Source organism: Aplidium turbinatum, chromosome 9 (genome assembly GCF_918807975.1).
Source record: "Aplidium turbinatum chromosome 9, kaAplTurb1.1, whole genome shotgun sequence".
NCBI classification, from domain to species: Eukaryota; Metazoa; Chordata; class Ascidiacea; order Aplousobranchia; family Polyclinidae; genus Aplidium; species Aplidium turbinatum.
In genome coordinates, this window is record NC_137480.1 from 22,826,759 (window position 1) to 22,898,847 (window position 72,089).

The following is a 72,089-nucleotide window of genomic DNA, read 5'->3' on the forward strand; positions in this document are numbered from 1 at the left end:
TGACTTTTCAAACGCACGTCGTTGGTCTTCTCAAATGGCGAAGAATTATCAAGATAAACTGATTAAGCCTGACGATCGACGCTAAAACTCGTGTGTCCGCCGTGAGACTTAATTTGTCCGTCGAGATAGCTGCTCAGACCGGACACGTTTGTCCGCCGTCAACAAAAACGAATTTCGAGGCCTGTAATATCAAGAGTAGTAGAGCGGTGTCTCGCACCTCATCTCCACACGCGCATTGACAAAACAACATATTTTTCTGTTCAATATAACATTTTGTGTGAAAAGCAATGCCGGTTTAAGCAGCTTCACTCACGGAAGCGATGACATATTTTTCTGTTCAATACAAAATTTTGTGTGAAAAGCATTGCCCTACCTGCCAAGCTGATACAATCTGCAGACTTTACTAGGAATAGTACCTAAATGAACGGGCGCCTCAGTGCTCCGCACCTAAATATCCAGACGCCACAGTGTGCGCGCCTGTTTGACCGGCGCCTAACTGTCTGCGCCTAAAAGGCTTGCTCCCTGTATCTCTATAGGTAATATGCTTGTAGTTGATTTTGATTTTATTTATTGTAAACATAAAAACCTCAAACCATTTAATTTTGTTCCAAATCTAAATAGAATAGAATATATAAAATATAATACATTTACTAGTCTCTAAAACCCCTACAACGTGTTTCACCCTTGAGGTCATCATAGAAGGTTTTTATTTAAATGAAGCGGTGTATATACTGTATTTGCAATTGTGTGGTAACTAGCATAGGAGTTTTGAATTTTGTATCTTCTTGGTATGTTTTTGTTTGATTGCTATATTTCTTTGGTTTGCTTTTTATTCTAATCAAGTGGATACTTTAATTTTGTTCCTGAAGTCCTTTTGTTATCTTATTTCTTAATAACATCAGCAATGCTAAAATTAACTAGAATTCAAGCTTCGTGTTATTTTTGTAATGAAAGTTGCTGTCAGCTGCTTTGTCAAGTGTGGAGAGACTAGGCTATATTTTGAATTGACCCTTTTGTTTGTATGTTGTTTTATGCGATTTATCACTGTATGAAGGTGGCTGTCTTTGTTATTTGTAAGTAAACTTTGCCAATGGTCAAAATTTAAGTTTCTTCACAGGAAATTCGTGTCAACTGGGCAACTAGGCCATCAGCTAAACGAGACACCAGCAGTAAGTTGTCTTTATTTTTAGCAATTAAGCTAAACTTTTGTATGGAATTATCACCACCTTGGCTTGACATTTTAATTGATAGCCTAATTAATTTTAGAGTTCAGTTCACTTCAAGTTTAGTGGTTAAGTTTCAAAACTTGAAGTTATTTGTTTTTAACAAACTGATTATGAATAGATCATCATCACATTTTTGTTGGTGACTTGGCGCCAGAAACAACATCAGATGACTTGAAGAATTATTTTAGTAAAGTTGGACTTGTCTCGTAAGTTGTATTTATCATATTATACATGTTGTATCGTATATAGACTCTGCTTCATACCAGTTTCACTGATCCAGGCATTGATAAAATCTAACGTATTTCGTTTTAATACTCACTCTCTATTTTGTAAAAATGTTTTAATGTGAAATGAAAGGAAATATTCCGGAAGTCATACACAGTGGATACGGCAATCCTAAATTAACAAGATCTAACTATATTGTAAAATTACGGAATGGCCCGTTTCGGTGAGTCCGATCCCTTAACGGGGATTTTTTTTTTTTAATTTTTTTTTTTTTAATTATCGGGTACCGTAGCCTAATTATCATTGCCGTTTTAGGATTACGGGTTAGGATTAGGGGTTAGAGGTTAGGAACTCACCAAATCGGACTCACCGAATAGTAGCAGACCCGTAAAATTAATACATGAGGTAAAAATCTTTGTACAATCTTTCATTAACTTTGAGCTTGTTACCACTGTAACACACAGACACTTGTTTCAGTGATGCAAGGGTGATGCGTGACCTCCAGACAAACAAGTCAAAGGGATATGGATTTGTGTCATTCATCAATAAAAAGGTACAATGATGCAAGATCACGTGATGCTGCTTGTGTGCACAAGTTCTGTGTCAAGTCAGTAATCTTTTTGTGTTATGTTGGTTGAAGATTAAGAAATGTTACAAATGTTGTGTTGTGTAGGATGCACAAGACATTGTTGAGAAAAAAACAATCATACCAGAAGCTCTCCATGGTAGACAAGTCAGATGTAACTGGGCCGCCAGAAAGGGAGGACAATCAGGTAATAATTATATGTAGCATAGAATAGAATACATTAATTTCACATGTATAGATACAAACTGCCTGTTTTAGCCTGATGCTGCGGGTTCGCTATGGTGGTAGCAGTTTTTCACGAGTTTTCGGAACACGGGTCTGCTACTATTCGGAGAGTCCGATTCGGTGAGAGCCCTATTCGGTGATTTTTTTGAAAATTATCGGGTACCGTAGGCAGCCTAATTATCATTGCCGCGTTTACATCGTTTTAACGTCGCTAAACGTTGAAATAAGACCGTAACCGCTACCCTAACCCTATAACGGCAATAATAATTAGGCTACGGTACCCAATAATTTAAAAAAAAATCACCGAATAGGGCTCTCACCGAAAAAGGCTCTCACCGAATGGGGAACTCACCGAAACGGCCATTCCGTCGGAACACGGTTCTTCGTCACGTACAATAACGAGTGGCTAGAATAGGTCCTTTGTATCTACACTTGTAAAATGAACAACAATCATGCTGCTAATAACGAAACTCAATCCAGAATAACTTTATTTACACACTTTGTTGCGATGCTTGCACATTCCATCAAAGGCCCTTTTTTAATCCATGCTTTTTATAGTTCAAAAGCTTGACTACAACACGGTAGTAAACCAGTCTAGCACGACGAATTGCACTGTCTACCTCGGTGGTTGCATGAGCGGATTGACTGAGCAACTGATGAGAGAATCTTTCATGGGCTATGGCAACATTGTGGAGATTCGAGTCTTCCCTGACAAAGGTTATTCGTTTATCAGGTTAGCGGAAATTGTTTTTCTTTCTCGAAGAAACAGACTATAGTTTTAAACTGTATAATTTTGTTATTTGCTGGGTTAGCAGTTTGTGCTGTCAATGAGTAGGCCTACAAGGTTTTTAAGTAAATTTTGGTGATCAACCATATTATGTATTCACACGAAACTTCAATGATGAGACTTGTAAATAAGTATGTAGTACTAACACTAATTAATATATTGTCACTGCTGCTTTCACTGAATAACTACTTATTTAAATGCATTTGTATGCATACATGCAATGTGTTAAATGTCTTCCAATTATTGTACAGGTTTGATAATCACACAGATGCCGCCCAAGCCATCACAGCCAAGCATGGGTCCACTCTGGCAGGCTACACTGTCAAGTGCTCATGGGGAAAGGAAGGGGCAAACATGTCAGGATCTACTATGGGAACTGGCTTTTCTAATGGCTCCAGCCAGGTTTGTCTTTTTTCAAATTACTTTGTTTGAGTGAAGACTTAGTACTTTGGAAAAGTAGTAGTAGTCGTCCAGTTTTAATCCGGTGACGTCCCTTTACCGAGGGTGGCCAGATTCACCTACAAGTGCCGCAATCGCCTCCACGAAGATGTTAATAATTACTGGCGAACAACTCAATTCAAAACTATGATAGTCAACTTTGCTGTTGACAAAACAACCATCTATTACGTTTTGGTTGTAATTGCTGATCTTTTGTGCATTTAGCAGCAGCTGGCGCAGCCGTCTATGGACAGCATGCCAATGACCCAGTGGTCTCCAGCTGATATGTGGGGACAGAACCAGCAGTACGACCAGTGGAATGCCTGGAGGTGAGGTTACTCTAAAATAAACTACCCAGACGACGAGGCTTTTAAGTTGTGAAAGTATTGTCTTTTGATCACTTACAGTAAATGAAGAATATTTGACGGACTACCTGTCTCCAGCGCCTGTACAATGTGTTGCATTGTTGATGCTCTGCCTGGTTTTGTTTAAATTGTGACGCACGAGCTAATTAGTGTTGCCATTCTTTAACGCAGAATGAACAAATGACCCTTGTGCTAAATGTCATCCACTTTAAGATCCCGATGACAAAACCCAACTGTATCTGACGCGTTAAACTTGAAGAATAATTATTACAAAACTGTGTTCTCCATCTTGGTGATGTGTTGAATTTGAACATTCTTCCGCTTTATTTATTACTTGATGTTGTTGTTGGCAGGAATCCTAACCAATCTCAACAGCAACCCGATCAACAACAGCAGCAGCAGCAACAACAACCACAGCAGCAGCAGCAACAGCAGAATTCGTGGAACACCTGGGCTCCTTCGAACCAACAAAACAACACTTGGGCACCAAACAACATGAACTCAACTAATACCTGGGCTCCCAATAACTCCAACCCACAGATGCAACAGAACTCCTGGGGTTGGCCCAGTATGGGGAATGCCCAACAACAATCGGGCCGCAACGTTTGGGCCTCAAGCAACACGATGCAACAACAACAACAACAAGCTAACGGCGATGGCATGTGGAATTCCTGGTGAGTGTACCTGCACCCAAATAGCAAATCAGTCATTTTTACATTGATTTAACGTCTGCACACGTTGACACAATGTAAAAACGACTGATTTGCGGTCTGGGTATGTGACCATTTTCTGCATGTAAATACAGCATGTCGGATTATGTTATAATAATGGTACATGGTTTATTTATTGTCGCTCCACAGCGGCTGAGGTCTTTTAACGACAGTTATCTTCAATTTTGTATGGTAATTACGATGTCATTAGATTATAACTCAACTTATTCTCACTGAGTTATGCAAGAAAGAACACAATCGGTACCGTTTTTAATTTTTGATTGATTGATTGATTTTATTTCGTTGTAGGTAAATATAGTACAATAAATACAGCAATAAAAAAGGAATTTCCAGCAACGGGAATCTGCGAAGAGACCATGGGTCTTCGATTCAAGCAGATACCCCAGATTCTAATAGAAGTTCTAAAATTGCGATAACAGTTAGTTACGAAATTTAAAAGATCACTACGAATAATAATCGACATAGGATAGAGAACACAATGAATAATTCAATAACGAAAATTGAGACAAGGTGTTAGATGATGGTCACAGAGAAATATATTTAGTAGCCTATCGGTGGCATGAAGGTAGTACAAAATTAGTCGTGCTAATATTTGGCGATGAGTGAATATTTGTATTGCTTTTTAAAAGAATAAAATGACAATTTACGCAAGCTCGTTGGTAAGGAGTTCCAGACTTTTACTCCGGCATATTGCTGCGCTGGAGTCGGGATGAGGCGTAACGTGGGACAAAATAACAATCATTGGAAGAGTGTCTAGTAAGACGTGCATTATACATGAGTTTGGTTTTTTCAAAGTAGTGTGCGAAAGGCAGAGGCAATGCATCCGTATCAAATTTAAACATGAACTTAGCAATTTCGTGTTCGTACAAATCTTTAAGCTTGAGTATGTTAAGTTTCTTATAGAAAGGTGTGACATGATCAGACCACCTGTTAATGTCTTTGGTATGAACCACCTTTTAATGTTTTTGGTATGAACCGACCTGGAATCGAACTCAGACTGCAGCCGAATGTGGCAGCCACTCGGCTACTGATCTGATCGTATGTCAGCGTAAACGACCTATTTAATTTTCTTCAGGAATACTTCGGGTCTGAGGAACCTTTCGCAGCAGAATGAGATGTCGAATTCCGCTGAGGGCGCTGCTGGTTCAGGAGACCAATCCAACCACGTCAATCAGCAACTTAACGGGTTTTCAATGTAAATTTGTCTATTTGTGCAGTCGTATTGATATAGCTACAGTATAGAGAAAACAGTACTTTTTTGTAATTTTCTTGTTTCAAAATTTGTTACTCAACATATACCAATGGATTGAACTTGATCGTGCTTTATTGCAAAGACATAAAATCCTTGTTTCGTAGTTTTGCTTCGACAGCTTTTATAATTATAAAGTGATTTCAATGCTAATTTCTTTGATTTTCTGGACAACGTCCGTTGTTGTGCATTTACTTTATCTTCTGCACCTGTTTTGGACTTTAAAGCTGCTATGCCGAGTGCTGACCTTTTTGTCTTAGCACCATTACAGACAACAAACCCGTCGTTTTTTACATTGTCGAGTCTGTAGATGTTTACGATTCATCAATGTAAAAAACGACTGATTTATTGTCTGGGCAGTTGAATGCTTGTTCACTTTTGCTATTTTAGATTTTTTTAAAATGTCTTCGCCAGTCAATTGGTTTAGGTTAGACGACTTTTCTACAAACACACGGGGTCGCAGAACACTTATGTTGCACCACTAGCGAGTTTTAAATCAATGTAGAAAGTTTTCACGCATTCAATGTCGATCAGCCAGTGGTGTCCGATCTAATATAATTAAGAAGGCGAAACTTGAAAACCTTTACTCTCTGATGAAGAATCTATTTTGCAAATTTGGCTGATGTATTTGATGTGTTTTAGCCACGACACTTACATCTTGTACATACTGCACAAGTGCACATTTGCGTGTGCTTTTGTGTATATTATACATTAGTGTTTGGACAGTTTCTGCACCGACTACAATAAAGTGTGATTTAACGTAACACCTGCCATACAACACAATACCATAACTGAATCAACTTCGCACAGAAGATCAGCGTGATAACATTCTTGTAATAGAAACCGCCACAGCGTGGCATTGCCATCTTGTAAAAGGTGGCGATAGGATTTGCAATTACCCGAGTAAAAATTGTGATACACCGTTTATGAAGTAACTGTAATGTAGTTGTTTGTCTGACAGTTAAAAACCCCAGACCTGAACGTCACGAAAACATATTGGAGTCCACTGGCTGCGACAATGACATGTTACCACACCAAGAGCCTTGAACATTATGGCTGACTATCAAAATCGAGTGGAAGGAAATTATTTTTAATAACAATTTGTCTTCATAGTATTTTCGTAACACAAGTTTTTTTTTCCTTGTTTCACACTTTCACTAGTAACAGGCTTTATCAGAAAGAAAAAAATACACGTACAGTTTAATTGTTGATTCTCTTCAATGATTGGACAGCTCTCCTAAAACATTATATTCATATGGATTTTGTTACTCAAAACTCAATTAAAAAATGAAAAAAATATTTTATATTTGAAGACTTTGTTTTGAGAACTGCTAAAGTCAGAATTTTGAGTCGTAGTTAAAATCATAATAGTTAATGCATCTTTTCGTGCTTACCAGACTCTTCCCTTGCTTACCAGATTCTTTCCTTTCTAACATATTTTGTTTTATGACTTAAGTAGTTGTCAAAGGGATGAAAACATTCAAGTACGGAGGAAAATATTACGTTGTCGCTTTCTTTTTTCAATCTGTTTGCCGTAACGTTTTCTTTATAAGAAAAACAATTTTAATTCAATATTTTCCTCTTTACCTCTAGTTGTACCGTTTAAAACTGCTTCTAATTCAATTTAGAACCTTTTCAAGTTGGTTGTTATTTTTGATCTGTTAATGATGTTGTTATCCACGCTTAAAGGTGCTGCTTCTATTGAGAGCATTTCTAATTCGCTTCCGTTTGAAATAGTGCACAATCATGCGATCCGGTTGTTTTGTATTTGCCATATCTGCTTCGCTTATCGTCTTCATAGCTTTTCAAATTCAAGTAGCAAAACATGATGTAGATTTTCTGTAATATTGTCACATTTAAAATCCAATGCCAAATTCAATGACGTATCCAAAATGAGCATGTAGCCTTCTGGGCCGTGTTTGCTATTCCAGAACATAAAAACAACTTATGATTTAACGTCGCCAGACGTTAAAACGGTGTAAATGAGGGTATGTTTGATGGCCGACCGATATGGCTGGTTGCATGGTGTCCACCAGAGCGATTATTAGCAACCAGAGACTTTCTTCCCATTGTATTAAATTGTACTTTTCTGCTTTGAGAAGATCCATACTCCCATCTGAATAACTCTGGAAAGAATTCTAGTTGTGTCCCAGGCAGCAAATCGGTCGCTTTTATATTGATTCAACTTCTGCAGACGTTGAATCGATGTAAAAAATGACTGATGTGTTGCATGGGGTTTTGTCGTAATTAAGCAATGAAGTGATGTTTATTGAGTGTATAAGGAGTTGTGTTTTTGCATTAGTTATTTTGTTAATTTTTATCAACTGCCAACATTTGGATTTCTGACGCTAGCTACGGGTTGTTATCTCACAAACCGACATTTTGATGCACTGTAATTTTAAGCGTATGCCGCTACTTCAATTCTTTGGTTTGGAATTCTCTATCAGCTCATTTCGTGAAAATGTGTTGTGTTGAAGATGTGGATTTTCAAAATGGTCTACATCGCTTAGTCATATTCATGAAACGAAATGTTTGGGCTATTTTCACAAAAAAGCCGTTTTTTTCTATTTATTTTTACTTCAAATGGCCAAGTTTTAAATTTTTTCATAATTGTTTGTTCGTTTTAAATATTTTCACACTGTACGTGCAAACATGGCTTTACTTTTTGTCAGGTTTTCCATGCAATATTTTTTCTTTCTTTCTAAATTTTTTTTTCACAATTTTTATTTCTGGTATTTAAACATTTTGATTTTATTCTCATGCCATGCGAAGTCTGTAACTTCGCGGTGTACAAGCCACAGGCTGAGGAAATTGTTGCGCGGTTGAAGAGTTAATAAATCATACTTTATTCTTATTCTTATTCTTTCACCTTGCACAAGGCATTGATAGTGGTCGCCTGCATTACGGTTACTTTAATGTTGCATTATTTTTTGTCTTGAGTTTTCCATTATTATATCATCCCATAGCGAAGGATTCTTTAAAACTTTTGCATTGATTTTGGACCCAGCGAAAGCACCAAACTGTGTGATTTGTAGTCGAACAAAGCGATGTGCGTATGTGCCTTTCTAGACAACGCGATGCTCATGGAAATGCCGACTTCAAGCTTAGTTTGTCCCGTCACAATGTTCAACTTAAACCCAGTTGAGAGTGGTGTGTTCAATAAGTTTGGCTAAATACTACTTGCTCAACAAACCATCTGTAAAATGAATTCAGTACTGTGTGTGAAATGTAATTTGTCCCTTAGAATTGTACAGGTTTTATGTATACCCTAAGATAGAGTGATGTACATATGCTTCAACTCAGTCCGGCTAATCTATAAGTTATAATAGTTTTTCGTTTTGATCAAGGTCATTTTTTTTTCTTTTAGTACTTCGTTTGTTACTTTTTTTAAATTTTTCATTGTTTGCGTTTGTGTGGTAGTTTTTGGGAGTCAAATTGCTTAATGAATTATGTTTCAACTTTCTTATTGTTTACTTAAATAAAACAACAATTGGTGAACTGTACGCAAAGCAGTGTTGAAGAAACGAATAATGGGAAGCTAACAGATTTATTGTAGCACACGCACTGGAGTTGAGGTCAGACCTTTTATTACTTTACAGTATCATAGTTTTTCCTACATTTTCTTTGATTAAAGTGAGTATCTAACCAAAGAAAAGCGAAATGCGCAATTTTGGAATCACGATGTGAAAAAATGAAGTGTTTTTGTTAAACAGATTTGTTACTACCATCCTATGTTTTTTGCTACGGGTATAAGTTTCCCAAACGTTGCTGATATTCAGCACAATGCATTGGAGAGGTTACATTTCCCTATTTTGTTAGTTTTCGTTTCTAGCACAAGTTGATTTATTACTTCACTGACGTTTTGCCCACCATCACAATGCTCATCCTCAGAGCGAATTACATACAACATAAAATTTACAAAGTTATTTACTGTAGTGTAGGTTGAAGGCAAGAGAAAAAAATGAAACGCACATATTAAAGTGTGACTACTTTTTTCACGTTTGATAACGTAAAAACTTAAAGCATTAAACATAAAGTCGAAGCAGCTGAGATCAACAGAAATTCGGGTAGCCACTTGAACATGACTATTCCCTGCAACACTCGATGACAGTGACAACCGTTCAATTGTGACCTTTCTAGCATTCAGCCAGAGAGTTGTTTCTCACTTTGAACTTTGTGGTAGGCACTTTAACATAGGACAGTTTTCCGTGCGAACCCGCACTGGTTAAGAAAGGTAGAACAATTTTCCTTATAAACTCAATTGATTACAGTCATGAAGGTCCTTCTTGCACTCAGTTCAGTTGCAGAAGAAAGAAGAACATTAGCAGAGGGTGGGAATCGAACGCACGCAATCGAAGTTACTATTCCCTTGCCCTAACATTAGGCCACGCTGCTTGCAACATACATTCACTTAATTTTCTTTGTATCAAAAATCTTTCTACTAGATTATCACGTAATTATCAGAATATCACGTGCTGATTCGCATGACTGAAATCAGCTGATTCGCAAGGAAAACTGTCCTATGTCAAAGTTCCTACCAAACTTTGTTTGGTAATTACAGAAGAAAAAACAGAGTTATAGTTTAGGTGGAAATCGAACACATGTCATCGACATGGCTACCACTGCGTTAACTTTCTACGCCAAGCTGTGGACAACGAAATGCTGACTAATTTACTTTAAATCAAAAATGTCGCTTCTAAGTTTGGTGGCTGTGCAATTTTAAGATAGTGGTAACACTGTTTTATCGATGTATATTTTAAACTTTTGGGTTTTGCCATCTTTCCCTTTTGTTGGTGTCAAATTCGTATGTTTACTTTACCGTTCTGTAGCTTACATGTTTGCGCCAGCAGCAAAAAATAAAATTGAATTGAACTGTTTTCTCTGTTTTTCTTGCAACTTCTGATTGGTTGAAACGCTATTCCTGTAACTTTTGATTGGTCCAATGATTCGTTTATCTTACAAAAGTTTTTTATGTTTTAAGTGTCTACCAGAAATTCAAGACGAAATTGAAAGAGAACTTTTCCAGCTGTGTTCAGATTGGCATGAAGGCTGCGTGTCAAGACAATAAAGATTTATGAGCTTTCGGCTTGTTCCGGTCGAGCATTAAGTGTTTATTGTTTCAGTTGCATGGTTTTGACCAGTGGCGGATTCAGAACGTAATTTGTTGGTGGGCCTAGGAAATATCTTGGTGGGCCTTTGAAGTGATATCATGCTGTGAACTAGTGATCCCACAGACAATTCAGTGCCACAGTGTTAAACAATCTGATTTTGGGTGGGCCCACTGTCAATCTGAGTGGGCCTGTACCAATCAAGCCCACCCGGTAGATCCGCCTCTGGTTTTGACGTAAGCTAATTTTGATGAAGTAATATTTAGTATTTCCACACATATCAGGAACATTGTGTCTTGTTCAATCCTTCTCCCGCCCTGCATCTTTTAAGGAAATCTATCTCTGGAGCATTTTGTGATTTCTCCTACCAATTGCTGTGGTAGGGCGACAGAGCTTGACTGCCGAATATAGCCCACTATGGCTACTTGCAATTTTTAGAGTTTTCTGTGGACATTGGACAACCTATATAGTTATATCGGTGGTGCTGTATCACGAATACAAAACTATGCAATGCAACACCATCAGATATATCGTTTATTGCTTATTTCAATCTGGTGGTCCATCCAGCTATGTGATACAACAAAAAAACACCAATGCGATTCAGCATATTGATGATGATGGCGTATGAGCGATCTTTCCAGGCTAGATTGGAGGTCAGGAAATTTTCAGCCACTTAGCAGTCTCGTCGTCCAGGACCCTCAGACCATGCGCACCGTGTGGAGGCCGGTGGGTTAGGCAGTGGTGGATGACATGGTCTGCGGTCTGTTCCGTGGCACCACACTCGCATTCTGATGGAGGAGCCAGTCCGCACTTGTGCATGTCCAAACGAAAGCAGCCGACGCCAGTTCGCAGGCGGTTAAGCCTGACCCACGCAAGCCTTGCGAGGGACATCCCTGGTGGACGGGGATCGGCGTCGGGTATGAAGTCAAGGAGCGTGGAGGTGTGATTTTGCCACTCCACGTTGCACATGAGGGTTCGTCCAATCTGCAATGTGCCGAACTTAAACCAAGTTCTTCTGCGTTCTTAAGTAGGCCTAGTTGTTGTGCGACGGGCACAAAGGGGCGTCTTGATTTCAGCCGCTGCTTTATAGGTGGTGGTCGCTTGAATGTTGCATGGAGGCAGTGACGATCGGTGAGGGAAAGCAAGGAAAGCAGTGCTTACCTGAGCGAAAACTATGCAAAATATAATGACTGAATTCTAGGTTTAACTTCTTATTATTTTTATCACGTCTATTTTAACTAAAAAATTACTGTATTTGTGACTAGAATTACTCGTAACGCTTGTGAGTAGTCTAAGTCTTCACCAAACCGCATGTCTTGCCTATAAATGCCAATTAACGCAAACGCTCCTGTCAGAAACAACCCCTGAGGCTCCAGGGAAGCAACTTTCACAGTTGTAACTTTCACAGTAGCAACTTTCACAAATTCCACAACTTTCACAGTTGCTTTCCCCACGTTCAAAAACGTCAAAAAGCACCTTCGTTTTATCCAATCCTCACTCGTTTTGCAAAACGTCACCAGCTGCTTAGCCAATCAGATGTGTTATGGTTAGAGTTGCTTTCCCAGTGACGTCAATGCGTACAATAGCTAGACTATCTCGTCATACGCACAGAATGATCTCTCGTCACGGTACACAGCACAGCATCATAATGCCAATAAGCTTGTTGCTGTTTTTTGATGTCTCCTCGCCATGTACTTTAGCCTACTAGCTTTCATAGTCATGCCTTTGCCTTTTTTACAGCGTTGATATAACGTTACTTCGCCAATGAACGTTCAGGTGCGGATGCAATATTTAATTCGTTAAGCTTCTATACGCAGGAGGCAAACTTATCCAGCTTTTTGTACAAATTGCTTGCGGTTGTAATGTTTAGGCCTAAGTGTTAGTTTTTGTAGTGTAGCCTAGGCCTAACTGAATATCTGAGAATGAACATTCATGACGAATAAATATTTAGACAACTATTATTCCATGTCTAACACTGGATTTTGGTCCTGCAACGTTAAAATGAAGATTGTTCATGACTTCTAAACATTAAATGGATGTATGATCACGACATAGGCGAAGCACAATTTGACAGATTTTTATTTTTGATTTGTTTTGGAAATGCTCTCAGAGCGCACCAAACTGGAAGTGTTTTTCAAAAATTTCTGGGGGAGGCCCCCCAGACCCTCCCGCTGGAAGTGTTGCACGCCTTCGGGCTTCGCCCGACGGTTACGCCCTTCGTGCCTACTACCTTGCTGCAGCATATTTCCAAGTTGCTTTCCCAACGGTTTAAGCCACCGAACGTCACTGCGTGGAGGAGATGGTCGGGTCCAGAGCGCGGCGAGCGAGAGAAATCGTGGCTTCTTTACGGCGTAGCTCAGCGGGTTGGATGCCTGCTAGGATGGGTAGGCAGTCCGTCGGAGTGGGACGCAGGCATCCAGTCACAGTAGGCTACGCAGTGCGTCGTTGATGGCGGTATCAATCTAATTATATATTAATTAACCACTACAAAACAAATATAAGCATTCAGAATAATATTATAGCCAGTGATGTACGCGCATACAAAAAATATTGACGCCGTCAGCGCAAACGCAAACGTTCGAAAAACTATACGCCGCATGCGTCAACGCAACTTGTAAAAAAAGTTGGCGGCGTCAGCGTTAGCGCATACTCTAGCGCATACTCATTTTGTTTGCTAGGTGCCAAACATTCACACGGTATAAACCACTCGAAACAACACACTTTTCAAGCCACTTCGCGATTTCTCGTTACAAGAAATTATCTTTTTGGCCGGAAGGCACATCTGGCATTGAAAATATAAGTTTTTGCCTTTCGAAGAAGAGCTTAAAATACTTTTCCATGTAGGGCCATGGATTTGTATTATCATGCTCCATTTCACTTGGAGATTAGTATTACCGTAAGTTATTCCCTGAATACAATAGTGTAGTGTAAGAAACTGTAGCATATGCCTATCAAGAAAATTCTAGTATTATAGCCTACTAACTGTCGCTCCTAGTAATATACTAACTGTCGCTCCCTAAAAATCCATTATAAAAAACACTCTTTTTAAAATAATTCCGTTTGAATAAGACTAATATTGCTTTTAATGCCATAATTCTCTCAGTAAGCTCTATGCTTTTTTCTGATAAGATTTTTAAAAAGTGGGTTAATGGAAGACAAAACTGCCAGACACAAGCAAGTTTAGATTCTGAACTGCACAACTCTTTGTTATTAGCATTCAGGGATAGTTAGCATTACTAGTGTTATTAGCAGTAGGCTACTCAAAAGCCTCTCACAGTTGGCCCCTGGATGCATGTTTTTCTAAACTGCTCATCAAGTTACAAAACATATATAATTACATACTTACGCAACAGAATGTATAAATTGTCAAGTAAAAATTACCTTAGCTTGATAGCCTACTGTATGTAGGCCTACACATTACTACGCAGTCTACGCTACATAGCCTAGCCTACAACAAGAATAATCGGCAAAGTAATGTACTACATATAACATACAGAGTACAACATCATGCAAGCAATCACGGTCGGAGACCAAATATTTGAGTTTGTTTAGATACATAGACTGCACTGCTCATTGCCTGAGAAGTTTCTGATTTTCCCCAAAATGCAAGACTTAACTAATATAAATTAAAGTGCTCACAATTGCTTACAAACGCCTTCAACACTGCTTGCCTAAAAAAACTTCACACTACGAAGCCAAGTCATTGTTTACATTTTACATGGAGCGGCATTACCAACCTACCTACTTGCTTGCTTACATTACATTCCTGTTTTGACCCGTAATTTCTCAGTAGGCCTAAGTTGTTTTAACTAATTCTTTCTTTTTTTCTGCAAGACTTCAGTCTCCACGTGGGACTCTAGCGTCAAAGGCAGTAGTGCGATATACAAACAAACTCCAGCTGACTGAACAATAGATGACACTGTGACACAACACTAGAACAATGGGCAATTGCAAGACGTTAACATTTTGCAGTTTGACAAAAAAAATTGCAAACAACAACTAAGACATTAAAAAGTATGCGTTGACGCTATGCGCTAAAAAACCGCGAAAACTTTACGGCGCATCCTCAAGCGCAAACTATCCAAAAAAATGTGGCCGCAAGCGTTAGCGCAAACAAAAAGTCTACGCCGCATGTATGCGGCGTAGAATTTGCGGCGCATACGTACATCTCTGATTATAGCCAATATCCTATGTTTATTAATCATAAAATGATGACAATCACAAACAATCCAATTTCAAGATTAAAAAAATTACCTACTAAAGTTCTGAATGGATGCAAAGAAACTTTTCGTATCAAAGTTGTCATGCAACACAAATTTGAAGCTCGCACAAGCACTTTGCAACAAATACTGTACAAAGAAGTGAATGACAATTTTTTTTCCATGGTAGCCTACATTGCGAACAGGGATATCTAGAACAACTATCTGTTCTATCTGTTCTATATATGTTTTAGATATCCCTGATTGCGAAGTCGAAAACTTTCGAATCATTTTCTGTATTTTTAGCATTTTATGTTTTAAATAACTCATGAATCATGATATCTATGAACTATGATCTACTTCAAATATAATTGAAAGAGTTCATTCTTTGTATGTAATTGTTACGTAAATCTAGATTCAAGTAGGCGAAAATATTTCACTGATATTTTATTTGTAACTTTTAAATTCTGTGCGTAATGCTCTAAAATTCAGAAAATGCGTTTCTGATTTATCAGATATCAGAATGTTGGGTTTGCCTGAACCGATGTGCATCAAAAACCGTTGACAACCGTGTTTATGAAGCAGCTGAAAATCAGCTTCCAGTAACCAAGCATTAGCTTACTGAGTTAGAAACTAGTTTTACAGTTGAGTTGTTACAACTTTTACTTGGTGTTCTCAGTTTGATATCTTATAAGCTTGAAAACAACTTTTAGCATGTAATGTGTTGTTCTAAGGAGTGTTGTTGTTACCCTGTAGCCTAGCAGATCTAGAAAAAATTGCAGGCATTGAAGTTGTAGGCTGCAGTATCAAACCAAAAAATTGTAAGAGAGAGTACACTAAATAATATGTTAGGTTTAAGGCAGCAAAGCTTCAGATGGGGCCTGAAATGATTGATAAGTTTTATGTCTTGCACACAGACTTGCTTACCGTACATTAGTTGATACAGGAAAGCAATCAAGTTTTATAAATTTTATGTCCCACACGCAGACTTTGCAAACACGCAGACGTTACTAAAGGCAAATTTTTGTCATTATTGAAAAGTTGGCGAAGGAAAAAAATGAACTTCATGCTTGATCGACTAGTGGATCATAGCCTCACAGTGGTACCCCCAAATACCCATTTTCACGGTTGCCAGTTGCAATCAGACTAGTTTTGTGAATTATGGTTTAGGCTACCATGAAAAGGAAAAGATTATAGTGCAGCAACCTTTGAAAATGTATCCTGGAAATGCGGACACTGTCCTATATAATAATGTTTAAGGTTGCCCAGCTTGGCGGTTTTTGTTGCTTGGTTAGCTTTGCTTCTGTTGCGTAAAAAACTTAGCAGTTATGAATTCTAGTAGGCCATCATTGATTTCTTTAGTTTTTTTTTATATCAAACCCACTTTAATAAAATAAATAAAATTTTTACTTGAAAACATTCTGCAACACCGACAAAGGTATTTAGAAGTACCTACTACCGTACTTACAGAGGCTATGGGGTTATCCTATATGATTAGAATAGCTTCTGCAATTCAATAAACAATTGTTGATACAATCAGTCAGCCTTTAAGCACCCAAATTCATGTTACCGTACTGTAATTGCCAATAACTTGCTATGGTTTGGGAATTATTGAGAAATGCGTTTATCTTTATGTAGCATCAGCACTAGAATGCCAAGAAAAATAGGATATTCTGTTGTTGGGGTTACTGGCGAAGCTGAAGGATACAGTGCAAAGAATTTGGAACATCAAAACCCCACTGTACCTGGATGGCAAACACCCAGGTATAGAAAGTAAACGCATTGTTAATCAAGTATCAGTGTTCTGTTTGTCGGTAGGCTACCACACTGTCTTATTTTTCACTTTTGACAGACTTTCAAATGTTTTTACTGTGCTTTTACGGTTCTAGTTTGAAATGCTATTGATGTTCAAGTCATGTTTACCATGTCTCAGATCCCTTCTTAGCAATGATACTTTCATTTTATAACTTTCTCTAATCTGATACAACAAAAGAATAAAGATAACACTTTTCAGGATATCGTTGAAGTACCATTAGATTGGATACACCTCTTAACGTACTAATACTTAGGCTATAGTTTATTTTATTTTTTAAATGATTTGAAAAAAGTTTTTATTTTATGCATGGCATGTTTTTCAATATCACTGAATAAAATCCATACAGTAATTTTTTGTTTCAATAGAAAAAGTGTATATATAATATGAAGTTTCTTTAATTTTGTTTAAAGTTATTTAGTTTCTACAGAGACATTGTGTCATGCTTACTGCATATATATATGATACTGTGATCTTTTTTGGAAGAGCAGGACCGGTCTTTATAATTATATATCTTTTTTATCTTCTTAGGTTTTGTGTATATCCACAAGAGTTGATCATCCATTTAAATGAACCATGTCATGTTAAAAAGTTACAAATTCTTTCCCATCAGTATATGATTGGTTCCAAAATTGAATTTTTTATTGGTACAAGCGGGTCTCCAGACAACTTTAAGCGACTTGGGTAAGTGCATTAAAGATCTCCTTGCTTCGTATATGTATATAATACATACATTTGGTGTAAAAGAAGTTTTTTTTTTAACAACAATTATGTGTAATAGAAAATGGAACAAATAGATATGCTTTATTGAAGTGCTTTTCAATTACCTTGTTTCAAATAGATACATATACCTATCAAACAATGAGAAGACTGGTTTCAAATCACGGGAATTGAAGTCTGTTCACATTGATGCCGAAGGAGAATACATCAGACTAGTAATCCATAAAAACCACCTCAATAAATTCAATCTTTATAATCAGGTATTTGTGATTATGTAAACATTACAACAAAGTTAGCATGCTGCCTAAACAAACAGTTTTTGATTGCCTCATTTTAAGTTGTGCAGGCCTGTGATGATAAGCATTGGATCTCTTAACTATGATACTGCGTTTGATCAATAGACGTATAACTGCAGTTTTGATAACTAAAAACCTTCATTTTTTATAATGTAGATATTTATAAATGTTTATTTAGCTGCTACTATTGATTGAAGATCAATTGCCGCCAATTTGCTATTAACATTATTTTTTTTATTTTTCTCTTGTATGATGTGTTTCTACTAGGTTGGGCTAATGGCTTTTAATACCATTGGAGATCCCTTGAACAACCTACGACGACCTTCCAAACTTCAGGATCAAGTTTCTCAAAATTCTGCTTTTTACCTCAATGACAGTATGAGCAAACCTGATTTTATTTCGCCAATGGATGATCTTGCATTTGACATGTACCAGGTATTTTAAGCTTATGTTGCATATCAGAAAAGAATCTCTTACTGCCTACCACCATCAGGCCGAGAAAGTTTACCTACTGGCATTTAATTGCACAACAAGAATGTATATATGTTGGTTGTTGGTGTAACTATTTTACTGGCCATAAAGCTTCCCATTAAACCCAATAAAACTGTATCCCGTTATCACCAGTTTAAAGGAATTGCTGTGACTTTGATGATATTGATAATTGGGGATGTGTCGTATCCAGGCTTACACCTGGCAGTTGAAGATTTAAATTGTGGACGGGAAGGCAAGGAAGCCAATTCGTGTCAACTTTCAGGCATTTAAGTGTCTTGCCAAATACACAGCCACATGCTCTTGAGCAGTGTCGAATTGGCACTCTTTTGAATGTTGAACTAAGACTTCACCAGTCATCTGACATCGTGCAGATGCACGTTTATATGTAATCATTGCCAAAAAGGTCATTTATGAAGTGTTATATTTGTGTCACTGCATACTGATAATTGTTGAACTTGACAGTGTAACAGGTGAATGTCTGAACTTATTTATACAGGATCCAGAAGTCGCTGGGATAATAAGACGATTGGATGTGAAAAAGAAACAGGCAGTCAACGGTAATTGGCCAGTGGTAGTTAACACTGTCATGTGTATGTTTTATTGTTTGTGTAGGCATAGGCTAATTAGTACTTATAGCAGCTACAGCATGTATACTTTTGGACATTCCACCATACTAAGACCATCAAAGGAGAACATATTTTATTGCACAGTCTGCTTTCTTGTGGCATTTTCATTGCCATACGACGTGGTTGTTTATTTTATATTGTTGTGAGTCAAATCTTGGACGCATTAATCGTGATTGCTTCGCTTGATATTTGTGAGAGGTTTAGAGTTCGCTTGCTATGTATGGCACTCAATTGAAGGTCAATGTTAAGCGTGCCTTAAACACATTCATGTGTTTGCATTAAATGTTTCAGAAGAAAATTTTGACGTGGCCAAAAGAATGAAACAAGCAATAGCTGATCTTCAAAAAGTTGGAGAAAAATTAGCCAGGTTTGTTTTACATTGCATCTCATTTCTAACGAGGAGTGTTGAGTTATTTTGAAAAAACAAGTGACAGTGAACTTGACAGTGTAACGTTTAAGTGAATGTCTGAACTTACTTCTACTATTGTCCGCCCGTTAGCTCAGTGGTTACGCGCCCGGTTCAAGATCACGCGACGCTGGTTCGGGATGTGCGCTTGAGCAACGCATTTCAGGACTGCTCTCCATTCTGCGGCACCTAGTGAATGGAGTAATTCCTCGGCAACAACAGTTCAACAATCGGAAAACTTCAATGTATCAATCTCGATAACCGGCCCTGCGTCAAGAGCCTCTACAAGTGTGCGAAACTACCTTGAATAACCTGTCAAGGCTTTGTCAGTCCGAGGATAGAGATCCACAACCAACCAACCAGTGAACTTGTCGCAACTGGTAACACTCATATGAAAAGTACAAATTTATTAGTGATTTGTTATGTAATTCGGCTCTCTTCACTCGAAGAATTGTAATTTTATCCATGCTTGTGAGATTGTACCACTTTTAATTGTCGGTCGTAGTTATGTATCATGGGCTACATCTGATACTTCGATTTTGCCATACCAAGGAACACGACAATAACTTAAATAAATAAAATGTTTGTCAAACAGTACTAACCTATCTTTTCCGCTTTTAGATATGAGCTCGACAAAAGGCGAGCAATTGAGCACGAAGACTATGATTTGGCTAAGAGCAAGAAAACACAGATGGATGAGTATAGACTGAAAGTCTATCAGCAACTGCAGAGGCACAACCTCCTGGAAGATGCTGGGATCTCACCTTACCTGCCAGAAAAAGATGGCGTATCCCCTCTCCGAAAAGTAGAAAGTAATGACATTAGTTTGTATAGCATTGACTAGAAGTTCAGTTTATGAGTAGCCGAAAGTAGTTGTTGTCATTATGTTGGTGGCTATTTGTTGGTTCAATATTAATAAAACAGTGACATCTTCTTACTTGTACTAGAGCTAAATCATCCTATGCTGTAGTAAAGAATATTATATATATGTTGACTCTAGTAAATCTGTCTTTGAAAATACCTTGTCTTTTGTATGTCGATTTTAAATCCAAATTTGTTAAAAAAGTTGGAAGTCACCATCTCAATGTTTTGGCTGCAGATGGTCAAGAAAGTCCCCGCAAAGTTCCGAGCGATCACCTCTCCCCCGAACCCCGGCGGTCACCCACCCCTGTAGTTGAAGCTTACGTCGACCACGAAAGCGCAGTGTCATCACACAGTGTCATTGAACAGGTGGGTGGGTATGTTACGTTTAGTATCAGATTGGAGAAGGGCTTAAGAAAGGCAAGAAATATACATCATACGATATCCGAACAGCCTCTTTCTTGGTAGTAACTTAGGTTGATTTATTGTCAAACATAGCTTTCTGTAAAATCTTTGTTGATATTTGTTTATTTTATTGAAATTTTATGATGGGTGTTACTGCACAAGTCAAGACAAAAATGCAAACAAAGTTACTTGGAGACCCTTTCAAACGATTGGCTCTGTCTGTAGTGAAAGATCATCAGCCATTATGTGTGTGGAGCAAGTAATTTTTATGTGTTCTTGCCCACAGCATGATTCCCCATCTTACCACTCTGATCACCATCAACACCATGAAGAAATGGAGGAGAGCTTCGTGGCGTATGATGATAAAGTGATCCCTGCTCTCAGCAAGCACAAAGACCCTGATCCATTTCTGGAGGAGGTAGGTGGTAGCCATGGTTGCTCAATATGTGTTCTAGGCCAGCAAGAAAAATCAGTTTTTTACGTTGAATCGATACAAAAGTATGGATTGTGTGAGCTAGTTGTGTCTTGATTTCCACGTGTTTCACACCCCTGATCATTTTGCGTTTGTTTTCTTATACAGTGATAATTTATTTAATTGATGTTTAATAAGTAGCAGATAAGAAGAGCCGTTCAATTTGAATAGCCTAGTGTAATTTAAAGCCTATTTTTATCAACTTTTTGTTTTAAACTTTACTTATGTTACGTTGATGTATGCAAGCACACTTGTACAAGCGTGGATGAAGAGGTAGTATCGTTATTGTTGTTTTGTTACTGATATAGCAATATCATTGTCAATGTAAAAAGTATAACTTCTGCCATTCCAGATTACTATTGGCGGGTTAAGATAATTATCTTTTTACATTATTTTATCATTGCCATGCGTCGTTTGCTGGCATTATTATTGTTGCACCTTGAAAAAAAAATAGCATGAAGCTTCATGTCTATGGTTGCATTGAAGCAACGGGTAATTACGTGTATCCAATATAGAATGAGTTGTTGTAGTGAGCTTTTAGTGTGTTTACTTTCAAAGCAGCCTTTTGTGTGTGCCATGGTCCGCACTAACCTTGTTGCCTTGCTTTCAATTGTTTACTTTTGAACTTTTGTTATTTTTTCCCTGTACCCGCCCGATACATGCATTCACAGAATAGTCATTTAACTTTCTTCACAATCTGACAGCGACGCCAGACGTTAAAACAACGTACAACACGTGACGCTGCTATATCAAATTTAAATTTGTTCGTGTTGTATTGAATTACAAACAGCTGTACATTTAGCTAGCGTTTTCTTTGAACATTGATAAAGCATTACATATTTTAATATAAGTGTTTTGTGTTGGCGTCTGCAGATATTAAGCGCAATCTCTTGGGGCTCTGTGAGTTTTCAAAGCTCCATGCTGTCGCGATTATCATTAGCTTAATTATTATTCACCACTTTGGTACCATGTGAAAAGACTTTAATATTGTACCGGTATTGTGTTGATAAGAGGAAACTAGGTTTTCCTCGAACAGGTTATTTGTCTACCTGGATGCTGACCTGAAAAACGTCTTCCTATTTAACTTGGACCAAGCTGAACTTGGTCGAATTGATAGTAGGTTTGTACTTGAAAATGTCTGCTCAAAAACTAACATTTGGAGCGTTTCAAGTACAAAATGCTGAAAAAAATGTTCCTTTACTCACTGGCTTCCCTGGGTTGTGATATGCCTATTTTTGTCATGTTTTGCGGGCCAGTAAGCCCTGTGTTCTGTGCTTTGCTATCAATTTGAAAACTTATTAGATTTTTGACAAATTTCCAAACTACTTCAGATATCTTCGCCCCCTCCTGTGGCCTCCCCCGAGCAACCACAAGGGGCGGTGGGGGAGCCTGAGCCCATGTCGGAGAAGAGCATCAGAGAAGCCCGGTCTGCTATTGATGTCTTTGACGTGCCTCTGGTGAGTTCCTAGGTACAGCAAGTCAAACGTTTTTTTAAATGTTATAGTGTTGAATAAATGTGTGAAGTGTTTAATGTAAAAACAACGGCAATGGTGACGTTTTACTTGTGAACAATGTTATTGTGTCGGCCAGTAAAGTCAATAGTCACTTGTAATAGTCACACGATTGTAGAAATAGGAACAGATATTAAATAAATAGTGCAGCACATTGTAATATAGTTACAGCCTCAGTGGCATGCCACAACATGTCTCATTGCCTCGAATATCGGAATAAATTTATAGCTCATTTTCAACCTCGTCACGTTTAATGAGTTTTCCTATTTACAGTCGCACTGACATGTCGCGGAACAGATAAGATTTCTACCAGAGTGTTAGTTACTTAAATCCTTAAACATTGCTTCGCTTCCAGGTATCTGGCGCGTATTCGAAGATGTGGTCGTTCCGTGAAGATGCTCTGCTTGCCGTGTACAAACTATTGTCTAATGTTCCTCCTAACACTCCAAAGGAGGAGCTGAAGAGCCACGTGAGAGCGGCTGTCTTCCTGGTGAAGAGAGCCATAAAAGGTGAGACGGTAGGATGCTTGCTCTGCGTCTGTTCATTTTTGAGTAGAGCTATATTGTACTCTCTCCATTTTGTTTCAAAGAAGCTTGGTCTTCATCCCGAAACATCAGGGTCGACCAGTTGTCTGCAGCCACTCCTCCATCTCTCTACTTATAGTACAACTACATTATGCATATATTACACAACTTATAGCCTATTGTACAAAGTAAACAAGCGATCAAATATTTAATAGTGAGATTATTCATTCACAGATCACCTAGTGGCCTTATGTGGTTATTGCATAGGAAAAGTTATCTGCTTCATCCTTGCACGTAGCTGATGCCATTGAGTAACTAGGACTTAGGTGATTCACATTACCAGCATTCACGATATACCACACGACACGCGTGTAGATATTGCACATTCCACATCACTTAAACGGTTCACAGACTCCGAACAGATCCTCTAGCTTTCAGCGGACTTAAATCCTCCACTTTTGGGAGACTGCGATGGGTAGGGCTGCAAGCATAGACATCAACCTCAGCCTGTTTCCAGTAGATGGAGAATCAAAACCGATGTTGATTTATCTTCACTAAGAGCACCATGCGATCGTGGTGCCCTTGTGCTGGATTGTAACAGGCACAACTCCATCACTCCTTCTTTCCAGATAAAGTCCACGCTGTCTATCAAGCTGCTTTGAGGCTGCTAGAGCTGCTACTTGTTGACTTCATTCCGCATCACAAGCTCGGCAAGGCAGAGACCACACACGCTGTATCCCACACCCTGCCCGGGTTGATTCAGAAGACTGGTGAAACTGTGAGTGCACTTCAACTACTTAAGCTAGTGGTGAACGAAAGCCTTTGTACGACGGTCGGAAGGACGTAGGTTCGACACCACTCGCGAGCACACGGTTGTGTTTTTATCAAAACATGTAATGACATGCTTGGAGATGGACACGAAGATTGGCTGTACTGTCCGCTTAACCTTCATCATCAATCACCGAAACGGGCTAAAAACAGAAAATTTCCTAATTAGTAAAAATGCTGAGACATGCAAAAGCATCAATTTGTCATGATGTGAAGCGCCGTGTTTTTTTTGTTTTGTGTCAGGTCCCAAACAGCAAATCAGTTGTGTTTTACATCTTCAGATGTTGAATCAATGTAATAAAACGACTAATTTGCTGTCTGGGGTTACGTTTGGTGTCTTTTAGATTAAGCATACCAGAGAAGGCACGGAAGCCAATATGTATCCGTGCCCAGCTTTAAAGCATGTCGTTAAGTGTTTTGCTAAGGCACAGCAGGTGCTCTGGATAAGTGTCGAACTCGCGTCCTTTCGAACAGGGGCTCCGGTTGTGCACAAAGCAGTACTGAAGAGATGTTACTTTATCGCGTTTGTAAACCCATCTTTGTCGGCATGGGTATGAGGTGATATGGTATAACATGATAAATATGTCAGGATAAATTATAGTTATTGCAAACAAAGTGCTTAATGCAGCAAGCAGAGCTGAGCTTCTGTTGTAATCAAGTGTTGCGCCTGATGATGTAACGTGATGATGATGAAATCTTTGGGTAGCACATAACTCATCCCTGTTAATTTTTCTGTAATATGATAGAATGTTTATTATTATTATTATACATCTACTGTATGATAAGATAGAGTATGCGCTTCTTTGTCATTCTTTAAAATGTCATCAATTTTTCTAGGCTGCCCGTTCTAGAACGAGCGCCCTTGATTACATCGTTCGAATGAGCGAGTTTGCCTCTGTCCACCAGCTTCATCTTGTGCCCCAGCATGCCGTCCCACCCTTCAAGCGGGACACTGCCAACAGACTGGCATTGAGCCGCGTCGAATTGCTGAAGCGTCTCCTCGATAAATATGGTTCGTTCATGTGCTAGCTTTTAACGTAGTCTGCATTTTATTATGAGACTTCTTTAAATAAACTTGTCTGTTATGATAACTGTGGCTTTTTATTATGTTGGAATATTAATACTTTATATGTTATATTTTAACTATCAAATATTATATTATATAATCAATGAATCATATAACTTACTATATTATTATATATTATCGGATAATTATATTTACAATTTTCTAATATTGCGTTTTATTAACTGAAACACTGTAGCATGCACCATGTCTTCTGATCAACATTTTACGATCGCCGGTAGACTACCACGGTTAGGACCATCAAGTAACGTAGAAAATGTCTTGTACTTTGACAAACGGTAATTTTGTGGTTTCTCGAAGGTCTGGAAGCTCCCGCGTTGACCGTGGATTCGGTGATGAAGTTCTGTGTGGCTGCTCTGGAGCATGCTGCTGGATCTGTCCGAGAGGAGACTACCAAGGTCATCTTCCAGATCTACAGGATGGCTGGGACTCCTGTCAAAGCTTATCTTCCCAGTGACGATCATATGACAAGGAAGAATCCACTTTACAGGTGAGGGTTGCGGAATGGTGGGTGGCACCACCTGATACTGAATGGAGGATATGGAGATGAAGGCTTGTCTAAGCTAAGACATCATATTCGTTGTTGGCAGTTTGGCTTCGAAAAGACGTTGCCTTGTAATGTAAAGATTGTCACAGCGATATAAAGAAATATTTAGTTTTACATTGGTTTTTTCAATTGACTTCAACAGATTTTTGCAACAAGAATTTTGCTGTTTTCAGGAATCTTTTTGACGGATTCGACAAAATTGACGGCAAACCTACTCAAGCGGAACAAAAGCGGCAAGCAGAAGCCGAGGAAAGGCGGAAGAAGCAAGAGGTGATTCCCCTTAACGCAGCTGTCTTCACACAAACTATTATGCGACGTGTTCACTAATTAATGAGTTGCTACCTTTGTTTCAATGCCGCAAAGTAACTAGGCTACTTGGTTGATAAAAGCATTCGATGGTGGAAATATATAAAATGAAGACAATACTGATGGAATTACCGCAAATAAACTCAGTTTTTGTCATCTCCAGTAAAATTTGAATCAATCTGAAATGACAATTTGTAAACTGCGTCACTCGTGCATATCCCTAGCTGTCTTATGATTCTCTGTGGGATGCTTGATATTTTATTCATGTTTCTTTGAAATTGCACTGAGAACACTTTTGCTTTCAGATCCAGGAACTGCAGGCACAGGTCGACCACCTTCGCTCAATCAACAGCAAGAATGATGTAAGTTCTTGGATGGCTCGTTTATTTTACAATTTTTATAGTTCTTCGTCTTACCCTATTTGTTGAAGGTATATCCTACCATAGATTAATAGCAGGAAGGCAAGGAAGCCATTCTGTGAGCCCAACTTCAAGCATATCATAAAGCGCTCTGTTAGAAACTCGGCTGGTTGCTCTTGAGGGGTGTCGAACCGACGCCCTTCCGAACGTCATGCAGGACCTCTCACCACTTGGCCACGCAGCCGACTCAGCAGCTGTGACGAATCATCATCTTGACGTCATACACATGACGTCGTCATTATCACTTGTTGTTTGCATCTGACGCAGGTACCCCAGCAAGATAATAAACATACAAAGAAAGTGAAGAAGCCGGCAAGTAAAAGTCAAGTTCTTTCTGAAGGTGAGCGACCTGAGTGGTACTACGCGCTATGGAACCAAGGCTGTGGAGTCGGAAGAAAAATATACGACTCCGACTCCTCGCTTTATAACTGGCCCACTCCGGCTTCAGTGCTGCCAAGTTTTTTAGGGTTGTCAGATGTTTTTTGATTTTTGTTCTTTTTCATTTTTTTCACTTTGTGATCGAAATTGAAACGGCGACTTCCATAAAACTGACAAGAACAAACACTCCCATTTTCTAGCATAGTTTTAGAGCGCAATACTGAGAACAAGAATCAATATTTTGACAAAAGATTGTACACTGAAAATTTATGATTCGTCGTTTTGTATCAAGATGTCTCTCTACATCCCTTTTCATGTGCATGGAGATAGCATTAGTTTAAAATTTATTCGGTCAAGCTTTGTATACGAAATATACTAAACTTCCAATTCATCGCAGCATATCCCGTTCAGGTGTAACTGAAGCTATCTTCCCAATCACCTCACGACATCTTTCAATTCACTAATTCTCAATCAAGTGTCTTTTTCAATTCATCTAGCCATCTAAGATTTGCTCATTTTCAACTTACTTTGGCTAAATAATAGTAATAAACTATGTACAGATGAACCCACTCCAAACAAATCGGCTAACCCCGCAGCTGACCAAGACGACAGCTTTCTCGACAAGTGAGTGTGTTTGTTGTTGTTAATCAGCTGTCTTTTTATTGGTCGTATCCAGGCTTAAGCCCGCCAGTTAAAGATTTAGATTAAGTGGACGGGAAGGCAAGGAAGCCAATCTTCCTGACCACCTTCAGGCATGCCTTTAAGTGTCCTGCCAAAGACACAGCCGCATGCTCTTGAGCGGTGTCGAACCGGTGCCCTTTCGATTGCTGTTCCAGGGCTCTCACCACTCGGCTATGCAGCCGTTCTGTCCTGCTATGGGATCCGTCAATACCACCTTTTTATACAAAAAGCACTTTGATTAGAAAACCGCAAGGTTCGTTAGTGCTTCCTGTCTATATGTTTTCTCATTATGAATTTGACTTGTGGTATTGAAAGTCAAATAAACAATCACTCTGAGGGTTCGTTGAGATTACTTAAAGCCCACTGCATCGCCGATGCATTATAACATTGCCATCCGACGAGTTCAGAAAGATATCTATCAGCTGTAAGTTGATTTAAAGAACCACTGATGTAACAGGATGTGCATTTTTTGCGGGGAGCGTGATGACGCGTTCACCGAGGAAGGATTGGATATGCATTACTGGAAGCACTGTCCGATGCTGAAACGATGCGAAAATTGTAAACAGGTATTTGACGACATGTGCCGCCCCAGACGGCAAAATTTGTGATTTTTACATTGATTCAATGTCTGCAACCGTTCAATCAATGTATAATGACGGATTTGCTGTCTGTGACTCACGTAATCAATTCTACGTCATCAACTACGCAATACTGACGTGTCATTCACTAGTTGGTTGTTAAGTAGAAAGTTAGTTCAATAGAAACTTGACAGACATGAAATTGTTAATAGAATAGTCAGTAACATAAAGGTATGTACCATGAGGCCAACATATTTTAAATGGCGTTCTTTACTTCACTTTATTTGTCATGCGAAATCTAAGCACTGGCATGACGCAGTAGTGTTAGAATTCATTAAGTATCCTTATATACTGGTTGCTACATTGCGTGATAGATATGAAAGATACTGCCTTGCTACATTAATTTATAAACTAAGTTTTGAGGTGTTTTAAAACTCAGTTTCGTTTACTTCAAAGTGTAATTTTGTGCGTGGTTCAAATAAAGATTGCATCGTTTATGTTTTGTACTTTTCGTGAACAGAATCTTTAATATCCAATCAGGTTGTTGAAATATCTGGCTTCAGCGAGCACTTACTTGCCGAGTGTGACAGCAAGGACAATTACGGAAAGTGTCCAAGATGTACCGAAGCTATTCCGAAAGCCGACTTACAGAAACACATCGCCGATAAGAGATGCACAGGTACTTTACATTTATAGATCTGTTTGTCGTATGAAGGCTTACGTCTAGTAGTTGAAGATTTAGATCAATTGGACTGGAAGGCAAGGAAGCCAATCTTCGTGCCCACCTTCAGGCATACGTTTAAGTGTCTTGCCAAAGACACAGTCGCATGCTCGGGAGCAGTTTCGAACTGGCGCACTTTAGAGTGCCGTCCAGTGCTCTATTAAACGTTTTTACAGAGTTGAAAAAGCTTATTCAAACATACACAACAGTCATTGAACGATAGTTTAAAATCTATCGTGCTTGTACCATCCTTAAAACCAGGGTAAGAAGAGCCGGGTGGCTTTCTCAGACAGTAAAGTGATAGTTAGAGAGTCACAACGTTTTGAAAGTATTTTTCCGATTTTCTATGGTTACTATCAACAGCATACATCTAACACCTTGATAAAAATCTTGATTTCTTCATAAATTTGTCTAAGTTCCTTCCACCATAACTCAATGGATACTAACTCCAAGACTTCATCAACTGTAACTCTTCTTCATCTGCAGTGTTGAAGGCGAGCACCCAGGATCACTGTCCTCTGTGTCATCGCAGCATCTCCCAAGGTGAAGAGTCCTGGAAGAACCACCTCATGGGAGGGAAGAGGGATGCTTGTCAGGATAACCCACGGAGATTACCATCCATCAACAGATGTGAGAATATCTTTTCAGTTTAGCATTCGCGATAGTTAGCGCTGTCGCAAAAAAAACCCAAGAATCAACGCCATGATTTTTACATATTTTCGTAGGATCTTTAGATGGGGGTTGCAGTGCACTACTATGAGAGACCATCCGCCACTCCAGAAGGGTCATCTTTTACTTGCCGTATAAAGTTGCACTTTTTATAGATTATTATGTAGCTTTTTATGTTTATCAACTACTGTACCGAGGTAATCTTCTGCCAAGAAATCATTAAAACAAATTATTTTTTTATTTCCTTGCGCAGTACGAGCCAAAGCTGGACAACAGAAGCACCCTTCAGGCCCCGGGAAAGGGAAAAAACCCCAGCTCATTAAGTCGCCGAGGAAGTGATCAAGCATCGACTGTGGGGTTTTCATGTCGTTTCATCGTATTTGTTGCTAGGCAACCACTCATTTGGAAATACTTACCTCGATTAGAACATAACATCAACGTCTTGTAACGCAAACTTAACATCGTTTTCGTGCTGTGACGTTATACTTCATGCCTGACATATGACAACTGATCCAGCAAACATTGCTGGACTCTTCACACTTTTTATGATGTTATTTTATCATAGAGCGCAGGTTTTAATATAAAAGCACATACCTTCCACACTCGGATACTGTACATTGTACAAGCTTGGTGTGATTTATGGAATCGTCTGCATTATCCATTACACTTATATCTTGAAATGTGTAGGTTAGAAGTTTTTGCAAAACTCAAGGAATGCAGTAACGTTTCCCTGTGTGTCTGGTGATCTATCCTTTCCGCAAACTAGACAAAATCCATGTGGATTACATGCTTCGTTTAACTTCATCGGGATGGTTTATAACTTTATAACAGTGGTTTTTATCTAGATTTCATGGATCCCTTTGGGTTATTGGATGTATTAACTTAGGTAAAAAGTAATTTATGAACATATTTAAAAGCAGTTTTGGAAATAAATACTCAGAGTTACTCTTGAAGCCAAGAAAAGACTGAGAACCACTATACCAACTATTATTTTGGCAGTGAAAGGTGGACTTCGTTTGCACACCACATTGGAAGTAATTATTACATCAAAGCTGAAACAATGAGTTCTATCTGCACCTACGTTGCACTGTACCACGGCTCATTATTTTGTAAGTGGGGGACGTGTGTAGCCTATCGTGTAATTTATTGGCCTAAACAAAATATTTTCTAGAAATCGTTCCAAATGTTCACTTCGCAATTGGCCAAATTTCAATTAAGTTGTAATTCCTCGCTACACCCCAAGTGGATGGCGCGTTTCTGCTGCTTTGTGACAGTGACATTTAGCCAAACCAGCATCCAGACGCCAAAGCTCTAAGATCAAAGACCCTCGTTATTTTTTGTTCAAACTGGCCTTTTCATTTGATGCTCTGTTTTATTGTCACAACTATTGAGAGATGCGACCTGATCGCTCATATTTTGTCGTCTTTTCCTGTCTACCCAACGAGTTGTAATATCTCTAGGAAACGAAAGATGGGAAAATAATCAGACTGATATGTTTAAATCTCCATTTTACATTTCTCTTCTCTCCACAGGCAAGACAAGAAAACGTTGTAATATATTCGTCAGACTGTTAGCGGCAAGTTGGGAAAAATCAAGACACATCTCCGAATAGTCATGACCTAGTGTAGATTAGACCGTTTATTTTTTGTACCGTAGCCGTGTGCTTTTTTTTAAACATATCGCTATCGCTGTTGTTTTTCCGTATTTAATTGTTACTGCAACGTTTACAATCCCGATTGTTAGCAACAAAACAAGTTGAAATGACGTGTGTTTTTTTTTTGTTCGGAACTGTCCAATCAGCGCATGGCAAGGTTAGAGGATCAGAACAGTTCCTTTAATAAACAGCTGTCTTGCAATCCTGAAAGGCGAAGAATATGTTCGTGTTGGCACTCTCGGTTATTTTTGAGGACGTGGCTATATCTACGGCACGGGTGGTGCATGATAAAGAATTCTGCCCTAATTTGAGAAAATTTAAAATAGTTGACAAAAATTTATTATTTGGAGGATTTTAACGTTTTGGGTAGACAGTTGCAACCCTACCAGGAAACAATGCTTTCTCATGGCAACCAGTGCCGTAAATATAGCCACTTCGTATTTTTTAATCAGCGGTTCTCAACCGGAAGTACGTGAAAGTTTCCGAATTTCCAGCATGATTGATAAATTACATTAAAAAAATAGTTTTGCTTTATTTTGTATAATACAGTGTTCTGTAAGCTGTGCGTCGCCACGCCTTGTTGCGGCATTTGAATTTTCAAAGAACGTCGCACAAAGGTTCAGTTTCCTAATTAAAAAAATTCATACATAGCCCAAAAGTTCATTCTCTTTGCAAGGCTGTGCCTGTGTTCAAGTTTGAGAGAGCAAATTGTTGATCAATGCTTAATTTCGAAATGCAAGGAAGCCTATTAGCACTCATAGTTTTGCCATGACTGTGACGAGGAGAAGGCGAGGTGAGTTGATACACCCCCCTTCCAGGGAAAAATAAAACTTTTCGGAAAGACTATTGCCAGCTGCTAGCGATTAATTCAGGTTAAAAGTCACAGTGAAAACGTAATTAAATGAATTTACCCGAAAGACTATGGCGTAATTTGAAAAAACAAAATATTTACTTTGTGAGTATATTTTTTATTGTCGTCTTGCAAAATCCAGAAAACTTTTCAGATAAAATGGGATACCGGTAGTGCTTTAACTCAATTAGAAAAGAGGTTTTAAGGTAAGATATTGTTTATTTGCTTAGAACTGATTCGCTGCGTGCCTCATGCAGTCAAGTACACAATAGTATTTTTCTTGTGTAAATTTTTTCTGTTTGGATGTAGGCTACTGCTATTTCAATAATATTTGTCTACACTTGGTTTGATCACCCTGTAGATTACTGATTTTTGATCCTGTGTGCCAACATATAGCTTATAATGTAACTTCGTCAAAGTCATAAGTAGAGGAGATGTGGGACCTGTGGACCACCGGGACCTTTGGACCATGACACTTTTCTCAAATACCAAAGGGGGCTAAAAATTAAAACTTACCTTAAAATGTTTACCTTTTTGATTGGAAACCCTTTACTTGTCCAGATCAGGTTTACCTGCAGTGCTTAAAGTTTTAAGGCAGAAAAATTGTTTTGACAGGGTAAAAGTAAATATTTCGGATTTATTTCAAACTTAACTAGTTCAAAAACGTAACAAGTATTTTACATATTTCTGTTTTCTACTATTAGCTGATAGAATTTGCGTTACGAGTTAGACGGAAAGTTGAATTAAAGAGCAAGTTCTTCTGATTTTTTTTTTAGTTTTGTAAAAAAATGGCGGATAAGGGGACCGTTGGACCATTTAATCAGGCTGCCTTTGGACTATGGTGATTGACAGTGCCAAAGCAGAAGATATTGCCAGTGCCAAGGCAGAAGACTTGTTGGTCTTATCACAACCAACATCATTGTCCACAAAGCGTTTGGCGTGATTTTTCAAGTTCGACATAGACTTGGAAGAGTATGGATTGTGAAAAGTGACTATATATTAGGCAGGATTTTTTGTTATTTCCCAATTTGTAGTTTTTGTTTCAATAAAGTTGTGTTTCGTTTTTGTTCACAGTTATAGCATTGATTGAGCTTGTTCAGTGGAATGTAGGTGTAGTGGTCCAAAGGCCCCACTAGGACGGTCTAAAGGTCCCTACCCCTGGGGACCTTTGGACCAAAATACTGCAACATTTTAAGCAAAAAAAATTACCGAATAACATCTTTTATCAAATTAATTTTAATTCCAACATTAACAATAAAGCTTTAATTTCATTTGAAACCTAATTTCATTCCGTGTTGAAGCGAAATAAACTCGTCAGACAAAAAAGATCAAATTTTGGCCCAATGGTCCCACATCTCCCCTACGTCTCGACTTGAGCAAATTCTTCCACAGCAGCCTAAGTGTATCGTGTCCCGTTCATTAACGTGCTGGTAGGTCTATATCGACTTTTGTAGTTAGTACCTTTTTCGTCCCGGACGCGTCAATAACGAAAAATAAAATGATTGATGATGATTCGAAGCTTTTGAAACATTTGTTTCCGTTGGGGGATGCGATATGCTAAAATTTCAGATTAGCTTTTTGTTAGAAGTCCACGACCACTTCGAGGGTACCAAAAGGGGTGGTTCGTCAAGACAAAAACGTTGAGATGTACCGTTTAAAAACTTTAAATGATGCAAGAATTTCTGATCCCAACCGAAGCCAAGCTTTCAACTTTTCCCAAGTCTTCAGAACAAGAAAGCATTTGACACCATTGACCATAAAATATTGCTAGCTAAATTATATCATTTCGGAATAAGAGGCGTGGCCTATGATTGGTTCATGAGTTACCTGAGTAATAGAAAACAAAGAGTTGTTTTCAATGGCACACTATCTTCTAATGTTAACAACATATCTTTGGGTGTCCCACAAGGGTCTATCTTAGGCCCTCTTTTATTTCTGATTTATGTAAATGACTTTCGTAAATGCCTTCAACACGGAACTGCAATTATGTTTGCAGATGACACCACCATTATATTTAAAAATAAAACCATTTCTACTGTATATGATCTGGCAAACCAAGAGCTTGTATGCATAGATCAATGGCTATCAACAAATCGATTGTCTCTAAATGTCACCAAAACCAAACATATATTATTTTCAAGTCAAGGTAGCAAGCCACTATCATGCAACCCACCCTTGAATATTCGAAAAAACTACATAGAACAAGTTGCCTCAATAAAGTTTCTGGGAATAATTGTAAACGAGCATTTGTCATGGAAATCTCATATGGAAGTCTTGCTTCAAAAAATAAGATCAACACTCTGCGTGACAAAAAAAATTAAACTTTTCCTAAACAAACAAGCACTTCTCTCCATTTACCATTCTCTAGTTGAAAGTCAGATATTATATTGTATCTCAACATGGTGTCATGGAAACAAAACTACATTGCAAAAGCTGCAACGTACATGCAATAACTTTTTTCGTACTGTATTTGACATTGACCGCAGAGAAAGCATAAAAGGTATAATGGAACTCAATAATTTAAAATCAATTTACCACATGAAAAATAGAGAGATTGCAACTTTCATGTTTAAATATTCAAAAAAGCTACTTCCCACAACATTCAATGATATAATTATGTGTAAACAATCAAGTAGCCTAACAACAAGAAGTAACTCTCCATATATTCCTATATTGCAGAATTGACACCTGCAAACAATCAATACTGTACATGGGGCCAACAGTTTGGAACAAGCTTCCAACTACCATAAGAAATGAATGTAAAACTGTAAAAGGCTTTAAATCAAAAATGAACAAGCTAAATCTTCCTTGAAATAATCCTATCTAAGCATTACATACACCAAACATACTAATATTTCTTTGCCCGGCAATGATAGGCCAATGTGTGTAGATTTATTAGCAAAATAGTAAGGTTGTAGGTACTCCTACTGGCTTTCTTGTTCTTGTGTTTATTGTCCACAGAAGTTCTACAGAGTCTGCAGAAGTTTTTCCATCCTCTTCGACCAATCGCCATCTTTCGGTGAAGCGGTGGCCATGTGCTCCAACCAGTTGTTTTCTTTTATATTAATTAATGTCTTGGACTGGATCGTCATGCTATTATCTGTTTGTCTGCAATTTTTTTCTACGTAATATGCCGAATTGGATTTTTTTTTTACTTTTATTTTGGTTTAACGTGTAAAGCATACGGTAGGCGTAACCCAAATTTCTCATATTACTGTGACATGCCACTACTACATCCCAGCCAGCGATGCCTGTCATTTTTGCATTAATTCAACGTTTGCTAACGTTGGATCGGTGACGAGTTTAGCTGACTGGGGTCTAAAATTATCGCTTTATCAACGCAACTTTGTAACAAAGCACGCTTGATATCTTCAAGACATAAGTACTTTCCTGGGTATAATTGGATTTCCGCAAGATGATGATGTTGTTTTTGCTAGTTTGTTTTATTTGTTTTTGTCATTGTTTTCATGTCGTCAAGTTATGGTCTATCTATTTTGTGATTCGTGCAAGGCATGGTGCGTTGCGCTTGAAATGGCTTTGCCCGTGGTAGGATTTCTTTGTGGGGTTTTCTTTGCCTGCCTTGCTCTTATTTGCTATGAGCTAAACGCATCAAGACGTGTTCCCCTTACGACCATCAGCACTCTTGATAACGCACCATGGCCGATCTTCATAGCAACTGTCCATACAAATCTTAAATATATCAGGTAAAGCTATGTGGGCTAATAAAGCTATAGCCTAAATTTATGTTTTTTATTTTATTTTTTTGTAACATTTTATTTTTTTTATTTTCCCTTTACATCTTAAATTTTTCTGAAGGTGTTGCGACCGTGCCAAATTTTTTTTCAACTCAATAACTTACTTTGGTCACAAGCACGTTTTAACGTTCGCGTTTTGTCGCTTCTACCTTTTTCTCGACCTTTGCTATGTTGACGTGTATTGTTTTTGATATGATGGTCAGAAATAAAAACAACTGAACTGAAGTTCAAAGAATAAATTTATTGGCACATTTCGTGCTGGTACAGTAATATGAGTTTAAAACGCGGACGAAAGTATTGGCAAGGATACGTTAAAACTAGAAACCAAATTTCAGCTAGCAAGAATACAAGCAAACGTGTTTTTACATTGATTTAATGTAAAAAAAGGACTGATTTGTTGGTTAATAAGAGCTAAAATTTTCCAAAAAAATTAAAATCATTAACAATAAGGTAAACAGCAGAAAAAACATGATTTCAAACAGCCTGTTAAACCTTTACTTCAACAGGGTAAGCATTTTGTCGAAGTGACACAAATGAAAGCCAGTGTTGCATAAAAAGTTGCCGTTTCCACAGCCGTGGTAAAACATATACAATTCGTAAAAACAGGTTGCCACTCAATTGCAAGCAGACCAGGTTGCGGATGGGGACCGGTTGGTAAAATCAATGAACAAAAACAAAGCAGTAGTTACGCCAGAAGTTGCCAAGTAACTTACTGCGTAGCCTCATTTCCTGATATAAGTTTTTAATTGCACCAAAACGTCAAATTAAAGAATTATAAGTATTTGATATCACTAGAAAGAAATTATACACTATTCTGAGAATTTTAGAGTTCTTAACTTTATAAACTACAGTCGTTTGATTGACAGTGCACGCGTTGGGCAACCAGGGTTGCCAGATGCTGAAACAACACAAAGACTGAAATACGAGGTTCAAAAACTTTCGTTGAGCGTTCTACCATCCCAATGCATTTCTTCATTGAGTATGATTGTCAATCTGACACTTTAATGTACTTGCAATGGTGCTCTCTCGTAGAGTTAGTGAAAAAAATCAATTGGAAACTCCGGTAGTGTTTGTATCGATATGCATAATGCAGATCCACAAGCTGCCAGATTTCTAAGTCGTTTATTTACCAACTTCTACAAAGAACCATTTTCAAATACACCAATGGGTCAGATTGACAATTATGCTGACTTAGCAATTAATTCATACAAAAGGACGATAACTTCCTAACCTAACTTTGAAAATTCCATCTTTGAATTTTTAAGGAAACATGGTTTACGCAATGCTGGCACTAAAACTCAAATGGTACAAGGTTATTATTGCACTGAAACGTTAACATTTTAAGTAGCCCACAATGCCTAGATTATTACCGGTATTGTTAATTGCTGTACGCTTAACTTTTAATTTGGCGTTTACACGCTAAATTTGGAAATGTGTACATCATTTGGCAACCCTGGACACCTCTGGACCGTTGCAATATTCACGATGCAGCACATTGGTCATACTCACAAGATTCAAAACAATATTACCTTCTGATTAGCAATAAGAAGCAACAAAGTAAAGAAGCAACACAACCCGCTGAACCCAGTCAGTGGATCAACTTTAGGTCTGTGTGAGAGAACGTAGACCAAAAGTGAGCAAATGTTGCGGTGTTTTCATCACCGCAACATTACTAAACAATGTAAAAAGGAAACAGCAAAACTGGGCCATCAACATCTCCACTGATGATTGAGAAACATTCCACTCACACGTGTGAAGACGAAGCACGTGTGGTGACCAGGTCGCTCATTTCAACAGCAACCAACAAGCTGAAATCAAATTGCACAGCACGCTGTGTTAACACACACGACGGGGATGATATTTATGGCGTCTTCAGAGCCGAGACAGCAAATCAGTCGTTTTCAACGTTAAATCAATGTAAAAAAACGACTGATTTGCTGTCTGGGAGACCAATCACTCCCTTTGCAACCTCACTTTCATTGCGGCAACGAAATCTATCAATGTCTGTGTCAAGTTGCGGTTCACCAGAGCACGAGATAAGTTTCCCTGAAAAGAAATTAAACAACGTTGCAGAAACGTAAATAACTAAATATATGATGTATTGTTACAATATTTTGCAGAGATGACTTGTTTATGCTCTCAACAACTGCACAAACCAGCAATAAACGTAAAAAGTCATGGCGGCAGTGTTCACAAATGAAATTCTTCTATCCCAGTACGTCCTCGTCGACATCTGATATTTTCTCGGCGAGGTTTGTTTTTCGGTTGTTGCTTGCCAAATTTATACAACAACATTTTTCCCCAATTTTCATTCCAACCTTACAATTTTCCCAAATTGGGAGCGAAATTCTCCTCATCTGGCAACACTTCCAGGTAATTGATTACAATTCTATCCATACTGCGTGATGACGTTGTCATCCGGGAAGTTGTTGCAACACAATAGAGAGACAATGATCTGGTGGCGACCACGTGATAAAATCATCTGAAGCAGCTAAGATCGCACACTTGGCAAAACCACTGTTTGTTATATGGGGTATTTTGTAATTTATAACAAGCCGATCGAGAAACACGCAAAAAACACAGACCAACAGTGGCATCTTAAGAATTCCATGAAAGTAAGCTTATCGCTATAAAGAAAAAAACTGTTTGATTAAATGCTTAATTGCCTGGAAACAAAATAAATCAGCTTCCTTACCTTAAGATCTGTGTTCAAAATCCAGACAAAATTAGAGGAGTTTCTATCTGTTGGATCTGGATAGACAACAAATCCTGTGGGGCCGTTTATCCCCCTAAAATGTTTTCAAAATAAAGCAGTCGATTTAGAATGCAACGTAGGTGATTTGAAATGAGTTGATTCGGGAATGCGCTAGAATAGGGATGGAGTAGCGCACTTCGATAATGAACATGTGAAACAAAATTATGCAATATATAAGTATCAAAACGTATTTTCTCTAAAAACGTCCTGCGCGGGTATCTAACAGACAGAAAAAGAAAAAAAAAAGTGAAGTCAACGAACATAAACTTAACTCAATCATCAGAAAAATAAAATATTCCATTAAACAATAAAAATGTTTGCTATTTTTGGTAATAAAAGCTTACAACAGGCAGACTAGCGTTTAGGTCAAGAAAACCTTCTCATTACTTTATTTTAGTAAACAATAAAATACCCGACATTGTTTGCTAAACAAAGCTACAGACCTTATGTAGTTGGACTTTGGAACCAAATGGTCGCAACAGTCAGTGCTTATTCCGGCACCAACGTAATAACTCCCACGCTTTTCAATGCGGCGCACAGTGACAAACTCTCTGCTGCGTATTAGCCCCATGGCAGCTGGAGCTGACACTTCCAAACTGACGAATGTGTGGTTGCCTACTCTCTTCAATATCTGTCACGCACAAAACATGGTAAACAAGTTCGCATTAGATTAATGTTAGTCATTTAAACGTTAGCATTTGTATTTCAATGTAAAACGACAAAAAAGCTTTTTTTACCTTCACTTCAGAAATTGCTTTGTTCCAACTGGGCAAGTCTTCTGGTTGAAGCAGGATTTCCTAAAGAAACAGAAACAAACTATGTGTCATCATTATCAACCATACAACCAATACAAACATTTTCATGCTGAGGCAATGAAAAAGCGACTAGATGGAAGATACAAAGTTTAGCCTAAACTAATAACTTGATGAAGAAAATGAACAACTTTTAAACTTATGAATTTAACCCTTTTAGCAACTGGGTTATTGCAAGACCAATTTTTTCATACTGAGCTACACAATTTACCGCAATGGAGTAACAGAAATTTTACTGAAACCTTTAATGGTTCTTCAGTGCTTATCCTAACACGAATAATAAAAAGATGAATGTATATTTCTAAACTGAGAAGTCAGAACAAACGTACATCGGCATATGCTTTATTTCTCAATGAGGGCTGTTTGATACGAAAGCATTTCGAAATCTTTCGTTTCAATTCGAAATGAAATAATATTTTTTGTAAATTTGCCGCTATTTAATCGATCCAAATGAACTGTCCAAAGATACGCGGATGGTGGTATTCAGAAGAGGCAAAAGTTGTTTCTTTACAATTTACATCATCAAACGAAGGAACAGAAACTATTTTCTGTCTGGGATGAAATACGCTGGTTGGTTAATTGTAAAAGAAAAAAGGAAACTGAAATGAGAATGTTGCATTGTTATTTCCTGTTCTTTATCACGAGTAAGTCACGAAATAAAAAAACAAGCCATGTATCAATCAAACATAACTTCTACGTTACCGTGCACTTACACTGAATATGACATCCGGAGATATTCCATCGATGCGAGCTTCAATTTTGAACGACTTTCCATATTCAGCAGATTCACTCGTGTACACCACATCGCCGTTGCCCTATAGAACAAAATAGCAATGAGATGGCTTTAATGTATATATTTGCTTGCAGAAAACGACAGACTTTGCTGTTCTACTGAAGCAGATATATGTGATCAAATTCATCCGCGCTTTGTTGGCTTTCAAGCACGAATGTCGTTGAGTCAGACCATGGTGAGACTTACCACAACTTTGTCTACTTCCCAGTTGCCAGTGTTTTGATACATTTCCCACAACCGTCCGAAGCCTTCCTTCCCGACTTGAACTATTCTCGCTTCTTCGGGCGTCAGCTGGTGGGGCAGGCAGCAATGATTCGGTCGCAGTTGCTCTCCATAGATCTCCGATGCTGCCACATTAAACAATCAAATAGAAACGACATTTTTAACCCTAACTATCCTAACGTTTAAACATAGCTTGTTTTGTAGTAAATTTAAAATTAATAAGACCGACAAGGTCAACTTAGAGGAAGAAGAGATGGAGACCAGCGCTGCAAATAAAGAATCGACCACACTAACAGAGGGGACAAAACCGAATTTGGGTGATGTTGATTCAAATGCTAATAACAACAAACAACGAAATTACCTCAAACTCTAGGAGCGCTATCAAAGGCTATTCGGAAATAGAGTAGCAAAGCTCTACGATTAATATCACTCTGTAATTTTTCCCGTCAATGTGGTGCACAATAACTACATTAATTCCTGCAATTAACACTTTTAGCCCACTATACGAAAGTTTTTAATTGAAATTTAACTATTGTTCTCAAAAGGTAAGTAAACATTGTTACATCCCAATGTTGCAGGAAACTAATCGTGGACTTAATCCGTTGTAGCCCTCCATGTCGATCGCAGCGTGGCGCATCAAATTATATCAATTGAATCCAATACGATATGTGACCTGAACGCCATGGTCTGGTGACTTTCGCATTACTGTGGTCACGTGATCTACTGCAGAACAAAGGACTCTCAGCTGTTAATTGCACCGTTCAGCTGTTCGCGCCGAGTGCTTTTTTTGCTTTTATAAACTGTTGTTTCTGGGTACTCCAGACAGCAAAATCGGTCATTTTTACATTGATGCAATTTCACAAGTTGATTTCATTCAAAAATTCCTTTTTGTTGCAAATGTAAAAACGACGGATTTTGGTGTCTGTGGATTGCTATCGCAGACAGACCGTCAGACCAACTGTTTTTCTCAAATCGTCTGGCTATTGGATAAATTTAACAACCATCACCGGTAATATGTGCAAAGTATGGGCAGCAAAACGGGGTTGTCAGTTATGTGGCCACGGCCAGCTAAGGAACCAATCGAGTTGACAGGTGCAAGGGGGAACCATTTTGTTTTATTTATAATTAAGCTGTTCGAAACAAAATTGTGCGTTGATGAGTCACTGCCTCATCTTCCTCTTCCCAGACAGCAAATCAGTAATTTTTTACAGATGAGGGCTACATCGACCATCTGCAAACGTTAAATCAACGTAAAAAATGGCTGATTTGCTGTTAAGTATTTATTCTAGGACAAAACATTTGAGAAACCGAAACGAGAATTTATTGTTTTCGAAGTGAAATTTCTTCTTGAGAAACCTTCCTGCTTTATTATTGATTTAATTCTACCCTGTATCTTAACCCAACAGCAACCTACGGTTTACAAATTTGCCCTAGTCCACACACCTATTCTATTAATAAGAAAGCATCAAATCGTTTGATCCTGAAATGACTCGTTTATAAAACATAATATCGCAAAAAATGAATAGAAAATGTTGATCTGCGAATAAAGCATTTTACCCTGCGTTTCCAGTAGCATCAAGACAGCACATAATTATGTATCATGTATGGATAGAATCAAGGTGAGATCACACTCAAGGAACTCATTGATATAATATCCTATCGTCTTGTAATATCAATATCCTATAATACCCTATCCTTAACGTAACTCAATAAATGCATTGATATAATATTATGCAGACTGCACATGTTAGTAAATAATGAGAAATACTTTTCGAGAAAAACCTTTTAGACTAAGCATCATGTTACGGGCGGCCGTTGGAGATTTCATAGAATGAGTGCAGCTACGTACGTGCTGGGGTTGCTGCCGGGGTGTAAAACGAACGGGTCTCCAGGTATGAATGTGTCCCGCAATCATACAATGATCCTCTTTCCCAATCCCTAACCATACTAGGGACAGACGGAAACGACTGATACAGTAATTCCTGAGTGGCTCCTACACACGAACATCCATTAGTTTTAATCACAAAGCTAGCGAAAATAAAAACAAAGCAGCTGATAAAAACTAAAAAACATAACAGTTTTGAATAATCTTTTTATTTATTAAAATAAGTTCTCTTGTATTGCCAACATCCTAGGTAGCATTTCTCACGTTTGGCAATTTTTTTCTCTGCAGGAAGCACTTTGAAGTCGATGATCCACACTTCCACCCAAGTAAGAACAAAGTTACTCAAAATACAAACAACAGTCGTTGGTACGTCCAGGGGCTGCAACAGGGTAAACAACTAAATTGTGGTTGCTAGGGCATTTATATTGGTAGTCATTTGACAAAGAAGATTACTTCTACCGCAGACTTGAAACTGACAACAAAAAACAGCACACAGGCACAAAGTAACTGACCATACGTGATTTTAAGTACGGTAAGTCTAGTAAATATTAGTGATTTCATGTCCATTGTCCAGACTGGAAAACATGCGATTTTATCAAACGAACAAGCTACTTTCATTCAGCCTAGAATTACACAAATTGAAAGCTTGCAACGTAACTGTCTAGTCTACCTAAAAAGTAAAAAGTAGATTAGACCACCAATCAAACAGAACTAATGGTATACACACGTAAACAGAAAACGTATTACAGAACAGAAATTATGTACAGTGCAAGGCACAATAAACGGTCACAATTGTGAGAAATTTTTCAAGCCATAGCTACTTACTCCAACATCCATAAAAATCAAAACAATTTTGGAAATAAGTGCAGCATCGCTGAGTGCTGTGCTGATAGCGACAGGCCACCAATGGCGAATGCGAAATAAACCATACCAAAAGATCAAGAACAGAAACCGAACACAGGCGATCATCTGAAAATACACTATATCAGTGCCTTTTAACTCGATTTGTATCATGGACAGTTTTTCTTAAAGAATCTTGCTGACTATCAAATACTGAACATGATAAATGCCGTAAATATTAAATTTCACAAAGTTAAGCTGAAAAACAACTGCAGCTTGTAAATTCTAACAAAATATTTATGACTTGTTCCCAAGAAACAGTGTATCAGTCAAATCAATCAAGAAAATATTCAAATTTCCAATATTATGATACATGTACACTTGACACAAACAACTAACAGTGACAACTTACTACAATGTCAAACAATGATGCTTGAACTGAGTAAGCAGTAACTTGTTCTTGAAGTACTTGGAAGAACATCTTTTCTTTGTTGTTATTACTGCTAGACTGCAGGAGTAAACATATAATTTATATATAGTTACACAAGTGCACATAAGATGTATTGTAGACTATAGTATAGAGGTATGTGACAAACAATTAAAACACACACAAACGGAAACCAGAGCCACAGGTAAATAACTGCCGATACAAAATTATTAGGTTTAATTGTTAATGTTAAGGCTTCCATGATCTTAGGTTAAAATTCAGATCTACCTCGAGAGATGATCTTAAATTGGTCAATCAAGACATTGTCAGTGCACATTTCACAAGAGGCGATGTGCTCTTTAATTGCAATTTTAGTTGTTAAGTTTGGGATTAAGTGCTCCCTGACCCTTGTCAATAAATGTCTGGTTGACATACCAATGTATATCTGGTTTGTCACATGCCTCTACACCTCATGTGATCTGTTTCCGACATATTAATTACTCGTCATTTTTCTTGTATCACTTGTTCAGTTTATGATTTTCAGTCCGGAGTGTCGTTACAGTCATAGTGCATAGTCAGATTAATCTTATAAAAATTTTCATTTTATGTATATTGCAGATTTAAAATAATTCTCGATGAGGACATAAGTACGTGTCGAAAATGTTTGAGTATATTTTTAAATATGTTATATTTTGTCGTGTAATAAATATTATATGTTAAACCCGTTAAAGTTACCACACTTTGTTTTGTCTGAACATGTTATAATTTGACAAAACTCATTTTTATATGAAAAATAAATAAAACAATGCAACAAAGCATCTTGATTACTTACCCCAACTTCAATGAGCCAAAGTAATCCAGTTAGAAGGACATCAAATGTAATCACTAGACAGAATGTTCTTCGGGGATCAGACATCTTTTTGTCAGCCGCCAAAGTTGCAAGAGCTTCCACATCATTTCTTTAAAAAATAATTTGCATGAAACTGGCTATATTTAATATTTATGAACATAATGTAAACATAAAATGTTTGTAAACATAACCACTTTCAAACAATGATATACCGGTACGGTAGTGCTATAAATTGAATGAGGTGAAAAATTTTTTATTACACATCACAATACAATCTACAAGAACAACTAAACAAAGTATGAAGGTAACTTATTTTAAGTGATGAAATAGATGCTGATGTCACTCAACTTCTGAACGTTCTGGTTTCTTGACGTTGTTGAGGATGAAAATTTACAAAAAGATGCTTGATTTAGGATACGACCGAACGATTAAACATAATTAGTCAAGTTTAGAAACTTGTATAATTTAATGATAAAGTTTTTTGCCACCATAAAAATGGCTTCTTCAGTTTTTATTCAAATAAACGTACTTTTATAATATCTATCCCACTACCAGCTTACTGTGATTGATTTAGTGGAGAAATTTGAGGGCTTCTTGTAGGTATGCAAGGGTCATGTGCAACTGAAGAATGATTTGAATTCTGGCAAAGCAATGGGGTGGTTTCATTAGGCTCTACATTATCCATATTGAGAAACTTTGTTCTTACATAAACACTGCAAACAAATTATAACATTAATTCTGACATTTTCTCACTGCCTACCGGTATTTGGTTAATTAGTTCAACAGGAATATAGTTTTCACTTCTAAACATAAAGTTGATTGATTTACTGAATCTCATCCTCAGACTGGGAAAGCTTCTTGCAAAGCTTAATTCTGGCAGCTTTGCATACTTGTAGAGGCTTTGAACCACTGACACAGGCCGGTCATCAAGTTTGGCAGAGTGAAGTTTCCGATTGTTGAAGTCTTGTTGTCGGGAAATTATTCCATGCCCTTGAATGAAGAGCAGTCCTTAACATGTGTTGCTCAAGCGCACACCGTGAGAGTCAAACCAGCGTCGCTTGATCATAAAGCTTTTTCATTCCAGAAGTCATGCGCTAACCAACTGAGCTATCGGGGTGGACCAAGTTAAATGAATATATACTATGTTATGTTCACTCAGTCTTCTATTTCTCAGTAAATAAACACAAGGTGCCTGTCCAGATAGCTCAAGGTTAAGCGCCTGACTTCATGAACAACGAAACTTCAAGGTCAAGCAGCCTTGGGACGACTCTCAGGGTGTGCACTTTTTGAGCAACGCATATCAACGACAGATCTCCATTCAGTGGCACCTAATAGATGGAATAACTCATAGACAACAACACTTTAGCAATCGGCAACTCCACTCTGCCAAACTCGATGACCGTCCTGTGTCAGTAGTTCAAGTCTCTACAAGTACCGTATGCGAAGCTGCCAGCATAAAAAAACTTTCTCGGTCCAAGGACAGATTCCCTCAATCAGATTGACAGAACGCGATACCTAAAACCTGCATGACGAATCTATGGCGACCTGGTTAGCTTTCTCTTTATCCAGTCTTTAATAGGGAAGAAAAGCTGGGTTTGATCAGCCTTAACATCATCATCTGTTCAATTGATTCGTTTTGGACCCTATGTAAATCATCTAAATCCATCCACAGCTTGTAACCTCCTTCAGTTCTTCTATTCCCAATCGCCCATGCGCTGTCATTCATCACTGCATTAAGACATTTTAGCCCTTTCCTCTTCCTCTGCCGGGTGACTTGTCGCTTTTTGTGTTCTTTCGAAAACCTGCTCGGAAAAAGGTTCACAACTTCACCTTTTCACATCATCACCGTTTAGATATCTACAATTTAAAAATAAGAGAAATATAACAGGTACAGAAAAAAAAGTAGTTTGCGAAAACGAAAGATCAAAAAACTATGATGGGCAAGTATAAAAATTTAGTTAGGGAATTAATAAAGCCACAGTTTTTCGTTTTATAGTTAAATATAACTTCAATTACATTTATCGTTGATCGATTCATTGTTCAAAGTAAAATGGTCATATTAACTTCTACCAAATAAAAGCTCAATCAAGCTGGGAACTGTGGGAAATGCAAGCCAAAGTTTGTTTTGTTTGTTTGTTTTTCTTATCTTTATCCTGCATTGCAGGAAAGCGGACTTGAGCGCTATGCATCGGTGTACGCCTTCCGACGTACACCTGACCCACGCTGCAGCCGACGGCAATGTCTGTTTCCGGTTGTCTACTCTACTTATGACTTAAATTTGGTACTACCCATCACTCGAAATCGATCACTGGGTAGAGGCAATTATCGTAAAGTGTCATGCCCAGAGAAACAACAGCAAGTGCGGGTGGCTGGAGTCGAACATGCAGGCTCTCGACTGCGAGCCCAATGCGCTAACCACTCGGCCACTGCTGTTTCTGTGGTATCTTTGCAATGCCAGTGTAGCTAAACAGTGCACAATTGAACGCTTGTCTGTTCGCATAGCTTAGTCCCCGATTATGTGCACGAAAAAAAACGAAGATCAAAGCCAAAGACAATCTTTCAAAAGCGACCGATCTTTTACGAACCGATAGCTCAATTGGTTAGCGCGTCACTTCTGAAACGAAGAAGCTTCAAGATCAAGCGGCGCTGGTTCGACTCTCGGGGTGTGCGCTTGAGCAACGCACGTAAGGGACTGCTCTCCATTCAGCGGCATCTAATGGATGGAATAGTTCCCCGGCAACAAGACTTCAACGATCGGAAACTTTACTCTGTCAATCTCGGTGACCGGGCCTGCGTCAGTGATTCAAAGCCTCTACAAGTATGCGAAACTGCCAGGATTAAGCTCTGCAAGAAGCTTTCCCAGTCCGAGGATAAAGATTCAATCAATCAATCAATTTCTTTGCGGAAATTTCCTGATTTCGAGGCAGTGACTTTGTACATGGCCTATGCCGCCTATAGGGATTTTATATTACGGGATACTAGAGAACAAGATCAGCAAAACACATAATAAACGGCGTCGCAATCCTTGGGGGGTATTTGGAATCTGTCGGTCGCTGCAGCAGATGGGATGTTTTGAGCGGGAGATATTTTAAACAGAGGGCCATTTCCCCAATGAAACAATTGACTGTAGTCATTGTGACCTTTTTAGCACTCATCCAGAGAGTTAATTCTTGCTGGCAAGAGTGAAAATCGAACCAAGGTTGGTTGGCTTTGAATCTTTATCCTCGGACTGACAAGGCCTTGATAGATTATTCTTGGTAGTTTCTCTTACTTGTAGAGGCTCTTATAGAAAGTTCTTAGTTGTAGAGGCTCTTAACGAATGGCTGTTAACGAGGTTGGCAGAGTGAAGTTTTCCGATTGTTGTTGAAGTGTTATAGCTTATAGGCCTAGGGCTCAAGTTGTCAACCTCTAAGTGGTGAGCCCTGGTAATTCATTCTTGCAATCAAGCGAATGACAACAAATCGAGACAGCAATTGTACCTCACAGAGCTCTAAGCAACTCCATTCTGTACAGAGTGATGCCGACCCAGAGCATGCGCCCTTCATGTCTAATTCAAGGCCGGGAACTTCGGTTGTCGTATGGAAAGGCACCACCTTGCTGTAATTGAATGTGGAAGACCTGACCAAGTCTTTTATAGGCAAGAAGAGAAGAAGTTAAAGTGTTGTTTTCGGGGAATAATTCCATTCACTAAGTGCCGGTGAATGGAGCGCAGTCCTGAAATGCGTTGCTTAAGCAGCTTTATATCTATATCTAAGCTATTACTGCAGACAGTGCACACCGTTTCGACCTTCCGGTCTCCTCAGTGCAGTAGGTACACTGGTATGGCCATGGAGATATAGGCCTATACCTCCATGTGAGTGTGACATTTTCCTATTTGTGGTACGTAGGCTAAGCACCAAAAATAGTAGGCTACCACTGCCAACCTTGCCAAGTTGTATATAACTTGCCTAAGCTATGTATATTATAACCTATCTAAACTTTATATCTCTGGCTTAAGCGCACACCCCGAGAGCCGAAACAGCGCCGCATGATCTTGAGTCCAAAGCGTAACCAATGAGCTAACGGTCATCGAAACAACTACCCCCTAAGTCTAAACCGTTAGGCCACGCTGTCGAAACGTTCATTTAATTAACTCCATCTGCTGCAGATACAAACATAATACAAATATGCTTCCTGCATGCAAATATTATTTAAAACTTTTGTTTTTCAGTTCTTATAACGGTTGAACAAAAAATACTTCTCAACTGAACAGTGAACAGGTTTCTTAATAGAACTATACAAATTACGATGATAATTGGTGACAAGCACTGTATTCCATGTGCAGAGTCTCCGTTTTATACTTTTAATTGAGGTGACGAGAAATAGGCTATTTGATGTGCTGAAGAATTGAATTGATAAATGACTCTGATAACAGCAGAATACTGCGGAGCATGACTAGAGCTGTAGCTTATGAATCTCAGTTTCTTTATTTTTGTGAGTTCGGATTGTTGATAGACGATAAATAAACAGAAGAACGTGTGACACTTGAAGGCATTGACATATAATTCAGAAGTCGAGCGAGACTGCGTTTGACCAGACAAACCCGGTAGGGGTGTCAAGATACTGGGGAAGGGAAGATAATTTGATACATTTTTAACATATTTTTCTGTTAAGTCAAAATTGCGTGACACAAGCTATTGATTTTAGGCTAAAATGAAAGTCTGATCCCTTGCACACTATTTAAAAATATTTTCGCTTTTCTATTTTTGTTACTTTTTGGTCACAGCGGTAAACCATAATCTCTTCGTGGGAAAATTGTAACATAAGATTCCCAAATCCGTTCGTCTGCATGTAATGACCGAAAAATAAACACTCTTTTGAAACGTCTATTCAAAAAGTGTATTCCTGTAAAATTAGCCCGCGGCTATCGAAAATGGGTGCAACGCGTACACCACTAAAAATTGTCACTACAGAACAGATTACTTGGATAAAAGACGGAAAATTTGTCCAGCTAGCAAGCACCAAGCAAACAGTTAAACTTGCGACTGACTTCCAACAAACAATTTTAGGAATGACTAGAATAATTGGCGATATCTCAAATGCACGTAGACAGTAACTGTGACGCAATAATGAAAGACAATTATGAAGTCATTCAAACAGGTGTTCAAGCGGCTAATGCAATATTTCATCAGATCTTACGACCGATGGTGCAATAGGCTATTTGGACATTTTCTAGCAATTTCCATGACGTAAGATGCCAGCTAGGTTAAGTAGACCATAACGGTTTTATATGACGTTTGATTTGGTGAATAATTGTCGGGAACACTTTTCTTTAATTGATATGTTAAAATGTCACTCAAATTAAATTAACCGAGAAGATAATTTGATACAGTAAAACTAATAGATAATCCCGTTTGACTGCAAAGCAATAAATTAAAACTTAATATGGTGGTCAGCGTGCTTGGGTGCAAAAATGACTGTTGAGGCCCATTTGTGTGAGCGGTTACTTTCCACGTTAAATTACGTAACAAGCGTAGTTGATACGTAATTTCGCGTGGAAAGTAACCGCTCGCTCATCATGGCCAATCTTTAAAATAATGTGTGTTTCATTTTTTCTTGCCTTTAACCGCATTGCAGTAGGCAGTAGGCTATATACTTTTGTAAAATTTAATTTGTATGTGATTCGCTCTGAAGATGCGCATTGTCATGGTGCGCGAAGCGTCAGTGAAGCAATTAATCAACCTGTTTATTGTTGCTTTTACTTTCACTTACATCAGATAAAGGTTGCAACTGGTGCTAGAAACGCATTAAAACTTGCTGAGTTGTCGCATGCCGAGTGGTCCGACGTCCGGATTTTTATCACTTTAGGCCTTCAAATATTTTTTGACAAAATTCACAGATCAAGATCCGAGAATTTACAATGTGAACTTTGCAGCAGTTGTAGCAGAGTTCGATGTCGAGTTGAAGAAAGTGGTAACGTTTTTAGCATGTGTTGGATTGTGTCCTGACATTGTCTCATTGAATGAACATTTTACAATTTTAACAGATCTTGTGTTTCGAAAATAAATACGCTTGAGTGCATGACGCCATACTTGAGTGAAAAAAGAGTCATGCTCGAGTGACTATGAAATTCACAGTATAAATGGCAAAAGTCAGAAGCTGCTCTGCTTTTACTTTGGCAGTAAAATTTGTTTGTTAGAATGCATTGTTATTGTTTCGTCAATTTTGTTGTAAGGATGTGAAACTTTAAACAATGTAAGAAGGTAGAAGTTGCAGAGATGTGGTTGTACCGAAAAGTTCTTAAAATTTAAGGAACAGCTTTGCAGACTAATAAAGCAGTTCTTCAACAGAAGAGCCAGAGTAGCAATTTCTGAGATCTTTTTGGGCTTGTGTTTTTGTTTATTTACATAGTTCAAAGATTTATAAATTACAAGTGGGTACGTTTTACAGCAGAGGCACAGCCGATTTTATGCAAAGTTGGTTTGTTGGTTTTTGAATCTTTATCCTTGGACTGACAAAGCAAAACTACCGTACTAGGTTATTCCTGGTAGTTTTGCATACCTACTTGTCAAGGCTCTTGACGCAGGGACGGTTACCGAGATTGGCAGAGTGAAGTTTTCCGACTGTTGAAGTATTGTTGCTGGGGAATTATTCCATTTACTAGGTGTCTCTGAATGGAGAGCAGTCCTGAAATGCATTGCTCAAGCTCACAGCCACACACCCCGAGAGTTGAACCAGCGCCGCGTGATATTGAGCCTGGCGCATAACCACTGAGTTGTCTTATACATATGACAGCCATTGGTATTACTCAGTAATTACGGAAATTTGCTACAATGGATAGTGGATACCGTATTTAATTGTTTCAGATTAGGGTTTCTCAACCGTGGTCCAATACCCCAAAAAGGGCCACAAAAGGAGGTGTTGACCGGATAACTTTGTCAGGATATTGTAAACCCAAGTGTTCCAATATTAATTATTATCCAGTTAAACTGTAACTTGTGGTTTTCAATACAACTGCATATAGTAGACCCCTGTAAGACAAGTAACTTCAAAACTTTCATCACAGAACATTTAAAATCCTCTGTGATGAGTTGATCTCAGTTAAACTACACACTCTTGCTTTGTTGCATATCTCAAGACAGTATTTAATACCAAACAACTATTTAGTCAAGTATATACAAGCTTCAAACTAGTCATGAATTTAAAGTAAATCGACTTTGATTTAATTCTTTGAATGTGATTGCATTTATTTTTTTTATTAGATTTTTATGTGACAAGTTAAATAACTAATGGGAACACATTAAAACAAAGTTCATTTTTTTTAAATAATGATTAGAGGGCCATAGCCTAGTTTTTGAGAGTCTATGGAAGGGTGCCACAAGGCATGAAAGATTGAAAAACACTATTTCAAAATATATTCAAATTTGCATTTATTTCCCGTCACGGTTAGACTAAACTCTGAATTGTTAAAGGTGAGGTAGATGGAAAACTGCTAGCCTACATTATATTATACTGTAATAAATGCATGTAACTTCATAAGATTTCTATGTTTTAGACATCTATATAACTTTAAATAGAATGGTTTCTAAGAAACTTACATGTACCACGTGTGAAAAACATTTTTCTAGTAAAATTGGCTTGGTAAGACATGTTGCTATTCATAAAAAAGGAAATCATTTAGTTACAAAACCTATGAAAAAGGCTGGATCATGTCAAAAGATCCATAAGTGTGATGTGTGTTTGAAATGCTTCCCCTCCAAGTTTAAGCTTGTTCGACATGGATACAGCCACATGGCTATTAAGCCATTTCCTTGCGACATTTGTGAAAGACGGTTTTCACGTAAAGATCATTTACAAGTTCATTATCGAATACACACTGGAGAAAAAAATTGCTTTTGTATGGACTGCGGTGAAGGATTTAATACTACCACAAGTCTCCATCGACACATTATCAGGTTACATTCAGAAGATAAGAAAATAGTGATTTGCCCTGAATGCGGTGAAGAGTTTGCATTTAAAGCACAATTAAAAAGACATTATGATTATGCTCATAGAGAAAGTTACACTTGTAATATCTGTGGAAATGTATCTTCTAGTAATGGAGCTTTACATCGGCATTTCAAAAAACATATATTATCTCAGCCGTTTGTTTGTTTGATGTGTACTGCTCATTTTAGTGTGTTGGAAGATATGAGGAGTCATCAATGCTATGCTATTGAAGAAGATCCATGCAAAGTGGTGGTCAGAGTTGCTTTGCTGGATTCATTTGTTTTTGATGAAGAAATTGACTTTGCCGATTGTTGCTCTGCATTGAGACTTGAAAAAAAGTTTGACAACAGAGGTCGAAAACCAAAACAATTCCATAATCAATATGAAGGATATGTTTACCAAAATCAACTTCTTGATTCATGTAGAAAAGACATGTCTGCAGTATTGGCAGATAACAAAAATGGGACAAACAACCCTCTACAGTTTCTGAGCAATGCCAGTTTACATCATGGTGCACTAACTTGTGAATTTTGTGAAAAGTCCTTTGGCACAAGCGCAAGCTTAGATGCCCACATCCACAGAACACATTTAGTGAGTGGCAAAGGCAATTCCATGTTGGATGCTTTTTGTGAGCCTGCGTTCTCTACCAATCGACGCATACGCAATCGAGCTGCAGACACCAAGCATCTTTGCAAATTTTGTAACAATCTATTTCCCAGCAAAGATCACTTGCAAATGCATATGTTTAGTACTCATGCTACCGATGACCAAACTTGTCCTTTTTGTTTCAAGTTTTGTCAATCTGCAGAAAATCTAAGAGAACACTTGAAAAGTCACCTAGAACCAGAAATCGAGACAAAAGATTTTCATTGTACATTTTGTGACAGACACTTCCACCTCCAATCACTTTTGCAACATCACTTCAGAATTGCACACGGAACTGACAAATACAATTGTAAATACTGCCAGGAAAAGTGTGAGAATTTTTATGCAAAACAAAGTCATGAACAAGATTGTGAAGCAGGTGCGACTTTTGAAAATGAGGATGAAAAAAGATTGACAATAGATGAAAATAGAGATGATGGTGCAGAAAAGAGTGTAGTTTCAAACCTTTGGAAGTGCAAATCCTGCAAATTAACGTTTGAAACAATGAAAGAGAGAACTCATCACATAAAACTATTTCATAATAAGTCTTTCTCTTTCGATTGTAAGTTATGTCCATGTAAGTTTGCATCAGAAGCAGGTCTACGAGGACATGTTAATAATTTTCACAATGAATCTTTTATTTTCGAAAAACAACTCAATTTTGATTGTTCGATTGATAGTGCAACTTACACCAACTACTGTGATGATTGTGGTGAAAGTTTTGTATTTTTGCATGAGTTTCTTGAACATGTCAAAACCCATTCTAACTCCCTGTCTAAAGTTCGAGAATTAAGTTGTATTCTGTGTGGCGAAAAGTTCAACGTCGCCGAAGAACTGGATAAGCACCTTAAGCATCATGAGGATGGCATGATAGTTGAAGTTGGAGTGCATGGGTTCGATTGAAATGGTCAAAAACAGTTTATCACAAAATGATATCTACAACCATTAGATCGTTAAAATGCAGGCAAATTTTTTCATTTAGTCATTGAAATTGTCGATACTGACAGTCTGACACTGTCCTACTAAGTTTCCCGCTGCTTATTTCAAATTTTAAAATGCAGTTGATGTATATTAACATTTTAAATATCGGCACCATAGGCTACACGTTTTGTATAGTTAGGCTTACGCCGATTTTTTGACGCAGCAAGTCATTGTGAAATGTCACGCTCTAGAGATTTACGTGATGCTTTGCAATGTGAATGCGCACTGTTTTAATTTTGTTTATACTTTTCCGAAATAGACGAAATAAAAGTTTTCTCCCTTTCCTACCCTCCAATAACTAGGCAAATCAATTGTCTTCTGATGCCTGTTTTAAACAAGTAAAACGATGATTTTGCTTGAACTACTTTTTGTTTTAATTGCTTTTCTAATTTGTGTTTTATTTATTTAGCTACTAGTCAAATGCAACCTTTTTCTACTGTTTCACTACAAATTATGGCCAGCCCCATAAATCTACGCAAATCCCCGGTACAAATAACTTAAGGCTGTATAAATACTGTATTATATTTTGCCGTCTTCGTGCCTGTAGACGAATGTCTAAAGGCACAACATTACTGCCACAAGACGAATGTCGTCAACATACACAACTCAAGAGGAGGCCTGAGGAGTTGTGACCCCGGAATGCGTCATGATATTGCAGCAGTCCCTGACGCTCTTTTCGCCCCACAAAATATAACCTCTCATGATGTTAACATTTGGTTTTGGTAAATAGCCCATTGTGTGGCTAATTTTGACGCTAGAATCAAAACCAGTTTCATTCAATGTATTTTAAACTGTATTAAAACTCGTTGGTGAAAAGTGTTGACTGTTGAGGGATATCCGCTATTCAGTCTGCATTTAGAAGAAGGCTATTGAGTATTGAGGTTCAGACGGTCGTTAAACCACTCGGCATCAAGTCCGGATTTAGCTGATGGGGCCCCCGTGCAAAAAAAACACCTTTACAGTAGCGTTAATCCAGCACTGCACGGCATTTTGCAGAAACTTCAAAGGCTGAAAGAAAAAAATAATAACACAAAATCACATCGGAGGGCCCTTCAAAAGGGTGACCCGAGGCACCTTCACTCTCTGTCCCCCCAAATAACTTGCCTGCTCGACATGCGACAATTCAGCAAGTGCATTTCAGTTACTGCCAAGCCAGCAAACAAAATTTACTTGCTCAGTCGGACTTGTTTGATAACCTCATTTTGCTGACTTGTGACATGCCTAGCTTCGGCTTGCTCAGTTTTATCATTTGCCAACTTTAGCCACTTGCTGAAATATTGCTATCTCAACTTCCATTTGCTCAGTTCAGTTTGTTTCTATTTCTGACTTGTCACAACAAAAAACAATTTATGCCAAACACAGGGATATCTATAGATACGAAGGCTCGCAGCGATTGCCTTCTTCTCACGACACTACCCGGGCGGTAGTTTGTAGATCGTCAAACATGCTGTTCTTTTTAAGATCGCAGAAAGTTTTGTAGTACAGCTGCCAGCTGGTACAGTTAGCAAATGTTACGTTGAGCATATTTAAAGAATATTTGTTTGGAAAGACAGTTGGAGTTACCAGTAAGCTGTCAAAGCTTTTGCAGTAGGCTAGATATAAAGCAAGTAGGCTATACGGGTAGTTGAAAAAACAAGTAACCATGAACAATTGAACATGCACTGAATATCAAAGCCTGATGCTAACAGTGCAATGCAGGTTATCACAAGATTTATTAAACTACGTGCCAATTGTCATTTTACGATTATCAGAAGCCCTTCTATTGTCACGTAATGAAAGCCTTAGTACGCCCTTTAGATATCCCTGGCCAAACATAGCAAAGGTCTAGGAAAAAGTAGAAGCGACAAAACGCACACGTTAAAACGTGCATTATACCAAAGCAGGAAAATCAGTTTAAAATATGGCACGGTCGCAACACCTCAGAAAGTCAACTGCTGATTTGTAGGAGACTCCTTGATAACTTTGTTGATGATCAGTACAAGTTGTAAAACTTTTTGCAGTTTGAAGTGCCTTCTCTGAAAAATTACAGAATCCGAGATTACTGACTTTCTCAGTTCGAAGCAGATTGAGTTCTCAACCCTGAATCTACTGAAGACTGCTCAGAAAGTCAGTTCTTTTTTACGTTGATTCCATGTCTACCGATGTTAAATCGATGTAAAAAAGCTGACTTTCTGGCTGGGGACCCTTAGCAAAGTTCCTCGCTTTGTTTTCAGGGTTGAGAACTCAATCGGCTTCGAGCTGAGAAAGTCAGCAAGCTCAGGTTTACTGATTGCTAAACACTGCTAAAAATTTCACAACCTGTGGTGATCATCAACAAAAACGTTATCCAGGTAGCAACACTACTCTCCATGAAGTGAGACTATAACATTAGAGATAAGATAGTCATTGCTATGTAATGCACTAACCACCGTGGTCGATGTTGACAACTGGTTGCATCGGGTTGCTTGTGATGCCAACGCCGAGGTTTTTCATTTGTTTTCAAGCTGTTCTTTCATTTCAATCACTTAGAGCTGGCTCGCACCAGGGAACCTCTCTTCCTGCTGGCAATCAACTTGCTGAGCTTTGCCGAGCCACGATAGCCCTAACACGAATGGCGTTCAAGCCAAGTTTGCTTGCTTCACTCTTATTAAAATCTACATACGGTACCTTTAAATGAGTAGCTTCAACTAAAATTAGAAGCTTACAAGTAGAGAAATGTTATGGCCGATTCGTTCGACCATACATGGCACGTACAGACTGGGCACAAATAGCCTCTGTTCCTGATACCAATCACCGCCCATTGGAATTATCCTTGGGCCCTTGGCCATGCATATGTGAATAGGTATTCACGGCGCTATTGAGAGGATACCTCGGTACCAATGAGATCATCAGACTCCAAATCAATACACTTCGAAGAAAAACGCATTTTATACAAACATACGGAGTGGTTTTCCAAGTTTTCGGGCCCCTAAAATGACCCTGAGTCCTAAAAGTACCCCCCTGTCAACGCTACTGCGTTTTCATCAAGTAACTTCCAAAGGCGGTGCTACGTTTTTTATACCAAGTCGCGGATGCTTTTTACTTTTGGCCTACCGTACCACTTGCAATTTTAACTACGATTCTCGCTGTTAAAATAGAAAAAAAAAACGATAACCTTTTCAGGGAATTTTAATGGGAAACACTGTGCTGCAAAAACGTCACCACGGTTCGCTCACACTTTGTCAAAAAATGTTTATTCGAACAATCACGCCTAAAAAACGTTGAAAAGACTTCATTATAACGATCAAAATGTTAAAACCTTGCTTTCCAAAAAGAGTAAAACATTTTTATCCGAATTCTTTCACGATATTCAAGTGAAGAGGTTGCTATTTTTAAAACATTGATCGACAATTAAAATATCTAATATTCTCAATCGAGCACGGTACGTTGCAGCTTGACCATAATAATAAAAAGACTAAAGCATTGTTGAGTAAAAATGAAAAACCCTTCAACCACTCAAGTCATTACAGGTTCCGGGCATCCCAATCTCCATGCAGCTCAACAAATCACAGCCATTCGCTACATTGTCAGCTCCTGTAAAAGATCGAACGGGTTATTACAAGAGTTCACAGTAGATGTCAACATCTAAAAATATGATTTACAAAGCAATTTTTTAATTCAAGTGAAGCATAACATTGGACTTTGAAATATCTACAATTTTACATTAAAAACAGAGAGAGGATGTTAAAGATGATAACTAGCTTTTTTTCCGACGTTTCGTCAGTCAGCACGACTGACTTTATCAAGGTGGCTAAAACAGGTTAATACAACCTGTTCAGCAACGATGGCACAACACAAAAACATACTGATAAAATGAGTAAAGTAAAGCAGCAAGAATCAGAATTAAAACACGCAACAAGATACCTAGAGGTTAAACTAAATGTAGTGAATGCCTAAAACCAGTAGGCTACTTAGTACTTCCCGCAGCGTAAATTTATCTATCTATTGGGCCACTGTCAAGAAACGTTGAAAAGACATCAGACAAGACAGAAAGCAATGGGAATAGCAATAACAATGGTAGAGAAGACGCACTGAGAATGGAAAAGGTGAAGCTAAAGTTAAAGTAATTTGTTGTACACAGAGGGGAAATTCTGACCATCTTTTTGGTTAAGAGCATGTTGTGCCTTCTGGTTTATGTACCATTTTTCTGTGAACAATCTTTTTGTATAATCCTTTTCAGTTTTAAGAATGGTGGCGTTGGTCCAAGTGATTTTATGGTATGAGTTTATAGAGTGTTTGCAAAGAGCGGAATGCTCTGGACTAATTTTACATTAGCTACAGCTAGGCTCTAAAACTAAACGTCAGCTAACCGAGGCTTTATTACAACTCGTGTTGGAGTATTTGCAATACTACGTTAGAAGAACTGCTTGTTGCATTCAGTGGGAGAAACGTCTGATTCAGCAGAAGCTACATTCTTGCGCTGACTGGAATGTGTTCATCGTTCAGTTTAATCAGTTCCAGTTTTGCACTGGAGAGTGTGCATTAAACAGCCCGGAAAGATCTGAAAACTTTTGGTTTATGAACGGTATCCTTGGTTTTGGATATTATTGTTCATGAAAGATGCTGACCTTGTTCTGCCGCTTTTAAACAGCGCAGACCATTTTAAATTGGGAATCCAATCATCGCCTAAGTAACTTTTTGAGAGTTGTAGATTTTGAAATTAAGCAGCCAGGCTTAGTCGGAATGCTTGTCGTGTTCATAGGAAACTACGGGGCCGAGAGCTTATCCTTTGATCACACATGTCAGACATATTTCTCGGTCTATACCCAAAGGTTATTAGAAAAAACGTTGGTAGAGGATTTGGTCTGTTCCTCAACGCTACACCGCAGGAAGACAATTGAGGGAAAAACTTGCAGTGCAAATCGTTGCTTAATCACAATCATAAACCTAGCGGAAACAATCGGCCACCCCCACTAGTGGGGAGCAAACCGACGATGGATTATGATGATGATGAAACCTATTTCAGATTACTCAATTGCACTAAAACATAACTACGGTTACTCATTACAACTTACCATTATGGCGTTGACTATGTCATTGCTGTTTTTCTTGAGGGCTTTCACGGCTTTACTTCGGGATACGCCGGCCTGCTGCATAACCAACTCAATGTCTTTGGCTTCCACCTCCCCATCACTCACCTAGGGAACAAGTTCACGTATCGATAATGGCGATTTTAGAAGATACTCGAGTGGTAATTAAATATAAAATGCAACATTTTTTATCGAAGCTAAGACAACAAGTGAGAAATTGCAGTGAAAGTAAAGTAACTTTATAAGTCAAGTCCATGTGGCACTTTGTTGTCATAATCAAGATGAAATAACGAAGTGCAGATACATGTCTTTATAAAACGTAGTTTAGATTTGAACAATGCGCGATATCACTGACCCTTTCATACAATACCCATATTGTACTTTGATGAGTCGCTCAACCACGTTCTTCCGATGTTGCATTTAAACCAGAAGTTAAACCATTTGTATCAACCGTCTAATCAAAATCGTTGTCAAAAGCAGACCAAACTTTTCGCATCGTATGCAGCAGCAGCACGTATGAATCGTTTGATTTAGGATATATTGAAAACATACATCTTCATCTTCACTCTCTTCTGGTGGCGTAGGAACAGTCGTCGCGGTCTCTGCAGCCGTTGGTGTCTTATTTTTGAATTTCTCAGCGGCATGCTGCTGCGCTTGTTGAGATAAATCTTCAATCTGAAGACAGCAAACGTGCAAATGTTAAAACACAAAACTACTGGGGAAACGATTTAGGAGAAAACACAACTGAATAATCAATCATGCACCCACAGTACAGTGGTGCCTTCTTTCACTCACAAGGCAACAAAAGTTAAATGTTTTTCAAGAATAAATTTTGTTAAAATGTTGTGAGGAAAGAACTACTGAACCCAATTTTTTGCAATGTATGATCAAAGCACATATCGTACAGTGTGACTACTAATAAATTGCTCGATTATTAGTTTCAGGTAACGTGACCTTGGCTTCACCAAAGACGATGTAGGTGTCCGAAGCAGGACTCTTGTAGACGTCGGGACGAGTGATGACGAAAAGGATGTTTTTCGACTTTCGGATTGTGACTCGATTGATTCCCGTCACTTGCTTCAGCCCAAGCCTTGAAATTGCCTTCAAATTAGAAGATCTTGTAACATTGAGTGATTCAGATTTAATATCGTCCACTAAAACATGAATCGTGAGTTTCTTGTAACTGCAGGCTATCACAAAATGTTAAAACATGAATAAAAGCAATAGCCGCCTAGTTTTCTTTTCGTTGTTTTGCCACTTTTCAGTCAACATGAATGAATGCTTCTTTAATAAAAAAAGCATACGGAATCTTGAGATTAAATAGTTTACTTTTTCACTATACAAGTCATATTTTGCGTTCTTAAAAACCTTCAGGCCTCACACAACTAGAAGCAAAAAATACATAGAAACTATTTTTGGTAAAGATTAGAATTCGCTTCCTAGTAACACAAACTAATTGACACTATAGGGTATAATAACACATTAACCCCCAAAAAACATAACAAACCATTTTACCATACAAAGTCCAAAAAACATTAGCCATACACTTGTTTGCATTTGTGACACATGCACAACAACAATGACAACACAACAAAAATGTAGCAATGTCACCTTCCTGGCTTTCTTTTCACTTCTACTCTGTTTTCCTTTTCCTGGTGCATCACCATCTGCAGCACTGAGCATCTAAATCAACGAAGTCAAAGCAATTTCTGTCACTGGGTCATATACAGCATGCAAGCAGCCAAGCATACGGCAATTAGTACTTGGGTCATAGACGGCATGCAAAAATTATTGTTCCATAAATTCATACTAGTGAAATCCCCTACACCACCAGCGTCACATTATTGAAGATTTTGGAGGAAAAGTAATATCATTGGCATAAACAACAATGCAACACAGAAAAAACCAGTAATTCTCTGTCAGCTGTCTACGCTAACAAACAACCACACACAAAAACTTTTAAGCCAAAGATACACTTCTTTTATTAAGTTAAGAGCAAGCTGTATTCTCAAATAAATCACCTCTGCCACGTCAGTAGGCATAGAAGGGAGTTGTTGTGTTGGCACTGATGCTGACTGTGGATCCGAGTTGTCATCTTTTATTGTGACTGCAGGAGTGTTCTCCTCCATGTCAGGAATTGATTCATCATCGCTGTCAGATTCAGTTCCTGAATTATCTGAAATATTAGCGACTGCATTTACTCTTAGTCTCTTACCCATGACATGTTTTAATGTGATATGAATAGGCATTATAGGCAAGGGATGCAATCTAATTCGTACTCTGAAAAAATCGAGAAAAAAATTTAAAGAAGCCAAAATAGCACATGGATTGGAGTTTCCGCTTAACCCTAACTTTAAAATTTTTGCAGAAACTCCGATTAGCGACTTTGGCTTTGTGCTATTTTTCTCTCGATCTTTTCAGGGTACGAATTAGGTTGCACCCATAGGCATAGGCATTAGGCAAGTAATACAAGACCGTACAGGGGTCGATCTTAACTTTTTTTTTCACTAGCCCACCGGACTAGTTGCTCCCCATGTTCACTAGCCCACACGATTTTTCACTAGTCCGACCAGTTTACTGACTTTTCACTTGTCTAATGACGTATTAAGATAAGTGTTCTGGCTTAGACTGAAACTAACTAAAGGCTTTCAGATTTCAGTACGCACAAGAGAGCAACAATACGCACAAAAACACCTTCTCGTACTACAGACGCAAACAATGCAATTTTAAAACATAAAAAATAAATGTGGCATGCGGTGTGCTTAATAATTATTTATGTTTTAATATTACATTGTGTGCATCTGTAGTACGAGATGACACGCCACTCACTAGTCACTACGGTGGTACAATACATAATATTGTCAAAAGAAGTGGACTATTAGATGGAATGCGTTTGGTTAGGCCTCTACCGTCAGACCTGTCTGGCTTGTTGGGTCAGCATAACTCTTTAGGTCACGAAGGCACACGAGCTCTTCAACTATGACAAGGTAACAATCCAAAGAGGGAAAAAACGAAATAAAAGTCAAATAAAATATTGTTTGTAAAAATGTTCAAGCTTGGGGACGTATTAATATTACACAGTGACAACAAGCTCTTCTTCGCTGTCAGAATCAGAGGACATGTCAAAATCAGAATCAGCATATGCTTTCTTCCTGTCAGTCCTTCACTAGCCAATCGGACTAGTACTGCAACATTTCTACTAGTCCGCACAAATTTTCACTAGCCATTGGCTAGCGGACTAGCGTTAAGATCGAACTCTGCCGTATGAACAACTTAACAATAGAAATAAACAACTTCACAATAAATTTTGTACATAATCTTAACTTTATTAATATATTGTACAATGTACATCAACTTGCTAGATGTCAGTCATGAAAAAAGATCTTCATAGCCATTACACTTGATCTTTGGAATCTTCAGCATTCAGGCACATGGAACAATACTACATGAGGATTACTATACTTTAAATTATAGCTACCTGAGTAGGCTAAATATTTCTCATTGTTAACTTTAGTTTTCAAATGTTTTAGCTTCAAGACAAATCTAGCGCCATTCAGCTTTGTTAATAATAGGCTTCTGCGGATCAATGCAAAAACAACCCTTTTTCCATCATATATACCTGGTTAAATGACATTCAAAATGTTACATTGTACATTTTAATTGGAATTAAGTTTGTTATCCTGTGCAGATTAAAGAAAAGCTTTTTTCAATTCTTACCAGCATTTGGTAACAGCAAACTAGTTAAAATTTCTTATACCAGTATACTAGTCAAAGCTAAACAAAGTCAAACCCTGACCATCATCTATTTCTTGTATCTTTGCTGGTTGAGAGACATCATCTAATTCCTGAAACATAACAGATAATCAGATACACAGTATAATATATTTCCTTATTTAAACTATGTTAGAGAATGCCACAGATGACTAATTATATGCAAAGCTATTTTTTTTCTTTTAAAAATAAGTTATTGAAGCAGTTTTTCAACTGACTGACAATATTCAACTTCAGCACTCTTAAACTACATTTATGAACTTTAACTCTGTAATGCAAGTTAAGAAAGTGAAAAAATATTGTTGTTCAAATCAACTTTTAGGAATATGCTACACACTATAAACAATTATATATAATATACACTAAAACAGAGATATATATAAGTTTTATCTTGATTACCAATGTCATATAAGTGATATTTCATGACTAACAATAAATGGCATGAGTGCATCATTATACAGAGGGCACAACCCAGTCAGCAAATCAGTTGTTTTTTTTGCATTCGTGATGCTGAGTCAATGTAAAAGTGACGGATTTGCTGTCTGGGAATAACTTGCCTGTGGTTGAACAATAATACATGATATTACAGGACTCAACAATAGACTAACTACCGATAGCTATTCAAAACTTGCCTTTAAAACTCATAGTCACAACATGGCTACATAGTACATACAATACAACGAAATGCAGTGACATATATTATGTAAGTGGTAGCAATAACAAGTACCAGTAGGCTAGTCATACATGTAAACTAATTGCAAAAATTGACATACATTATACAAGCTAAGATTGCTTGATCCCACGTAAATTTACTTGATCAAAATAAAGTACGGTAGCCTACCTAGGCTACAAACAGGTTCAAATATTTGTATAATCCAATTAAACATATCCAACAAACCTAAGCCATAAGTGGATCAAAAGCAAGTGAATTACCTGTGTAGCTGTGAGTGTTTGTTCTATTTCAGCCATTATTATTTTAGATAATTATTTTATTCAATCTATTTTTAATTGAGAATTTTATTATTCTGAAAATATTTAAATGCTGTTAATTGATTGCTCAACTTTTCATTACCTTTAACAAAATTTGCAATAATAGGCTATAAAAGATCCAAAAATATAGCCTAAGGAAGTGACTATTCTTCCACACTTAATGCCATGGTTACAATCAGGTGTTGTCAGAGTTAGGATTAAAGTTAGGAAGGGTTAAGGTAAGGGTTAGAGTTAGGAATAAGATTAGGGTTTTGATCTTTGCCAAAGACTAAAAAAAAATTCCAAAATACAAGTTTTTGTTTTCAACAGCTTTAAACGTTTCTCGAATTAGGGCAGAATTCCTTATCTGGCAACACTATTGAGTAGGGTGGTCCTTAGTTGTACACTAAAAATTTTTTTTTGGAAATTTGTTGGTTTGACCCTACCAAAATGTTCCTTTTGGTTAAAAAATACCATGTGTAAAATTTCATTGATATTCATTAATGTTTAGAGGTGGCTCAATGGATCCGAAATTCCTCCCAGATGAGGTATAGAATGCATAAGTAGTAAGCACTTCCATAGTTGTTCTAATGGTCTTTGCCCAACACTCACATGCCTGGGTCTCCCCATGTGTTCCTTAACAGTGGGTATTAGCTGCTCAATGCTCATCAGAAGGGGTGTCATGATGACCAATACCACTTGTTGTTGCCCAGTAAGGTCTGCTTCAAGGTGTTAGGAAACTTTTTTGCGGTGGTCAGCAACTACTCTCAATGAAAACTGCAGTAGTGCAGTTGCTCCTTGTCCTTTGTGAGAGGACCAGAGAAATCCTCAACTAAGGCAACGCCACATTCAGCGTGGTCGTTGGTGACAGCCAATGTGCTGATGAAGCTTTTTGCAGCAATGAAGCTAGGCTGACACAAGGGAACACAATTTTTGTTGACTTTGATCTTACAATTGTTTTTGACTAACTTTTGGGCGCTGAATCCAAAAATGACATCGGTTTTTCTCTATCACGTCAAGTTTTTGAGCTAGGCACCCACCACTTTGTCTCATAACCCAGAAAAGTACAACATTTAAGAGATCTGCGTTTATTGTATAAAACGTTTTAAGAACTACAAGCAACCGAAAGTAACTCCATGGTTTTCAAATAAACATTCATACAGCTATATTCTGTTCCTTAAAACGGATATTGCTTCTGCAGGACAAATAAAGTGCGAGTTTTAAGGCAAAAATTTACACTTGTAGCTTTTCCTGGAATGTTCAAGCTATGAACAGTCTCGCTTATTACTCCAGCAATAGTCAGCCAGCATATCTAAATCCAATCTTCCCTGATATCTTTCCACCATCACCTTCAAATCTTGGTGGAATCTTTCTCCTTGCTCATCGCTGACCGCACCAAGGTTTTCCGGGAAATTAGCAAGACGGCTATGCAAAAAATGCATCTTGATGCTCATGTTGCAGCCGAGTTCTTTGTAGCTTTCGAATAGCTTCTGAACAATTTAGATATAATTCTCTGCCCGAGTATTCCCAAGAAATCCCTTGACAAAGTTTTTAAATGATAACCACGCATTTTCTTCCAATTCTGACATTGAACCACTGAAATGTTCATCTTTGATGAGTTTCCAAATTTGTGGACAATTAAATAGGCTACACCAGCCTTAATTTTTTGTATTGACAGGCCAGGAAAAGCCAAAACGAGGTAATTGAAACAGCTACTTTCGGTTGACCATGCTTTAACGAATTGCTTTGTCAGGCCGAGCTTTATATGCAGAGGTGGGAAAATAATTTTCTCTCTGTCAACAAGTGGCTCATTTAGAATATTAGGATCACCAGGTTTAAGGTCAGATCTCGGCCACAAAGCTACTATCACTTCGAAAGTACGGTAAAAACGCACTTTCTTTCGATCGAAAGTGATACCTTCGCTCCTTTCCCAAGTAAATTTTTTTCATTTAGTCTGGATGCTAAGAGTTCCGAAGCTTTTTTTCCTAGTCCCAAATCTCGTGCCAAATCATTCAACTCATGTTGATGGAATACTCCACGTTCTGAATCATCTTCAATTTCAAAATCTTCATCATTAGGCTTGTCATCACTAAAACATTCATCATGATCCAAATCTTCGAGCATAAGTGTTTGAACGAAAACTGGAACTGGGATTTCAGCTGAATGAGGCACTGGAGGTAGGCTATAGCTGATGGAAGACTTGGGTACTCAATTTTACGTTTTTTTTTCTTTTTATATATACCCTGAAGTTTGCACCAAGCAAAAGTAACAGTCTGTGTAATGATTTTTAGGCTCTCGCCAAACTATGGGTATACCGAATGGCAATTTGTCTCGTGTTCCCTTGGTCTACATCCGCAAACTCTCGATACACTGCTTGCATACCTTGTGGCGTGCCCAAGACTTATCTTGATCATCAAGTTTTATTTTAAAAGGTGCAAAGTAGGCTTATTTGACAAATGCACTAAAGTCTTTTCTTTGGCTAGGAATAGTAAAACTGCCGCAAATATAACAAAATGAATCCGGGTTATTTAGACACTGAGGACGAGAAACAGCAGACACAGTCGCAGACAAGATAGTATTCTAACAAACAAACATGTAGTACTAGTACATACATGATTGAAAGTGGAAAGCAACTAACTTCAAAATTGATGACTGCATCGTTGGATGATTGCATCCTCCTACCAAAAGTGGGGGAAATAGCATCGACCTAAATCGATGCCTGTGCCTGTTTTGCTTAATAATTCAGTTGACCCTTCTTGTATATAACTTACTATATGATTATTGATTAGCTTGTGCATTCCTATTACGTATGGAAAAGCAATACGGCTAAACTCGTGAAAAGTTGCATATTTTAGGTGTATGCTGTAGAGCAAAAACTTGACGTGATAGAAGAAAACTGGCGCCATTTTTGAAATCAGCACACCGGAATTAGCCTAAATCAAGTGTAAAATCAAAGTCAACAAAAAATGTTTTCAAAATTGTTCCCCAGTGTGATCCTTCCACGGAGCTGCCGGATATTCAAGGAAACCAACCGAAAGATGCAAGTTCTTAGAAGGAAGTGTTCCTCATCGTAAAGTCGATTACAGTCTTCTCTTGAATGAGGTTGAAGTCGATGGTTGCATGCTTCAGTGGCTCTTCTTTCCATTCTTTCTCTTAGCCACAACCATCTTGTCCTTGGTGCCATTATCCATAACGCCATCTTCTTCGCTGTAGCGTTGGATATGTCAGCATTAATCGTTTGATACTTCTGCAATTCACAGCAACGCTCGCTGTTGCCCATGCTTCAAGGTAGATTTGGGAAAAGAACATGTAGAGTTCCCGCAATCCTCGATGCTGGCGCCCTGTCAATTTGAACTGTGAAGGAAACATCCAGACTTTGAAAGTGTAGATCACTTTTGCCATCTATTGGTGCATGGCTCTGGAAGCTCCAAAGTGGATGCCTTGAGGAGTGACAGCTCAAAAAAAAATAATGGCCAGCTCCAGTAGTTCTAGGTAGTGACCTCTTAGCTGAGTGACTTTCATAGGGCCGTCTCCAAGACCTTCACCATCTCATTGTTGATGTCAACCAAAGCATTGGCTGTATAATCATCAGTTGACGAGTCTTCTAATGTAGTCTGGTCAATAAACTGCCATCTTGTTTTGAAGCGCTTGAACAAGAGAACATTTTCAACAGTCTTAATAGCAGAAGCATGGACAGTTTCATTCAGCTTGTTATGGTTATACAGAAAGAAGCATAAAACCTGTATGTTGGAGGGGAGTTTGGAACCTTTCATATCTTCCCCATAATTCTCAATTAGATACACATGTTTACGTTTTTCATAAGCCATCAATAACAAATGTGGAAGAAAAAGACGGTATGTAATCATTACATATATCCTGAGACTCCTTATTTGAGGAAAACTTCAGAGCCATTGAGCCACCTCTAAACATTAATGAATTTCAATGAAATTTTACACATGATGTTTTTTAACCAAAAGGAACATTTTGGCAGGGTCAGGTTAGTGAAAATGAAAAATAAATTTATAAGGACCACCCTACTATTGAGGCTATGATTACACTATATAGTGTAAATATAGCCACGGCCAAAATATAAACCAGAGTTCAGACAACCTTATGTATCAGAGGTAAACTATACCGTAGGTTCCATCCATACTAAGATAGAACTACAGTATAGTTTTCTGTTTAAAAAGCTTGCCAATGAAGGGCCTAGTGCGTGATAGGTTACCATAGGTTGCATTAAACCAACATCCTTCCAACGGTCGTGCAGAAGCTCACCTACTTGTACCATTTTGATAAGAACTGCGTACGACATTCTATAATTTTACAGGGTAGTAGCCTACTGCCCCTGGTATTCTATTTATTATGATTTTATAGGGAGAGTAACATTTTCCAAAAAAACAATATTAAATGGTTAAAATGTTACAGCAACGATACTACCGCTCTTCAGTTTTCTCACATTATCCACTCGTTAGCTAGGCTACGATAAAACCCTTGTTTTACCTATAATATTACAGTATACATAAAATTTTGAAAAACCATGTGCTAAAAAGATAATAAGAGTATTTTTTCAAGTTGGATTTCTTTTTTCTACATGGTGGCGCTACAGGCTGGTAAAAATATATATTCAAGAAAGGATCAAATCATCTGTTAAGTTTCTTTTTTATTAAATTGATTTTTTATTTTGTTAGGGTTTGTCACAAAAAAAATACAGTTACTGCAATACTAAGATAAAATTAATTTTGTTTTGTCGTGTGAGCCTCTGGGGCCGAAGGTCTATCCTATTACCACTCCATTTTCACAATAATATTCCCTGATTCGCCTAAACTGGAAGGCTACTAGAGAGCAGCAAGTCTTTGGTTACATCATCACTGTATAGGCTATACACTATATAGGCTATAGCCACAAAAACACGAAGGATTGCCATAAACAAAAAGACATTGCTTATTTATTGCTTTAAATCGATCCTTATCGCTTCAACAATTGACACGCATGTAGGCTACAAGCTTGTAAATTTTGGTCATACCGTACAAAAACGATTGATTGTTTAAATCGTCGCCTACTAAAAATATTAAAGAACTAATAAGAATTGTATCTTGCTGGGTCTCAAAAGTTAGGGATGTCAAAAGTAGGCCAATAGGCTTACTTCATTGAATCTTCGGACTGGGAAAATGTCTTTGAGAGCTCAATCCTGACAGTTTTGCATAGTCAACTTGTAAAGGCTTTAATTGAACCACTGACGCAGGCTCGGTCTCCGAGATTGACAGAATGAAGTTACCGCTTGTTGTTGAAGTGCTGTCTGTAAACTATTCTATCCACTTGATGCCGCTGAATGGAAACCTGTCCTTGAAATACGTTGCTCAAGCGCACACATAGCTGTACGAGCCAGGGGGGCAGCTGCCCCCCCCCCTGTTGTTTCAAAACATCGCAAATTTGGGCAAAATCTTGCAATTATTAGGGCAAAAATTGCTACATGAAAAGATGCAAAATTGCATGAATTAAGTAAAGTTATAAATTAATATCTTTTACCTATCAAACTAAGTACAGCCTCTTATTTGCACAAGAAATGTGCCGCAAAATTTTCATTTGGCACACCCGTATTGATGTATTGTATTGCATGGTGATCAAACTGTCGTACGAAATGCATTTAACCAACTGCATCATGCCAATTTGGGCAGCCACCAAAATATGTCTCTAATACTTTTGGGAAGCTGCTCAAATGAAAACGGAAAATTTGCTATAGGGCCTAGGTAGGGACTTTATATTACGGGACGCGAAACTCCGCTTATCCGCCAACACTAGAAGGGTCACTGCACAATTTAAGTAGATACGCAGTCACATCGAACAACACCATCAATTTTGAACATATGAATGTATTGTCACTAAAGAATGGCAACAACGTTCTAATAAAGTAATAAATGTATCAAAACGCTTATATGACATTTATTAATAAACTGACATAGGCCTATGCATATTGTATGCTACAGGCTGTATAAAGCTATGTTGCATACATTTCACATACCAGAGCATTATAAACAATATTCACATATCAAACATTGTCATGTACATAACATAAGTAAACAATTACACAATGTATAATAAATATGGTTCTTCTATAACCAAGCAACCTCTTCTCAATATATATTTAATGATTGCTTACAGTTAGTTTTTTGAAGGTAGTTTTTGAATTTTTCGCGATGAACTGGCAACCAAATCTTTTTTAATGTCTTCAAAACGTTAAGTTCATTCTTTGCGACACAATTGAAAGCAGTTTCTACAATCATTTTAAAGCATGCATGACCAGAATCACACTTTAAAGATACGATGACAAGAAGGTAATTAAACTGAGACACTGCGCAAGAGCGGAAACAAAAATATTACGTTGATTTCCAATAGTGAACAGTCCTCCTTTTAAATTCCTTTAATTTTCCACTCTAACACTCTAATAACACAGCATAATAATGGTGCACTGCAAGAGAGGTTACAATAAAACATAGTTCTGTTGGCTTGGATAAACCACCACGATCAGCTAAAGCAAGAAGCTTGCAACACTCATTGCTTTCTTCCACTAAAGTGTCATCTTGACCGGCAACAAGAAGTTCCTTGCAAGCATTACATTTCCTACGAGGACAAATGCTTCTGTCAATATACCCAGCAACATAGTATGCCACATTCATGTCAGATGTGGATAGGTCATCTAATGTCACAATCCTAAAAAAATCAACCAGCCAAGTTACTGACAATGCAACTTTTGTTGCTGTAATTGCTGGGAAATTTAAGGATGACAATTTGGCTCCAGCTAGCAAAGCTTCTTGTTGAAGTAAAGACAGCATCATCTTGTGTTTTATTACCTGAAACATTGAGTAAATGTAGTATCTATCTAAGAAGCTTCAACTAATTTCGGCATAAGCATAATCTTTGGGTAATGACAGTACTTTATGAAGATAATGTGTTCTAATATGTATATTTTTTCTTTGTAATCAGTCATACAAATTTTGGAGGTAACATGCCAGAAAGCTTCAGTCTCCACAAATAATTAAACAATTAAGAATAAACAAATATGCATATACTTCTTCATGTGTGCCTTTGCAGCAAAATGTTATATAATATTTATGTGAAGTTGCTCTAACCTTTAAACTGATGTTTCACAAACATCAATTTCCACAAATTCTCCACCATTTTGATAAATCGAGCGGTTTCAAGAAAAGATGGGTGATCCTCAGCATAAAATTCCAATCCTCGACTAGTTGATTCATGGAAAATGTCTTAAAATGTGTCATATGTTTAAGAGTTAATACATTGCAACTTTCAAGAACACTGAAGTTAATGTAAATGACAGTCATGCAAAATTGATAAGCAAGCATATTTCTTTATAGGCTGTGGCTATTCTTACAACATATTGTAAAAATAGCCTCAGAGGCTATTCTTACAAGCACCACTCAAGCATTACGTTTGACATCAATATGCGCTCATGCGTGATCTGGAACTGGTATACAAGTCGCCACCCTGGTTAAAAAGGCGATGACGTCACACAGGAGGAATCCACCATAAAATGGTGGAAAAGTGGGGTGAAAATAGTCAACCATGACAAAAAAAAGCATGCAAGTGTCCGCTTTTACCTAATAGCTATGTAACACAGGCCCGAAAAACACCACATATCTCCTTAGAAAAGAGTTAAACTTGACCAAGTTTAACTATTTATCCGAAGAATACTTCTAAAGATACCAGCATTTAATCAATAATATATCTTTGTCGTTTCTGCTTCGATTTTTACAATTAAACCATTGCTGGAAAGCGCAAGCTATCGTTTATCCAAATGAAGGTCAGCCAGACTCTAAAAGTTAAAAATATTTCTTAGGTAAAGAGTTGAACTTGACCGACTTTAACCATTTATCCCAAAAATACTTGTAAAGATACCAGCATTTAATAAACGCTAATCTAAAGAACATATCTCTGTCTATTGACAAGCAAAAGTTGAGGTTGATAGCTTTTTCACAAAGCGAGCAACCGGGCTTCAAACACAAGCAAATAGCGCCCGATGACTCGTTGCATTTCCGAATCGAAGCAAGTATACAAGTCTCCCCGGTCTGCGATCATTATATGTCTTTATTAAATTAGTTGTAAGTTGCTTGTTTCTGCTTCGATTTTAACAATTGAACCATTGCTGGAAAGCACAAGCTATCATCTATCCAAATTAAGGTCAGCCAGACTCTAAAAGTTAAAAATATTTCTTAGGTAAAGAGTTGAACTTGACCGACTTTAACCATTTATCCCACAAATATTTTTAAAGATAACAGCATTTAATAAACGCTAATCTAAACAACATATCTCTGTCTATTGACAAGCAAAAGTTGAGGTTGATAGCTTTTTCACAAAGCGAGCAACCGGGCT

The 72,089-nt window shown here is 38.0% G+C and overlaps 3 protein-coding genes and 1 pseudogene across 7 annotated transcripts in view; 2 read left to right on the plus strand and 2 right to left on the minus strand.

Moving 5' to 3' along the window:
* Positions 1-9,335, plus strand: part of LOC145777067 (nucleolysin TIAR-like) — a 15,586-nt pseudogene extending 6,251 nt beyond the window's left edge. The window contains exons 4-12 of the transcript XR_014290312.1: positions 1,118-1,169; positions 1,345-1,432; positions 1,929-2,004; positions 2,125-2,269; positions 2,821-2,995; positions 3,301-3,451; positions 3,713-3,816; positions 4,206-4,526; positions 5,659-9,335. The product of XR_014290312.1 is annotated as a nucleolysin TIAR-like (transcript). The remainder of the gene's footprint in view (positions 1-1,117; positions 1,170-1,344; positions 1,433-1,928; positions 2,005-2,124; positions 2,270-2,820; positions 2,996-3,300; positions 3,452-3,712; positions 3,817-4,205; positions 4,527-5,658) is intronic.
* Positions 9,336-15,691: 6,356 nt separating this feature from the next.
* On the plus strand, positions 15,692-31,246 carry LOC145777015 (centrosomal protein of 104 kDa-like). The gene is made up of 23 exons (XM_082588282.1): positions 15,692-15,764; positions 16,778-16,903; positions 17,484-17,636; positions 17,794-17,932; positions 18,236-18,403; positions 18,957-19,017; positions 19,378-19,453; positions 20,114-20,304; positions 20,592-20,722; positions 21,045-21,176; positions 22,562-22,687; positions 23,097-23,250; positions 23,895-24,043; positions 24,931-25,105; positions 25,478-25,667; positions 25,898-25,994; positions 26,336-26,392; positions 26,717-26,789; positions 27,388-27,451; positions 27,966-28,074; positions 28,627-28,765; positions 29,294-29,437; positions 29,730-31,246. Exons 2-23 carry the CDS (start codon positions 16,791-16,793, stop codon positions 29,813-29,815), a joined length of 2,727 nt encoding a protein of 908 aa, XP_082444408.1. The 5' UTR covers positions 15,692-15,764; positions 16,778-16,790; the 3' UTR covers positions 29,816-31,246.
* A 4,710-nt stretch (positions 31,247-35,956) lies between these two features.
* LOC145777069 (stAR-related lipid transfer protein 3-like) lies at positions 35,957-45,024 on the minus strand. 2 transcript variants are annotated; one of them, XM_082588355.1, is made up of 12 exons: positions 44,880-45,024; positions 44,302-44,428; positions 43,455-43,550; positions 43,028-43,171; positions 42,467-42,581; positions 42,167-42,310; positions 40,282-40,442; positions 40,016-40,117; positions 39,228-39,287; positions 38,934-39,121; positions 38,431-38,524; positions 35,957-37,781 (listed from the first exon to the last, which is right to left on the minus strand). In XM_082588355.1, the coding sequence occupies exons 1-12, from the start codon at positions 45,002-45,004 to the stop codon at positions 37,689-37,691; spliced, it is 1,449 nt and encodes a 482-aa protein (XP_082444481.1). In that variant the 5' UTR covers positions 45,005-45,024; the 3' UTR covers positions 35,957-37,688. The 2 variants fall into 2 exon arrangements, with proteins under 2 accessions (XP_082444481.1, XP_082444482.1); XM_082588356.1 differs by having other exon boundaries at positions 44,849-44,984.
* Positions 45,025-57,103: 12,079 nt separating this feature from the next.
* Positions 57,104-63,759, minus strand: LOC145776992 (nascent polypeptide-associated complex subunit alpha-like). 3 transcript variants are annotated; one of them, XM_082588255.1, is made up of 8 exons: positions 63,666-63,759; positions 62,758-62,806; positions 60,983-61,128; positions 60,573-60,644; positions 59,916-60,062; positions 59,514-59,636; positions 58,947-59,069; positions 57,104-57,465 (listed from the first exon to the last, which is right to left on the minus strand). In XM_082588255.1, exons 1-8 carry the CDS (start codon positions 63,699-63,701, stop codon positions 57,451-57,453), a joined length of 711 nt encoding a protein of 236 aa, XP_082444381.1. In that variant the 5' UTR covers positions 63,702-63,759; the 3' UTR covers positions 57,104-57,450. The 3 variants fall into 3 exon arrangements, with proteins under 3 accessions (XP_082444381.1, XP_082444382.1, XP_082444380.1); XM_082588256.1 differs by having other exon boundaries at positions 60,573-60,636; positions 61,038-61,137; XM_082588254.1 differs by having other exon boundaries at positions 60,983-61,137.
* Positions 63,760-72,089: the final 8,330 nt, after the last annotated feature.

Excerpts from the sequence above, each read along its gene's own strand:
- LOC145777015 (XM_082588282.1), top strand. The coding sequence starts at position 16,791 with ATGCCAAGAAAAATAGGATATTCTGTTGTTGGGGTTACTGGCGAAGCT. Across the intron at positions 17,637-17,793 it reads GACAACTTTAAGCGACTTGG|ATACATATACCTATCAAACA; the intron begins GTAAGTGCATTA and ends TGTTTCAAATAG. Across the intron at positions 19,454-20,113 it reads GTTGGAGAAAAATTAGCCAG|ATATGAGCTCGACAAAAGGC; the intron begins GTTTGTTTTACA and ends TTCCGCTTTTAG.
- LOC145777069 (XM_082588355.1), bottom strand. The coding sequence starts at position 45,004 with ATGGATAATGTAGAGCCTAATGAAACCACCCCATTGCTTTGCCAGAAT. Across the intron at positions 40,443-42,166 it reads CCCGGCAGCAACCCCAGCAC|CATCGGAGATCTATGGAGAG; the intron begins GTACGTAGCTGC and ends TTAATGTGGCAG. Across the intron at positions 39,288-40,015 it reads CTCCGGATGTCATATTCAGT|GAAATCCTGCTTCAACCAGA; the intron begins GTAAGTGCACGG and ends CTGTTTCTTTAG.
- LOC145776992 (XM_082588254.1), bottom strand. The coding sequence starts at position 63,701 with ATGGCTGAAATAGAACAAACACTCACAGCTACACAG. Across the intron at positions 60,645-60,982 it reads TGCCTACTGACGTGGCAGAG|ATGCTCAGTGCTGCAGATGG; the intron begins GTGATTTATTTG and ends TCGTTGATTTAG. Across the intron at positions 59,070-59,513 it reads AAGAGAGTGAAGATGAAGAT|GTGAGTGATGGGGAGGTGGA; the intron begins GTATGTTTTCAA and ends CTTGTTCCCTAG.